Below are 71,291 nucleotides of genomic sequence, written 5' to 3'. Positions count from 1 at the left end.
TCAAAACCCCCCAGAATGATGGGGGTATGTTAAAGGGACACAGCAGCCTTCAGAGCTCCCCATGGCCAAAGCTGGAATAATTTTAACAACACACTAAATGAGGGAGTATTGGATTATTACCCAAAGTATAAAAGAAATCCATTTTTAATGTGAAAGTCCTATTAGTAGTCTTCTATATTACCTACTAAGAGTTTTCTAGGTCTGCATTTTCCCATTTAAGGCTTGAATCAACTTGTAATGGGTTTGAGTGTACTGTTTGAGGTAGAGATCCAATTTAATCTTTTTCTAAATGGATAACCGTTTGTTCCAGCCCATTCAATAGTCCATCCTTTCCCCCACTAACATGCCATACTCATTCTGTTACAAATAGGTCTCCATACACGTGGGTCTCAATTCTGAGCCACTGATCTAGTTGTCTTTCTCTGCACTGATAACACACAATATTAATTATTAGAGTTTTGTATTATGATGATGTTGGGTAGAGTGAGCATCCCACCTTGTTCTTTTTTTTATCAGGACAATTTGGCCTGCATTTGGCTCTTGATTTTCCAAATAAACTTTAGAACTAGCTTACCCAGTTCCAAGAAAAGCTCTGTTGGGGTTTTTATTGGAATTGCATTGAATTCATAATTCCATTTGTAAATAATCGACAGCTTTATTATATTGAGTCGCCTCAGCCAAGAACATGCTGTATCTCTTCATTTACTTGATCTTCTCTAATATATTTCTATAGAGATTTATATTTTTCTCCTTGAAGAACTTGAACGCCTTTTGTTAGATTTTATTCCTAGGAACTTTATATTTTTGCTATTATTGTAAGGTGCTTCTTTTCACGTTTTTAAATTTTCCATCAGATAGTTCATGGTATATAGAAATGCAATTGCTTTTACATATTTCGTATTCAGCAATTGTCCTGAATTGTTATTAATTCTAGAATTCGTTTGTAAACAATCTCGGGTTTTCCAAACAGATAATCACATCAACTACAAATAATGACAGTTTAGTTTTTTCCTTTCTAACCCTCAAAGCTTTCACTTTTATTTCTTGACTTCATTTCTATTTCTTGACTTATATCAACTGTCTCAGACTTCCAGTATGATGTTGAATAGAACCAGTAATAATGGGCATTCTCATCTTGTTCTAGATCTTAACAGAAATATTTCAAAGTGTCATTATTAAGTATACTGTTTTACATATGTTTTATCAGGTTAAGGAAGTTCCCATCTCTACCAAGCTTGCAAATTTTTTTTAAAAAATCAAGAATGAATGTTACATTTTATTGAACACTTTTGGGGGGGCATCTGTTTAGATAGTCACGTGGCTCTTTCCCCTCTTTAATCTGTTAGTGTTTCACACATTGCTGGATTTGGTTTGCTAACATTTTGTCTAAGATTTTTCTGTCTGTGTTTATGGGTGAGATTAGCGTGTAATTTTCCTTATACTGTTATTATCTGGTTTTAGAATCAAAGTTATACTAGTCTCATAAAATGAGTTAAGGAATGTCTTTTCTTGAATGTTTTCTAGAACTTCCTACATGTACCACCTCTTGTGCCCACCTCACACCCTTTTTGCCCTCCAGCTATGGCAGCGATAACCAGGTTGATACAGGTGTAAAGTGACAGAATCTTGCCTCAGCTACCCCACCAATCTCTCACTTTCTGTCCTATGGCTTCTCCACTGTGGATGTTGAGGGGAGCCTGGAAAAACCCCTAGCACTTGAGGGTTTGCAAATCTGGAAGTTCAAGAAAGTTAATAACCTACGGGGCAACCCTTGACCAATGGAGGATGGAAACTGGTGGCTTTCCCCTTCCATCCCTTGGGCAAACAATTCTAAGGTACATTCCATGCAGCAAGATTGAGCCTTAGTTGCCCATAGTAGTGACTCCCTTGTGTTGGCTGTTCCTCCTTCCCTGTTTCATTTTTCCTGGTTCTCCATTTCCGAAATAAAACATTTCACTTTCCAAAATAAACCATCTACACCCAAATCCTTGACTCTGGCTTTGCTTTCTGGAGGAACCCAGGCCACAACCACTACCTGTAATTAAGTTGTGTGGCCTGGTGTTTTCTTTGAGGGAACAGTTTTTTTTTTTTTTTGCAGTACGCGGGCCTCTCACTGCCGTGGCCTCTCCCGCCGCGGAGCACAGGCTTCGGCCGCGCAGGCTCAGCGGCCATGGCTCACGGGCCCAGCCGCTCCGCGGCATGTGGGATCCTCCCGGACCGGGGCACGAACCCGTGTCCCCTGCATCGGCAGGCGAACTCTCAACCACTGCGCCACCAGGGAAGCCCTGAGGGAACAGTTTTAACTGCCAGTTCAATTCTTTTTCTCTAATGCTTATACAACTATTCAGGTTTCTATTTCTTCTTTAGTCAGTTTAGCAAATTGTATTGTTCTAGGAGTTTATCCACTTCCTTGAAAACTTCAAATTTATTGGCATAAATTTGTTTTTAATATTTTCTCAACTATTTAATTTCCACAGCATCTCTAGTTAGATCCCCTTTTCAACTGCTAATATTGTTTCTTTTCAACTTCTTTCATTTTGTCTTGATTAATCTTGCCATAGGTTTGTCTATACTGTTTCAAAGTTGTTTCAAAGAACTAACTTTTAACTTGTTGACTTTTTTTCCCTATAATGTATCTTTTTCAACTTAATTTAGACCCTGTTCATTTTTTTTTTCTTACACTTTTCTGGGGCCATTTTGCTTTTGTTCCTCCCTAACTTCTTAAACAAAATTCTTAGCACATTAATTCTAAGCTTTGAAATTTTTCTAATGTAAGCGTTTGCAACTATAACATATGGACTTGGAAGCCACACTGGCTGAGTTCAAATCCTGGCTCTGCCACTTGCTAGCTGTGTGGCTTCGTTCACTTTTCCGTGCTTCAATTTCCCCGTTTACGCCTGCCTCAAGGGTTGTTATGAGAATTAAATGAGTGAAATATGTAGAGCTCATAAACCAATGCCTGCCACACAGGAAATCCTAAGTAAATGTTAGTATTATATATTTTCCTTTAAGTACTATTTTAGCTACTTCCATAAGTTTGGATACATAGTATGGTTATTATTAAATTCTTACTAATTTCTCTTTTGCATTATAATTTATTCTTCAGAAGTGTGTTTTTAAAATGTTAGTTGTCAGTATTTACAGTTTTCCTCCCCTCCTGGACCTATGAGAATATTACACTTCATAGACCCCTGGGAGTTCATCATAGCCAAGGGACTTGCTTTGCTCAATGAAATGCGAGTGGAAGCATTTAAGAAAGCAGTATGCAATTTTCCATGCTCTTTCCCTTTCTTCAGGGATTGGGGAAATACATGTTGAGATACAGGTGCCACTAGGTCAGAGCAGTCTGGAACACAAAGTCACACATAGTGGACAGTTGCTCTGGAGGGCTCTCAACACCTTGAGCAAAAAATAAACATCACAGTGTCAAGCTACACAAGTTTTGATGTTGTTACCACACCATAATCTAGCCTATCCTACTTGATATTAATTCTATTTTAATTGAATTATGGTCCAAGAATACAATCTGTTTGAAAGTCATCCTTTAAAATGGTTGGGGCTGGATTTATGGCATACTAGGTGTCCATTTTCCATAAACATTCCTTGAAACGTTTGAAAAGAATATTTATTCTCTAACTGTGCGTGCAATGTTCCTTCAATGCATATTAGATCAAGCTTGCAAACCATCTTCTCCATCCTCACTGATTTTTTGTTTCCTTAATCTATCAATTCCTGACAGAGGTAGTAAAAATTTCCCACTCTGATAGTGGGCTTATCATTTTCTTATCATCTTGTCTTCTTGTTCTATATTTTTGGGGCTATGTTATTAACACATACAAATTTAGAATTATTTTAGCTTCCTGATGAATTGACTCTTAACAGCTTATATCTGGAATTCTAAAAATCTGATTTAGCTTCATCCTTCACTGGAACATTTACTTAATTACAACTCTGGGATTATTGACATATTTTGATTTATTGCTACCATCTTATTAAGTGCTTTATCTTTTTTTTATGGATATGTAAGGATATTGACAACAACACTGGAATAGCAGAGGAATTGAAAATGCTATACATTGATCAATGGGAAACTAGCTAAATTAATTATATTGCATATACACAATAAAATACCGTGAAGGAAGCAAACACATATATAGTTTTTGGTTGAACCATAGACCATTCTAAGTGCTCTACATTACATATACTATCTCACATAATTTCCCAACAATACTACTACTATCCCATTTTACATATGAGACAAGAAGTTAAGTAACATGCCCAAGATGACACATATATATATATTTTTTCTATGTCATAATATTGACATTCAGTCCAGTTATCTTCCTAAGTGCTTTATCTTGATTTTTATATTCATTTCTTTATACTTTTCTTGACTTCTTTTGTTCCCCTTTACTTGAAGTTATCCACTTAATATCATTTTTTTAATGATTAGCCTAGCTATTTCTTTATATTCATTCTTACTTTAATAAAGTGTGTAATGAATCAATTTCTGTGTCTCCCCCTTGAACAATACAAAATCTTGAAAACACATTAAACTTAATCATCCCTACCCAACCTACCTGCTTTTATCATCGATTCTTTTAGTACTAGCCTTCCCCCACTACACATAAATAAGACGTTATAATTACTATTTTAAACAGTTACTGTTTGTTGGGATTTACCTAGGTATTCAACAATCTCTTTACTCATCATTCCTTCTTGTATTGCAGATGGTCAATCTAAGATCATTTACCTCTGCTTGAAATAAATCCTTGAGAATTTCCTTTAAGTGAGGGTCTGTTGGTTATAAATGCTCTCAATTTTTACTGGAAAATACTTTTGTTTTCTCTCATTATTGAAAGATAGTTGCATTGATGTAGGATTCTATGTCCATAGTAATTGTCTTTCAGCACCTTGAAGATACTGCTATATCCCTGTCTTCTGATCCGCATTTTTGCTGTTGAGAAGTCAGCCATAAGTCTAATCACCATTCCTTTGTCGGTGATCATTCTCCTTGCCAATGTTCACAATCTTCTCTTTCTTCTTTGATGTTTAGTTTCCTATGGTGTTCCTACAAGTGAAATTTTTCTTATTTATCTTCTTGGCATTCACTGAGCTTCCAGAAGTTCTCTAAAGTTCTGGGAACATCTCAGCCATTGTCTTTGAATATTACCTCTTTCCTATCCTTCTATTTCATTCCAGAGCTCTAATTTGACACAGTTCGATTTTCTCTCTCCTTTATGGCTTTTACTCTTTCATATTCTCCATGTCTTGTCTTTGTGGATTACATTCTAGGTCATTTTTTCAGCTCTAGCTTCCAGGTTACTAATTTTTTCCTCAGCCATATCTAATCAGCTATTAAATCTATCCACTGAGTTTTAAGATTACACTCTTATTATTTTTTATCCAGAAATTCTTTTTGCTTATTTTCCAAGTCTGATTAGTTATTTATAGTCTCTTATTTCCTGCTCACTTTTTTGAGCTTCTCTTTTGTTTCTTTAAAACAAACAAACAAAAACCTTATATTCTGTGTCTAAAACTTTAAATATCTAATGCCTTTGTCGGTCTATTTCTGCTGATTTTCACTCAACGTGCTTTATTCCCATGTGTGTTTTGTGACTTGGCCCATAAGCTGTAATTTTCCCTGAGATTTCACCTGTGGCAAGCCTTTGAGTACTAGGATGTGGAACAGAGTGGATTACAATTGATTCAGCAAGTTACCTGAATAGTACCAACCTAGGATAACTTTAAGTTTTCTGTTTGAGTTTTTGGTTTTGGGTTTTTTTTTTGTTTTTTTTTTTTTTTTTGATCACATAGCACATGAATTTGGAGTGCAAACCCAGCTGAGCACTGGCTTGTGGTTGTGAATTCTGAGGGAATATTTATTATTTTTCCTACCATCCAGAATGACACAGGCCAAATTCCTTGCTGCTCCTTTCTATATGGATGTTTATTTCTCATTCTCTTTACACAGAGAGTTCTGGGGTATACCCTTTGAGAGCCCAAATTTATGCAGGATAATCCTTTGGCCAAACCTCTTGTCCCATGACCTGTGAAACCATCAAAGTAAAATCTCAAGGTTCCCAAGACTCTCCCAGGGTGAAGACCAGCTTTGGTCCTTGCTTTCCAACCTGTGTTCCTATTTTCACTTCATTTTGAGTTCTGCAGATTTCTTTCTTTTGTGCTAGCTTGGTGATACATTTAAGATTAAGTGTTGTTTAATTTAAATGGTTGTCTTTAAAATTTTTATTTCAACTGAAAGGGTCATTCAAGGTATCTAATCCATTGTACTATTAGAAACGAAACATCTTTTTTAGACTGAGGTTGGCAGAGGTAATGCAACCTTGACACATACAATTCTTTGTCAATTGTTCTGGTTCCAACACCACTCGTCCTCAAGTGCCCTCTACTTAAAGGGTGTATGCTATTTGGGAGAAAGAAACATGGCAATAAATCCTTAATTGCTGCAGATCAAATGTCAATGTATAGTATAAGGCAGTAAGATAACAAGTGATTAGAGGGGAGACTATTATTAATCACAAAGCAGGAATTGTATCTCCTCACATTCAGGGGTTTGACAAGGAAGTAAACCAGCTGTAGGCACCAGATTAGCCTCTCTATCAGGCTAGATTGCATTGTCACAACTGACAGGGTATATGGTATCAGTCCACAGTTTAAGCCTCATGGAATGGGAGAGAAGATGGGAGAGTGAAAGTGATGTAGAGACATGTGTTTCTCTAGAGTTCCAGCTCCCAACATGGCAGAAGTGGTTGAATTACTTTGATCATCTCTAGGAAGCTACAGTGGAGATTTTGGTATTTGCCTTTGGAATTCACTTCTAATTCCTGTCAAGATCAAGCATAAGGTTCTTGGGAAGAGAAGAGGACAGGGAACTGGGATACCAAGATTACTTCAAGGACACAGAACAAAGACTCAGTTGCTATAATTCATTGTTCTGGGTCTAGCATCCTGCTCGGGAACTCCATCCCAACCCTGTGAGGAGCCTACAGCTGGCGTTTTCATGCCTGGGCACCTGGACTACTTGCCTAAATGTTCTCTCTCAACTCATCCTCACCCATATTTTGGGTTTCACTGGAAGGAAAGGCAGGGGGAATGTGGGGGAGTGTTGGCAACTGAGATATTATTCTCCTTTCTGGGCAGGTCCAAGTCGTAGACTCACTGATCATCAGCCCTTGATGGCCCTCAAACTCCCCATCTCTTGACAGATGAGGAATCTGGTGATGAATAAGGTACAGAGGCATGTGAGATATGTGAAGTAAACTGGGGAGCAGAGGGAGGGCAGGAAAGAATGATCTAGGGAGGAGTAACTGATTTGTCTGGACTGAGAAGATGGGTGGGATAAAGGAGGGTTAAAGGGTAAAGAGATGGAAACCCCTGATGGTTCAGGCCTCTTCACCACATTCTTTCTGGGCTTGGCAGCTGGTGCTCAGAGGTCAGGCAACCCCTTCTTCCCAGGTTCCAGAAACCCCAACTGAGCGACACCTCTCCTCGAGAATGTGGGTGGAAGGAAGGTCCTTGGTGGTGCCCAAGCTAAGAATTTAAGGTCTGTTCTCCTACTTCTAGTTACCCACAAGTGGCCACCAGACCCTTTCTCCCAACCCTGGTAGCCACTGTTGGAAGAGCCTGTCTTGTTTGCCTCTCTGGTTTAATCTGGTTGGGGACATGTGGCATCAGACTATTGGCAGCTGTGGTTCCAGACACACACCACAGTCAATTCCACCTGTATCTTGCCTCAGACTCTGCTTAAATAAGCCAATCAGATCAAAGAATTTAGCTCCCCTGCCTTCAAGAGATTCTCCCTGCCCACCCCCCTCCCCCCACACACAAAGTGCTTCCATTTCTCCACAAAGCAGAGGGAAGAGGAGGCACAGGGTGGTGGAAAGAGCAAGACCTGGATTTCAAGGAAGGAGACTTGGCCTCTAGTCCCTGCTTTGCAACTCACCAATTATAAACTTGAATGGGTCACCTAAACTTGCTGAACACTCTGGGTCCAAATCCTGTTTCTCTGTTCTCTAGAGCAGAGATCTCCGAGGGAGGATATGTTACACGATCCACTGGGTATGGGAGGACAATATCAAAGACTTCCTTTTCCTTTCTTTTTTTTTCTTTTTTAAAAATTAAGCTTTAGGACTTCTCTCATGGTGCAGTGGTTAAGAATCTGCCTGCCAATGCAGAGGACACGGGTTTGAGCCCTGGTCCAGGAAGATCCCACATCCCGCAGAGCAACTAAGCCCGTGCGCCACACCTACTGAAGACCGCGCACCTAGAGCCCATGCTCAGCAAAAAGAGAAGCCACCACAATGAGAAGCCCATGCACCGCAATGAAGAGTAGCCCCGGCTTGGTGCAACTAGAGAAAGCCCGTGCACAGCAACAAAGACCGAACGCAGCCAAAGATAAAAACTAATTAATTATTTAATTTGAAAAAATTAAGCTTTAGTATGTTTAACATACAGATTGACACCGAACCCTCACTTGGTCCTCGTATCAGATGGTCTCCGTGTCAGGTATGTTGGGTGAGGTATCTGAGTGCAAAGAAGTGTTAGGGAAGTCAGTAAAAAGTATCAAGAACATCAATTGAAATACGAATTTACATTCATTAACGTTGATGATGAATCTCACCGTAACTGTGTAGTTTGACTTGAAATATGAGTTAATGATAGAACTTTTGAAGTCATATTCATATATGGGGATGGCAAAAATTTTTTTGCCAATAAGGTTTTACAATCAGAAATGTCTAGAGACCACTTCTTGGCTGTAGGACATGTGGATGATACAAAGCAGCACAATACCACTATCATTTAGTCCAGAGCAAACTCTGCTGGAAGTGGAGATGGACACCAGAAACACCAGGCTTAACAACGGTGACATCTCTAACAACATGGAACGATGAGGCAAATACAAAGAGAGGGGCGTCCATGCTCAGTAGTGTTCGTCCCAGGTCAGAGGCCAAAGGCAAAGGAAAACAGCTGTCAGGAGCCACCTCTTTCTGGAGTCAAGGCCCCAGGGAAGAGTTGTTTAATGCATTCCTGGGCTGCTTATGGAATGTTCTTCCTGTTCTTCTGGAGAAAGAAGCAGGCATGCCCAGGATGGGGCTTGTGATGCTTCTGCTTCTTGGTATGAAGAAAAGGAGAGCTTTGCATAATCGCCTTCGTTGGAGACTCTCCTCTGGGTAAAGGGGGCTTCCTTAGAAAACAGTCAGTCATTTCCTACTGACTTCTTCAGCAGTGATGTGACACTAAGGGCACTCTCACTTGCTCCCAGCATACCTACTCCAACGCCTCAGAGCCTCTCCACCCACCTGCCTCACTAGGCTCTCCAAGATATGCCTCCCTAGAGGAGCAAAATAAGAGTTCCCCAAGGGCCAGGGGATAGGGGCACTTCATTTCCTATTAGAGTGATCATAATTGTTGCAAAACTTACAGCCACAGACCCTAGGTGGGAAAGAATCTTGAGCCTCTTGTTTATTCCATTGGTCTCTGTAGTTGATGTCAGGGCTTGAAGAGTCATCATTGTCTGCTGGGGTTTGGATGGGAGCCCAGCAAATACCTGGGATCCTAGGAGTGCTCTGGAGCTCCCTCTGCTTGGAGATGCAGGTGGGAGCCTCCATCTTCCTTCGTCCGGCCCCTAGGCTCTGCTTAACCATGCCAGCAGACGCTGTGTGCGGGCCAGCAGGCAGGCAGCCTAGGGCTCAAGGATGTGGGAGCAGATGGGAAAGACAAGTGCCAAAAGCCCCGAGGATGGAGACATGAGCTGAGCTACTGGGAATGGAGCCCTGGAGCCACATGCATTTGGATTGAACAACCGGGGGTGAGCTACACTTTCTAGGGCAAGCTGAGTCTGTGGACACTCACTTCTCGTGACATTGCACACTACTCCCCCACAGCTGTCCTGTTCTGGGGAAGTTAGGATTTCTGAGATGCCATAAACCTTCCTGAGGCTGAAAGAAGCCCCCATGCTAGAAAATGCAGGAGCATGGTAGGATAACAGCTGAGTTAAGGCCATAAAGGCAAACATTGGGTAGATACACGTTGCCTCAGTGACCTAATCCTGACAATGTGGCCTTGGAAGTAGAATCCTCCAAAGCCTTGGAGCCCCCATGGGCTTCTGAGGGTGCTCTGTGCAAGCCAGGCTGGGCTCCCAAAGGCCTTTCTGTGAATCTCATGTTGCAGGTTCTAAATGAAGGGATCTCACAGTAATAGGGACTTTTTCAAACTTTGGATCACAACCCACGGTGGTCTGTGAAATCAGTTTGGTGGATCCGAAAAGATCCGAAAGACAGAAAGACAAAAAGAAGGGAGGAAGGGAGGAAAGAAGGAAGGAAGGAAGGGAAAAATAATGGAAAACATTGCAGGGTATCTCTTGTTTTATAAAATGTATATCTGCATGGGTATACTAGATCATGACAAAAAATTGTTTCTTACTATGGGTTGCAGTTAAAATTTTGGTAAACACTGTCCTGGGAAGACGCTCTTGTTTGGGTTGCTTTCATTGCTTACAGCTTCTTCCATTTATTTATTCCATTTTCACCATCCAGAACATAAACAGAGAGAACAGCTCTAACATGGCTTAGAAAAGATAAATAAGTTCACCTTTCTGGACTTGATTTTTTTTAATCTCTAAAACAAGAGAACTAACTGGGATGGCCTGGTAGCTTCTGTCTTTATGAATCCATGACTCTGTGTCTCTCAGATGTTCTGGAGTTTGCTGAGTGAGTCTTTCCTTCATTCCCACCATACCTATAACCATAAAATATTTAAGGAGAAAAAACGGCCCTAAAAAAGGGAAAAAGAAACAGATGGGTGTGCTCCAGAGAGGGCTCAAAGGGCACATTTTTACCTGGAGAGCAGCCTGGAAGAGGACAGGGTCTGGAGGGACAGGTGGGAGGGAGCAGTTCAGGTATTGGGGGAGGATAAAAAGAAGTTGGTTAGGGATAGAGAGATGGGCTGATGAGTGCATATGCTGGGCACTGTGATCACATCCATAATCCTGCAAATCTGTCAGACTCAGAACCTGAGTTCTCCAAGGCTGGGTTATCTAGATTGGTGAAACAGGTGGAAAGCATGGAACAGTGGAAAGTGCAGAGAGATCTGAGTTCAAGTGGCTCTGTCACTCACCGGCTATAAGAGCTTTGGCAACTCCTCACATCAGTTATACAACAGGGAGAGTACTTTCTAGCTGGCCTGACTCAAAAGGTCATGATGAAGATCAAACGAAGAGCTGTGAAAAGACACTGCCAATTACTGTGGAACACTTAGGACTCATCTTCTACCACATTTTGATAAGGTTTATTTTCAAGATGCCAGGTTCACCTGTCTGGCCAATTAAGCATTACGAAAGTGACTTCTGAGTGATCAACCTCTTCTAGAGGCTCATGGAACTTTCTGAGGATGTCCCCAAAGTGTTGGTTGTTAGAGATTTCCTCTGACACTTTCCTGCCCACGAGATTCACTGCTAGCTTTCCCATGATGCTCTGGGCAAGGGGATTCTTTCTTTTACTTTCATTACAAGCAGCTAATCCATCCATCAGACTGGCAGGACCTCCAAAGGGGCACTTCCTTTCATCTGTTTCTCAGAATGGATAGCCCATTCCCAAGGTCAATCAAACAATCTGTGTCTCTTCTATTTTTTTTTTTAACCTGTCCAGAGAGAAAGTGTCTATGATACTCCCTTAATGAACTGTTACGGTGCTTAACAAACTTCACTGTTTGAAGGTCCTTTTTTCTGTTTAGCCTCAGTCCATTTCTCTTGATCCAGTTATTGAGAGTTTGAGAGGGGCTGGTTATCATACAGTCTCGCATAACTGTTTCAGAAATGGATCAGAAGCTATCATTTGCTGAGCTGTCGTACTACCCTTCATTGAATAGGTATGTAACGTTGGGCAAATCAACCTCCCTATACCTCATTTCCCCACCAGCTCAGCTTGTCCCTCTGAGCGATGGTCTCCTCCTCTGTAAAAGGTGAATGACAACATCTTCCCTGCCTAAAGGGGGTCACCAACGGCTGGATGACTTCCTGGGCATATCTATTATAGAACATTACATTGTAATTACTATTGATTTCTATATTCTCCCACTAGACAGTGAGCTCGAAGGAGGGAACCACATCTTTTTCGGCTCTCCTCTAGCATCTAGAGTGGTGTCTAGCACATAGCCAAGGAAACGGAGTAATTTTTAGCCAAGATTTTCTATGGCGAATTTTCCACATCCACCTACAATCCCAGGTCTCAGATGTACTTTTATTTTTTTCATTTTAACATCTTTATTGGGGTATAATTGCTTTACAATGGTATGTTAGTTTCAGCTTCACAGCAAAATGAATCAGTTATATATATACCTATGTTCCCATATCTCTTCCCGCTGCCGTCTCCCTCCCTCCCACCCTCCCTATCCCACCCCTCCAGGCGGTCACAAATTACCGAGCTGATCTCCCTGTGCTATGCGGCTGCTTCCCACTAGCTATCTACCTTACGTTTGGTAGTGTATATATGTCCATGCCTCTCAGATGTACTTTTTACCTCCTTCCATCCCTTCACACCAATGTCGGATGGGATGGATGGGTGTGTGGGGCTGGGGTCCAGGGCCCAGGGAAGCTGAGACTAAGCTTGTTTGGATGAGGTTCGCGACGGGCCGAGAACGTGGTCGGCCGTGGTCGCGCCCGAGGGGACATCGAGTAGGGGTGACAATGCAAACCCAGCCTCCTCTTCGGCCCCGTTTTCGTTCGCTCTTTTATACCAGCGTGTGGGATCGGGCTGAGCTCCCTGACGCTCTGCAGGAGTAACACGACGGCGGGCTGCACTGGGATTCTCCAAGAGCGCTCAGAGAACCTTTGGTGCCCGCCTCAGCTCCTCTCCACCCCCACCACAGAGCCCCGCAGACGACGGAGAAGTCCTGGCCGGGTCAGCCCAGGTGGGGGTGACGCACCTGGAAGAGGCGTCCGCAGCAGGCTGGGTAGAACCACTGCGGTGGGGGGAGAGGGGAGGCATCACGGATTATCGCAGGCAAAATCGTGGATCTGCACACACATAACCATCGAAAGCTCTCACGCACGGAGGGCAGAGTTTGCCTTGCCCCGTGGACGGCAGCCTTGGAGGACTGGGCAGAGTCTCCCAGGAGACAGTGCAGTGGTTGATTCTAAGTCAAGATGGTTGCAGCGCAGTTGGAGCGCTGGGCAAGTGAGGACTAGATCTGTGGGCGGGGCCCAGGGGCGGGGCGGGGCGGGGCCCAGGGGCGGGGTGGGGCGGAGCCTTGCGAGGGGCGGGGCCAGGAGCTGGGCTGTCTCTGCTTGTCAAAAGGCAGCCGCCGATCCCCAGGCGCCGGGAGCGCGGAGCAGCGTGCCCACACGCAGTACCAGGTGCGGACCCGGGACCGGCGAGGAGAGGGGGCCCCAGTATCGGGATTAGGCGCGGGGTGGGGGCGTCGGGGGTACCGGGTCTGAGTGCCCGTGTGCAAGCACTAGCGTCTGGGCGAACTTGGCGACCGAGATCTGGGCTGTCGTGCCTTGAGGCTGGGGCACTAAGGGGACCCTGAGGTCTGAGAGAAAGCTGAAGTTCGTGCCAGGCTGGAGAGGGGAGCAGCGACCTCCTCGGGGCTCAGGCAGCGGATCACAGAAACGGTCCTCCAGCAGGGTGCTCGGCACTTGGGCAACAAGAAACATTTGTTTCCTTCCTCTGTCGGCCGCCTCGGCATGGACTGGAGGAATAAGAAAGGGAGGGATGGGCTCTGTAGGGTGCTGAGGTCTTCTGGGGATGGAGTGTGTATAGCCTTGCTATCTTATAGGACCCACGCATGGTTACCTGCGATGATGGAATTGGATCTTTTAAGTAGAGGTTTTTTTGTCCTTTCCTTTTCTTTTCTCGCTTTTTTTTTTTTTTTAAGCCACCAATTATTTTAGACCTGGCTGATCCAGTGCACTGGACTTATTTTCTCAGGAAAGTCCATCCATAGATGTCCACAGGAATTCAGGGGCAAGCATCTAATCGAGTAGGGGGCTCAAGGAGTAGCTTCTATTGGGGGAGTGAGGAGTCCCACATCTGTGGGTGGTGGATGAAGAGGATTTCAGGGGAAGTATCTAGGAGGGAACATCCTATGGTCTCCGGGGAGCAGTTTGACATGGACCCCCTCCCCCCATGGACCACTGAGGCTGAGACCTAGGCTGCCTGGGCTGGGAGAGCCCTGGGTCTCTGAACCCAGGCCCTTCCCTCATCTTCTCCTCCTCTTCCTCCTTCTCCATGCGGTGAGTGAGTCAACCTCCTGTCTGGGCTCAGCAGCCAGAGGGGCCAGAGCCCAGGCAAGCAGTTGGGCAGGCATTTTCCGAGCATTGCAAAAGCTCTCCTGGGCAGAGTTCAGCTCTGCACCAGCTCCCTGCTGGAAGGCGGCTTCCTCATGGCCGGTGGTGGCCACTCCTGAAGGGGACACTCTGCACAGCAATGATTATGGGATGGCTATGGTATGACTCCAGAATGGGTTGACTGGGAAGGGATTGTGGCTTTGTGGTAAATCCACATCTCTTATTCTCCTGGGATCAGGAGGTGCATCCCAGCACGGCAGAATTTTCCAGCCCCTCATATGCCATTTCTGCCTAGTGATCTTGTTAGCTGCCTATGTGTGTTAGGGAAGTGGGCATGCACAAGGGATTGGGAAAGACTCTGGGATAAGGGAAACCGTGGTGCTGGCAAAGGTTTTAAGTCGGGCTGGGAAGTGGGGGTGGTTTGCTGAGGTGGAAATGGATTACCTGGACACTGGAGCCTCAACTTTACGAACCAAGAGGGCTGTGTTTTGGGGGGATCTTCCTCATCCCATCCCTGTCCAAGTGCTGGAGGGGATGGTGAGTCCTTCTGGAATGGTGTCAGGATTGTACGCAGCCAGACCAGGAGGCTATTAAGACTGCAGATTTCTCTCTGGCTTTTGCTTTGGGTGTTTCAGATCCTTGAGCAGAAGTAGGGGCCGCATTTGGCCCCCACTCAGTGGCCTCTCTGGACCCATTTGAAGACAACCCACAAGCAGGCTGGGGGTCTGACTCAAACTGCAAACAGCTGGGGAATTCACAGTCTGTGCTCTGGCTGGGTCCCATGACTTCAGTTTGGCTGTCCCTCATCAGCCATGACTTGGACCCTTTCCAGGGTAATGGATAAGAAAGGGGGGAAGAGAAAAAGGATGAGAAAAGAGGAGAGTGGGATAAGGAAGGCGGGAAAGAAGAGGGTTAGGGCTAGGGAGCTTTCCTCGCCACTCACAGCCAAGACCATCACACTCTATTCGTATAAATACTGTGGAAGGTCTGATGCTGTTTGAGGTGCCCTAGTTACTTGTGTTTATGGTTTCTCGGTCTTCTTTCCCTATTCGACCTCAGAACTGATCTCCTTTGGGCACCGAGTCCCAGAGGAAGCACCAGGAGGACCTCTTGGACCCACACCGTCCGCTCCCAGAACATATAGCCGGTGTTAAAGCCAATGTCTTTCACAGTTGGAGGAAGGCCTGGGGTCTAGTGGGCCAGACCAAGTGGTTATCCAAGACAGGAGAAGGACTTGCGGTTGTGCATTTCTTTACCCCACATCCTGAGGAGGCAGAGGTCATCCTGCCTGAGAGCCAGAGTTTCTCTGCAAGAAACTGGCCAGTGCTTACATCCAGCAGGTGGGCTCTAGTGGCCGGAGAGCCAGAGTCATGAGCACCTGGAGGTCTGAGCTAGGATGGCACTCCAGTGTGTTGCTGGACAGGATGAGCTATAGGAGCTCCAGCTCTCCATTTATTACTGTTTACGTCTGGTTTGGATGCAGGTAAAGAGAAGTAAGGAAATGACAAGATTTTCTTAAGAGCCTCTTGTGTGCCCAGCATGGTACTAGGCCCTCTGAGGGATAACAGGGAACAGAGTCCACCAGACCGGGCCTCTTCTTCCTAGACGGTCTGAGCTCAGGCTGGGCAGTGGCTGGCGGTATCTTCTTCCACTACAGTCCAGTTCTCAGGGGGTCCAGCTGGACAGGAGCCAGCCTGGCTGTAGCTCTGGACCACTAAGGTCTTGCTTCTAGTTACGCTTTTCTCCGGTTCCCCATTGTCTGTCTCCCGTCTCAGTGCCCTCTTGGATGTGCTAGAGAGAGTGACTGTATAATTTATTGCCCAAACTGGGAGACTTCTGAGAGTGAAAGGGGTGTGATGAATAATTAAACCCAAGCTGTTCAGGACAAATTGGAACATTGAGGCATTCTAGCAAACCCCACCCCAGACCCAGCGGAGGTCACGGCGATGAGGGGAAGATGGGTGGGTGTGGGTTTAATGAGGAGAAGATGGGGGTGGTGCTTAATGATGAGGGGAAGATGGGGGTAGCCTGCTCTGTGGTGTCATCGCTAATTGCAGTCTCTCCCTGAGGGCAGCACTGCTCTTGGCCACCCTCTCTCTGGACTAGCCTAGTGTTCACTCCCTTCCCCTTGCCTGCGACTTCCCTTCACCCTTGACTTGTGAGTGGCCTCACCTTTGGTTCTCCTGCCCCACCCCTACCTCAGACAGGGACAGGAAGGCCTGCCAACTCGCCTTCAGGTGCCCCTGGGGAACTGGGATTTATACTAAAGCCAAGACTCAGCCTCACGCTTCCTCTTCTCTCTTCCCCCAAACCTTTAGTCTCTTCATTCTGTCCGTCCATCTTCCCAGACCTCCGGGGGCCCCACTGTCCCACGGGAAACTCAGCCTTAAAGCGGGTAGACAACCAGGAAGGGTAGGGTAGTCAAACCTTGCCCATGTGGATAAAGGGCACAGGTCACTTGTAATCAGGTTCTGGGGAAATGCTAAGCAAAGTGGAGGTCAGGGCCGAGAGCAGCTGCATAGCAGGGGAGGGAGCCAGGTCCCCTGGACACTGGAGCTTGACTCTTGGCTTGTCTGACGACTGGGGAAATGGTCCAGGGGAGGGACAGACTCTTCTCAACCCCGACTAGAGGCGTTGGTGGCGGCGGGTGACTGCAGCCTGCTGTGGAGACATGTGGAAGAGAAACTGCCTTCCCTCCTTGGTCCTTGCGGCCCAGATGCTCAGGGCGGGTTCCCTGGAGAGTCCCCAGATGTTCAGCATGAGAGACGGGGTGCCGGCCATGGGGGTGGAGCCTCCTTGATGACTGTGTAGTGACTCTGTCCACTGTGGCAGGAAGGCAGTCGTTCTCATCACCGACAAATGAAAACGGCAGGTGAAGACCTCTTGGGAAGTCCCACCCTTTGAAGCAACTTATGGGGAGGGGAGAGGAGAGAGCTTCAGGGGTGGCAGGGGTGGCAGGCCGGTAGGTAAATGGCAAAGGCAGAAGGAACAGACGCTCGGGGAGTCTGAGTGTGTGTCATACCTTCGCAAACCTGCCCGACAGGTCCCGTGCCAAGGAATAGACCAAGCTGTCTATTCCACAGTCTTTGCCACACAAAGTCCCCCTTCTGCACAGGGCAGGGGCCTGGTCCTGAGCATGGTGTAGGCAGCTGCACCAGTGAGAAAGTGGAGTTTGGGCAGGACCCAGCAGCCGGTTCCTGGGAAGCTGCTGCCTCTCATTGGCCTTCTGATGACAGGTTGAAGCTTTGAGGTGTTATGCGAAGTGTGATATTCTAGGCCCTGGGAGGCACCCATGAGGCCCAAAGCTTAGCTGGTGACACATCCAGTGTGTGCCACCTGCTGGCACTGGAGTTGTAGCTCCAGGAACAGCTGCTTACTGAGCACTCAGCCCAGTGGTACCAGGTGCTGGGCCCCAGACGCCGCGTGCACTGCCCCCCAGGGCTGTCACGGCTTGTGAGACGAGAACCACCACCATGTTTGTTTTACAAAACTGGGGAAACCGAGGATTGGGGAGGTAGAGCCATGTGCCAAGGGGACACAGCTGGTGAGAGGGAGCGTCAGGACTCACACTGGGTCTGTCTTAACCTCAGGGGACCCTGCCACCTCTGCCCTTACCAGGCGGCCGCAAGCATTCAGGGCCTCCTTACACATAATAGGCCTGCAGAAATGTCCCTGAGCAGCAGGCTTAGATTACGTAGCAGTTTGAATGAATTGACCTGGGAGCAAGTTCAGTTTGTCCAAAGGTTACTCTGGGGACAGTGGCCTCTCAGAGGAGACTCCCTCTGCCACACCCTCAGGCCTCGGTGCCTCTCTGGCAGTCTTGGGTACCTCACTTGGGTAAAAACAGCAGACAAGGGCTTCCCTGGTGGCGCAGCGGTTGAGGGTCCACCTGCCGATGCAGGGGACACGGGTTCATGCCCCAGTCCGGGAAGATCCCACATGCCGCGGAGCAGCTGGGCCCGTGAGCCATGGCCGCTGAGCCTGCGCGTCTGGAGCCTGTGCTCCGCAACGGGAGAGGCCACAACAGTGAGAGGCCCGCGTACAGCAAAAAAAAAAAAAAAAAAAACAGCAGGCAAGAACCCGAGGGAGATAGCCCTGTGTGGAGAGATTGCAGGGATCAAAGAAGACTTGGGAGGTCTGGAAGGCGAATAAGAAACTCTCAGTTTCAAACAGACCACTTCATTGATGACCTTCTATGTGCTAATTGCACCAAGGAAGAAAAGGCCATTGTCCCACCGTCCAACTGGGAGCTATTCTCACCTTGTTTACCTCTTCCTCTCCTGGCTACCCCTTAAGGAACACTCCCCAACCTACCCACCTGGAAAGAGAAACAGACTCCAGCCTCACCTGACGGCCTCTGCCAGGCACTGCGCTGATCACTTTCCTTGTCTCCTTTAATCTTCCCAGCTTTCCTTGGGAGTAAGTTACTAGTGTTCTCTCCAGCATGCATATGGGAAACGCAGGTTTAAAGAGATGCAGTAACCTGCACCGTGCTGTAAAGTGAACCCATGACCACAGCTCTATGCTGTGTGCCGGTGATGGGCCTGGCTGTACAAACCACTCTAAGCGCCAGAGCCAGAGCCTGGAGACACGTAGAAGGAGGAGAAAACACTGAGCCAACCCCTCAGCTGGGGTTCCCAGGGTTTCTTGGTAAATGACTGAAATTTTAGATAGTGCTATTAGGAGCTGTGCTAGCCACCTTGCAGAATGGGAGAAACGCTGGTTTTGAGTTAGACACACTTAGGTTTAAATTCTGGCTTTGTGTGTCACTTTGTAAGGTTTAAATTCTGGCTTTGTCACTTTGTAGCTCGTGACCTTGGGCATGTATCTTAATCTCTCTGAATCTCAGTTTCCTTATCTGTAAACTGGGATAAGAATAACTCCCTTGCAGTGTTGTGTGAGGATTAGAGATGATACAAGTGGAGCGCCTGGCACGATGTAAGCCCCGGAAGAGCTTGTGCAGACAGTCATTCATTAGATATGCACTGAGCACCTACTGTGTGTCAGGTACTATTCAAGACACTGGGAATTTAACAGTGAAAAGAAAAGACTCTTTCAATTGTTTTCAAATTTCGTAGACCAGAAACTTATCATTTCTGAGAGGTCCTTTTAGAAGCCAGGAATGGCTAAACTCAAATTCAGTAAATTGATTTCTCTTTCTGTTATGTGTTAGCTGATGAGCTTGGAAAAGTCGTTTAGCTTCTCCAAGACTCTATTTTTTTAAACTGTGAAATACATCATACACACAAGAGTACACAATAGGCCTATGTATACATTAAGGAGTAGTGTAATATATCCTGACCCACCACCTAAGTTCGGTGGAACGTTTACAGAAGCTTAAAAGCCCCCTTTCCTCTTCCCAGTTGCATCCCCTTCCTCACTCTCCACCACACTGTAACTAATATTATGAATTTTAGTTACTATTTCCTTGCTTTTCTTTGCAAGTTATCATCTCTGTATGCTTTACAAAACAGTGTATTGTTTAGTTTTACGTCTTTGGAGTCTACCTACACGTGTGTTGTCTGCGATGCACTTTTTTCACTCAATAGCATGTTTCTGAGATTCATCCGGCGCTTTGAAGCACACAGCTGTATTGAGTAGTTTTCAGTGCAGTGTCGAATTCCGTAAGAATACGCCACAATTTGTGCACCCTTCCTCTTGCTGATGAACATCTGGGCTGTTTCCGGTTTGGGGCTATCATGATAAGCTAATACTGCTAGGAAGACGTTGTGCTTGTCTTCTGGTGCATGTGTAGCCTTTTCTCTAGGGCACATACCTAGGAATGGAGTTGATGGGTCACACGGAATTCCCTGTTTGGCATTACTCTACATGTCTTCCACTGTGACGGTACCAAAAACACTCCTTTAAGTAAACACTCCTTTAAGATAAAAGTTCCCATGGTTCCCCATCCTTTTTAACACTTGGTATAGACTTCATTTCTAAAATGAAAACGTTGTACTAGGTGAGCTTCTTTTTTTTTTTTTTTGCGGTACGCGGGCCTCTCACTGTTGCGGCCTCTCCTGTTGCGGAGCACAGGCTCCGGACGCGCAGGCTCAGCAGCCATGGCTCACGGGCCCAGCCGCTCCGCGGCATGTGGGATCTTCCCGGACCGGGGCACGAACCCGTGTCCCCTGCATCGGCAGGTGGACTCTCAACCACTGCGCCACCAGGGAAGCCCTAGATGAGCTTCTAAAGTCTCTTTCGGCTACAATAAGTGTATCATTCTTAACCTCAGGACCTGGTTTCTGGCTTATGTGTGTGCCTGTCTGATGTGTGGTGCACAGGTGGCCCCGTAAATGCCACAGCCTGACTCTGAGGCCCTTTGCAGGGTCCCCAGGTGCAGCTGAAGCCCTTCCTCACCGGGCTTCCACCGACAGTGGGTGAGGGATCCTGTGGCTCTGCATCCTTCCCAACAATTGCTGTTCTGTTCAGTTCAACCGAGAGGCTGATGTCAGGGCTGAGAACATACCAGGTGCTCAATTAATACCCACTGAATTGCATTTTTGCCAAATGGATTGGGAGGGATGTATATTTTCCCTGAGCATTGATTTTAAGAACAAGACATGCAAGTATCAGAATCATGTATGTGCTAGTTAGTGAACACATGTATGTGTTAACACGTGTATGTGTTCACACACACACACATGTATGTGTTAGCTAGTGCTAACTAGAGCGCTGGGGCTGGGGACAGGGATGGGATTTATGTCTGTCTTGGGCTTCCTGATCATTTGAAGCTCCAGGTGAGGTGAACCGAGGTTAGTAGTCTCCACTGACCAATTGTTCAGAGTCTGGCCTTGAAATTTGACCCTCTGGCTTGTCTGGTTGGAGAGCAGGGGGCGTCTGGAAGATGGGGTGAAGAGAACAGAGGAGGTGCCGAATAGGCTGGGCAGAAGTAACTTCCCACCTCTGACAGAAGTTCGGAAATTCAGAGCCTTTTGGAGCAAAGACCTCTGCCCCGAAGGTGTTTTCCAGCATCATCCTGGCCAGCCTGGAACCGTCCCATTCCCCCTCCACTGGCACCAACTGCGGCCACAGGAGGAGGTGAATGCCCACAGAGAATCCCCTTCCAAGAGTTGAACACTCTGCCCGGGAGTGGAGGGTACCGGTTTGAAAGGTGTTAGATATACTCAGTGTCCTGGAAGCCAGATAAGCAGCCAGCTGCCCACCCACCCAGCCACCCACGGGACAAAAGAATGTGGCTGGTCGGGCAGTCGCATGGGCCACCCCAGCCCACAATCCCGTAATTACCCATCGAGTCTGTGCCTGTCAGCTCCACGGGCAGGCGAGCGCCTCTGCCCTGGGCCTTATCTTGGTGACCAAGCCCATGCTGGGCTCAGCGGCAGGGCCTCACCTATCCTTCAGCCACTTCTACCCCCGACTCTGCCCCAGTGTCTCTCTCTGTACCAATATTTGACCCTTTTGAAGCGCGCATATCATATAATAGCTGATAATCATAATAAACCAAAAGGTTACTATAACTTAATATGTTCCAGGCACCGGGTTAAATGTTTTTCGTGCATCTTCTCATATACGCCTCTCAATAATCCTGTGAGGGAGGTAATATTGTTATCCCCACTTTACAGAAGAGGAAACTGAGTTTGAACAAGTTAAGAGGCTAAATTTCTTGCCCAAAGCCATCGAGCTCCCAAGTCAGAGCCAGAACTTAAATTCAGGTCTTTCTAAGACCCGACGTGGGATCCTTCTTCGCCTGCCACTGCCTGTCCTGCCCTGCGTCCCTGTCCTTCAGCTCCCCAACCCCTTCCTGTCTGAAGAGGGCTGGAAAAAGAGGCAGCAGTTGGTGCCAGTGGAGGGGGAATGGGACGGTTCCAGGCTGGCCAGGATGATGCTGGAAAACACCTTCAGGGCAGAGTTCTTTGTTCCAAAAGTCTCTGAATTTCCGGACTTGTGCCAGAAGAGGGAAGTTACTTCTGCCCAGCCTATTTCGCAAGCTTGCCAACTTCTTGGGTGCCATGATGTTGAGAATTGGGGGATGGGCTGCCTCAGGTAAAATTCCATTATAATGAATGCCATCTAAGATCGGAATGACTTGGTTAAAATGGAATTATTTTAACCTGGGTGCAGTGGAAGAACTCAAATATGCAGCCTGAGAAACTAGAAATGACATGGAGTTGATTCGCCCTTGAGAGTCTCTTAGGGAGGCTCTGGGAGGGTTTGGAGCCTAGGAGAAGGGTCAGATGCACTCCAGTTCCTCCTTGAATGCCAGGCTCCCCGGTGGTTGGGCAGGACTTGGAGGGAGCAAGGCTGTGACTGTCCAGTTGTCCATTTCCCCCACTGTGCTGTGAGCCCCTGAGAACAGCTCTGAACCCCGTCTCTGAGGTGTCACCACTCCACACAATACCTAACTCATCATGGATATGCTCAGTAGATGTCTATTGGGTTGTTTTTTAGGTAGACCGGGTCCCCTAAGCTAGAAAAGAGAGTTGGAGGGCAATCGCTTCGTGTGACTAAAACATCCTTAAAACTCTGGACTGCAGCTCAGATGAATTGAACCAACTGTGCATAATAACAAGCGCTAACACTGAGCAGGTGCCACGCACCAGGCCCTGTGCTGAGCACTTTACATACATTATATCTCATTTAATCCTCACAGATGAATGAGGTAGGTATTGTTATTTTTCTCATTTGACAGGCGAGGGAACGGAAGCGTAGAGAGCTCAGGTCATTGGTTCTGGTCACACCTCTGGCAGGGAGGGAAGGCAGGGTTGGCACCCTGGCAGGCTGCCTCCAGAGCCTCTTCTCTCAAGTGTCTCCCTCATCACAGAGCTCGGCTGAAGCTGGGGGCTTGTTCCGGGAACTAGGGCCAGGTAGGTAACAGTGAGTGCAAAGCCTGGTGGGATGGCACAGGCCTGGTCTAGAGGGACAGCCCCGCCCCAGGCCAGCAGGGTGGCCACTGGAACTGCAGCACAGTGTGGCCAGATTATACAATATTTTTAATAGGAAGCGGGACATCCAGGTTTTTTCCAAAAGTCAAATCTCTCTCTTTTTTGGAAACATTGACAGGCAATTCAAAAACGTATAATCACTGGTGGTGATGAGTAGGGGGGTGACAGACAGAACTCATTCATGGTCAGGTTTAGTCTGTAGGCCTCCTGTGTGTCCTCTGGTAGTTCCTTTCCTTTAAGAGATGACTGTTACCTGGAGAGGGACCAGGAAAGCCCTAGTGTATATAGAATTCCTTACTAAAGGCATGAATGATTCCTCTCCATGGGTACCCCTCCCATCGTGTGATAATACTTTACAATGCAGAGTGTTTCTTTCTAGAGAGTTATAATGAAATCTTTCAGTCTGATGATAAAAAATAAATCCTCCCCTTTCCTCCTTATCTTTCTCTCTCCCTCCCTCCTTCCTTCCTTCCTCCTTCCCCCTCTACTGTGTCTTCCCAGTCAGATATTTCCCTGTAGATATGAGAAGGAAGGTTCGATGTAGAAAAATCAGAAGGAAACTAACAGTCAAAGAAAGGGTCTCTAGCCCCCGCCCCCCCCTCAAAAAAAAGTGACATTTTTGGATTGGGCTCGGTAGGCAATGAATGACGCTTATCAGGCCGGGTCTGAAACCCTCACTGCACTGTGGGCTCTCCCGGGCTGTGAGGACCTCATGCTGTCAGAGATGGGATCACGGTCCATGTTATACTTCAGAATGTTTTTTCACAGCTTTCCCCTTTACGCCTGAGAACAGGCCTCCCTCTCCCTCTTAAATACCTGGGAAAATCATTGTAAACTAATAACTAACATTGGTATGCAGTATAACAATTTTATAACACACTTTTTTTTTATCTCAGCTGATACAACATTCCTGTGTGATAGGCAAATGGGTGTAGAATTCCCTTTTGGAGGCTTGGTAAAGTAGCAATGTTTAATTCTTTTCCTTCCATTCCATAAGGGAGCCATAGCCAGGGAGGACTGAAACCTGGTGTGCGGGGAGCCCCTGGCTCCCGCAGGCCTTCCCATACCTGCCGCCCTCACCCCTCACCTGGCATCCACAGGTGGGAGGGTAGGGGGGAGAGCTGGTAGTCCGGAGCCCCTGCCTGAGGTCTCCACCTCCCTGAAATTCCCGCTCCAGGGTGAGTGTGGTGTGGGGCACGGGGAAGGCCCTAAACCAAAGGGTGGCCCGTGGCCAGCCTCCTCTCCACGCCCACCCCGACTGCCTGTCACCCTGAGCTATTATTCCCCAAGCTGGGCAGAAAATAGCTCACTCAAGAGAATTATTTTTGTCTCTGTTAAACGTCAATCCTGGATTACTGAAAAGCCTGGCTGCAGAAGTGTGTTTCAGGACAGGAGGAGTACTGGGAAAAGTGGTGAGTCGGGGAGCAAAGGGGAGGCGGTGGGTGGAGGGGTACCACCTCTTCCCCCAGGGGCTGCGATGGCCACAAGCTCTGGCCTTCTTCCCTAGAAAGCTGCTCATCAGGCTGCCTGACCAGCGGCCACTCCAGCTGACAGTGTGCAGCCTGCCCAGCCAGCTGGAGTGCAGTTCACTCACAGCTCCTTTGACTGAGTGCAGGCCCTGAGCTGGTCCATCAGATTCCTTCCCCAGGGATGTTTGCCTCTGCCCGAAGGAGTGTTGAGTGAAGGGAGTGGAAATTCTGTTACCTGGTGTGGAGGTCCAGGCGGGCAGCTGGGGGCTGCAGACAGCCAAGGATGTTTGCCTCTGCCCGAAGGAGTGTTGAGTGAAGGGAGTGGAAATTCTGTTACCTGGTGTGGAGGTCCAGGTGGGCAGCTGGGGGCTGCAGACAGCCAAGGAGGGAAAGAAGTTGTTGCTCTGGAGTATAGACCTCCTCCCCCTCTTAAATACCTGGGAAAATAATGGTAAACTAATAACTAACATTGGTACGGAGTATAGCAATTTTATAACACGCTTTTTTTTTTTTTTTTTTTTTTTTTGCGGTACGTGGGCCTCTCACTGTTGTGGCCTCTCCCGTTGCGGAGCGCAGGCTCCGGACGCGCAGGCTCAGCGGCCATGGCTCACGGGCTCAGCCGCTCCACGGCATGTGGGATCTTCCCGGACCGGGGCACAAACCCGTGTCCCCTGCATCGGCAGGAGGACTCTCAACCACTGCGCCACCAGGGAAGCCCTAACACGCCTTTTTTTTTAATCTCAGCGGATACAACAGTCCTATGAGAGGATTGTTGGAGACCTGGTCTCAGCTTCTCCTGTACCCTGAGGCAGCATTGAATGCCACTCTGTGTAGCGAATCTGTCCCATCTTTGCCCCTGGGTACCAAAGAAAAACAAGGAAGAGGAAGATAGCCAATGGGTAGGGTTTAGTTTGGAGAGGGTTCATGGGTTAGGACAAAGGCCACTACTTCCTACCACTTTGTGGCCCCAGGGAAGAATCCTCCAGCGGTTTGGCCTGAAACATTGAAACAAGAGGGTTATCTTCAATGATAGCTCTAAGGGGAAGGCTGTGCTTGTGTCATGTCATGGGCCAGCAGTGAACGTGGACGTCTGGACCCAGGGTAGGGGCTGGCGTGTGCCCACACATGCAGCGGACTTCCCACACATGTCCATGGCGCAAGTTGTTCGTGACCATAGTGGTTGGTGCCCTTAGAGGGATTCCTGGCAACAGGGAAGTGACCTTGTTGACTGGGAGAGAGGAGTAAGCTGAGCGCGCTGGCGGACGCAAATGTGGGGAGTGGTGGGTTCTGTGGTAAGGCAGCTCTCCCTGTGCCCGGCAACCGCATCTGGCCACCCTGGACAGATTGACGCATCAAATAAGGATTGACTGGGGACGTGCCACTGAATTGTTCACAACTTCCATCTGCCCTTGTTGAATCTTTTGTTCTTTCTTTGGGTTTTCTCTCACAAAAAGTATGTTTTCCTATTTAGCTGGGCAGGATTTTCCAGAATTCTCTCCTCTACCTCTCCTTTCCAACTCAATTACTGATGGAATAATCCCAGGGGAAAGCATCCCCCCCAAAGGAGAACAAGTGGTGTGCACCAGTGCGGTAGAAGAGGCCCGCTGCCTTCCTGACCTGGGGGGCCCTTTCTCCGTGAGCAGTTGGGAAGGAGGCCCATTTTTACTTCCTTCACAAATCTCAAGGTCAATTCTGGTTGGAATGGGAAGCTGAATGGAGTCTGAAAGTCTTTGGTTGCAAAATATCATTGCAGTAATTTAAAATTCCTGGTATTCAAGACTCAGTGTGTTTACGAGAAGTACACTCGGTAAAGGAAAGAATGGAATTTACTTCCGACTGAAATGAGTGTGGTCAGTTGGTTTCTTTCTTTCTTGCGTCCCCTCTTTCTCTCCAGCCATATGGAGCTAGTTTCTCCACCTCCAAAAGGCTCTTTCCTTTTTGCCTCATAGCCTTTGCTCACATGGTATCACCTGCCCGGACCCCTCTTTACCCTTCTCACCACTGCCATGTTAAACTATGGTCCCTTCTGTCTCAGTTGAGGCGCAGAGAAGTGACGTCCTCTAAAGAGCCTCTCTCCCTCTCCAAGACCAGGCCAGGTGCTCTCCCACGTGCCCCTGTCACACCTGTGCCTACCTGTATTGCAGTGCGGATCTGAGTTGGAGATTCCTGTTTGTCTCCCTCAGTAGACTGTAAGCTTCATGAGGGCCGGGTCCCTGGGCGGCTCACCATGGTGTCTCTGAGTCCTAGCATACAGCATGCCACATAGTCAGTGCTTAAAACCAGGCAGGGGTCACCATCGTAGATAAGGCATCAGAGGCCAGAACCAATACCCAGCACAGTGTGAGGCCAAGAAGAAATGTTGTGGCCTCCTCGGCCCTCCAGTATGGTCCCCAAGAAGAAATCTACACGGCACAGCAGGACGGCTGGAATTCTGACCAAACAGAAGCCCTGGAAAGGCTCTATTGGGGAAATCATTCACACAGGAACTGAGTAGCGGCTTGCGGGTGTCTGCTGCTACCCTCTAAAGTAAATGGGAGCCTCCCCACTTGGCCTCTTCCTGAGAAGCCTCATGAATACGTGAGAAGTGTTCACCTCTTCACTAATAATGCAGAAGAGAGACAGGATGCCTTTGGGTAAATCAGCCCCTTATGGGACTGGAGCCGTCTGGTAGAGAGTTACCCCAGCCCCACCCCTCTCAGAGGACCCTGGGATCCCTCAGGGATTCTGACACAGGCCTCAGAATCTATCCTAGGATAAGTGAATGGCTTTCCAGGGCTGCCAAGAGCCAGGGTGGCTGCAGCCCTTACTGCCCCACCCCCGGCTCCGGGCCCCTGGCCTCTGCCAGCCTTTCCCATCACTCTGCCTTCCAAGGCCTGCTGTGGTGGCCGTGAATGGGGCGAGGAAGTGCCGCTGCCCTGACAACCGAAAGGGGGCGCCCCCGGGCTGCTGAGCAAGGTCCCACGAAGGGGAGAACAGATGCCCTATAAGCCCTGGATGCCGGAGAAGGTAGGAAAGAGACTCATGGGGTGAGAGAGGGAAAGGACGCGCTATGAGCAGAAGCAGTGAGCAATCGGTGGCACCTTGGGAATCACGGCCTCATCTTCCTTGTGGAGAAAAAGTCCAGATGTGTAGCCCAGCTTCTCTGCTTGTCAGGGAGAGATTAGAACCATCCATTCTCCCTACCCCGAGCAGCCGGATTTCTAGGAGTCGCAGCCAATGGGTGGGGTCGTCCGTTTTCTCCCAGTTCGGCAGACATGTGGCTCTCTGGGCAATGTTTGGGGTGGAGCCTCGGGGATGGAGAACAGGCTTCCTGGCCTCCACGGCACATCTCTGGGCCCTGAACTCTCCGCAACTGTACTAACAACAGTAACCGCTCTAATAATGAGAGCGAACATATAACGCTCCAGTGTGCCGGGCCCTGTGCTGAGTGCTGCACAGAGATCTTGGTCCCCATGACCACCTGTGACCTGGGCACTGTCATGTCCCTATTTGTAGATGAGGACACAGGGACGGGTTCTGGGGGAAGCTGGACAGTAGTCAGGTAGCCAAGGGTGTCAGGCGAGGTGATTGTGGAGGTGAGCAAGGGATCTGAGGCCAAGGATCCCGAATATCTCGCTTGGAGTTGGCAGGACCTGGGACTTGGGTACTACCTTTCCCACAGTGCAGGAAGAGGCTGAGGGATTCAGACATTGCATCGATCCCAGCAGGCGTAAACCTGGGCCTACATGAACTTGGGCTGGGGACCAGCAGTCAGAAAGATGCTTAAGCTGGGGAGAGGGTCATGGGGCACTAAAAGCTGGCCTTGGGAATCGCTTGGGAGAAAGCTCTCTCCTGTTGTCCTGGGGCCATTTTCTTTTTTTTTTTTTTTTTTAGAAAATCAAGGAAAATCCCATTTGGCCATCCGTTACATCAGCAATCCCAGGGGTTCAGGTGTCCCCAGAGGAGGGCTAGATCTGCTCTCCCTGTATTCTTGGTCCTTTCCCTTTGGGCTGCCTCAGTTTCTACTCCTTGGTCTCCAAGTCACTGAACAAAGAGCCTCCTTGTCCCATCAACTTCCACCTGTGGCAGATGCCCCAAGGAAGTACTCCCACCCTAGTATCCCAGGAAAGCCACCCAGAGGAGCGAGATACACCCAGGCCAGGTGTATCCTGCCTCCCTCTAAAATAGTCCCGGACTGTCTTGAGTCCGCATCCATTTTTTCAGGCCAGAGAAGCCGGATGTGGGAGCCGAGTTGGTCAGGCAGGAGAGAGTGGGTACCCCTCACCCACCACTTTGTTTTTCTGTATTGCTTGTAAGGATGGAGTCAGTGCTGGGTGGCCTCACTGCAGTCTGCCTCAGGGCCTCCTCGTGGCCTCTCCACAACTCCCCTCCTCTGAAGAATGAAATTCATGCCCCCTCCCGTGGCCTGTTTCTCTCCCACCTCACTCTGTTCCCCTGGGAACCTGCTCGGGCTGGTGATGAGAGGTCTTGGGACCTGGCCAGGGTGGGGTTGGAGAAGCATCCTCCCTCCTTGTGTGGCCTTTGACAACTCGCTTCCCCTCTGGTGGCCTCAGTTTCTTCTGCTGTAAAACCAGAGAGATTGGGCTGCAGCTACAAATGGGCCGGTTCCTTATGCTTCACCGGCCACTGTCACTGCCCACGCTTTCCGGCGGGGACAGGGCATGGCCTGCCTGTTACCTGAAGAACAGTAATCAACCCAGAAATCTTGTTGACAAAGCTGAGGGCTGAGTTTCCACTGGAAAAAGGCAGCTTGCAGGAATAATTGTTGTTGATAAGAAGTGGAAATATATCTAAGTAAGCTATGTATCTCCTGTCCCACTGCCTAGAGCTTCGTGGGTTCCTGCCTCTGGGTTTTGCTCAGCTCCAGGAAGCTACCAGTACTCCCAAGAGTGACAGGACCATCTGCTAAGAAAGAGCCTTGATGAATGGCCAGTAGAGTGGGAGTCTGCAGCATGGCTTCTCTGGAGTGACCTGCTAACCCGTGACACTGTATGGGGTGTCAGTCCGTGACGTTTACCAGGTCCTCAAAGGCGAGGGATATTCCCCAAGAAGTTAATTAAGAAGCGCCTTCAGGGGTAAAGTTATTCCTGAAACTGCTGGATCACCAGCCACTTAATTTCCCATCCTTCAGTCAGTCGTTAAACAGTTTGGTCCACCTCAGGTGTGTTCTTAGAGCTGCAGTGCTGGGGGCCAGCCTCCCCTGGAAACAACTGAGCCTAAGACAGAGGCGGCAGGCTGCCTTGACAGAAGTTACTCACACTCTTCCACAGGGCCCTTTCCTTGGGCTGGAAACTTCTCTCCAGGTGTAGCCAAGGAGGCAGATGCTGTCCGCACTCACCACCTTATTCACTGCCCTTGTGGGAATCATGATCGTACCTGGGACGTTTATGAGGTCTAAATCAAAGTTAAATGTAGCCAGGCTAGCTTCCTGTGCTTCTCCCCGAAACCTCACTCGCATCATAAACTTTGTACATTTATTCTATCTTTTCATGACAATTTCCCAGCAGATGAGGAGTGTGCTTCTTTTTCTAATGTGTGTGGTAGTATCACATGGTGGCCCTACCAACCCCTCCTCCGGAGACACTGTGGGAATGGCCTAGTAGATTCATCTTAGATGGCTGCGGAGAGCTGGTCTAGGACCAGTGGTTGAAAACTGTAGGGGCTATTTCATCTGTGCATAATGAAGAACTTTCTAAGCATAGAGCCATCCAAAGAGTGTGGATTACCGTGGGAGATAGTTCTCCAACAAAAAAGATATTTAAGTCCAGGCTAGAAAACTGGCTAGAATATTATAGAAGTGATTTAAGATGGTTGGAGTAGGTGGTGTTGAGTTTCCTTCCAATCTTGAGATATTCTGAGATGACTGGTATCCACTGGGTTTTACTTTGGAAATTGTAGTCTTCAGAAAATAATTTCCGAATGTTCTCAGCCATGTTTAAAGTGTGTGTGTGTGTGTGTGTGTGTGTGTGTGTGTAGGAACTGGGGAGACAGTGGGGAAAGAAAGAATTGGGCCAAGATCTAACTCTACAGTACACTTTCCTCTTTCCTTGCCCTCATTTCCACTCTATCCCCCCTCAGCTTCTTCTGGGAAGTAATGCTGAGACTTTCCTGGAGAAAGAATGTGGGCTTATGTTGGGGATGGTGAAGAAGGAAGAAAAGGCATCACCTCAACTGGCCATGATACTGCTGTGCCTAAGTTATGCTAGGATAAAGAGACAGCAAGTAAGAAGTTGGGTAGGTCATACAGCGTTCAGCACTCTATGGGCAGAGTTGCAAGGATGATGAAATGAAAACAACAAGAAAAGGGCGTGCACGCATAAGCACGTGTGCACTTGTGGCTGGCATGCTCACAGGCCCATCCGCTCCAGAGAGAGCCCAGCGTGTGGTTGATTCCATGTGGGCCAATTTTAGGAAGAAGAGGAATTTTCTCCCCCTCTGCTGGGAAATCACTTAGCTTTGCATTTCTTTCTAGAAGGAGAGGGAACTTTGAGCTAATGTCAACAATTAGAAAGCCCGTTTTGATCAGTCCAGTCCCAACCGTGCTGAGGGAGGCCCCTCTCCTGGGCTCTCAGTCCCCACAAGACCCAAAGGGGCCACATCACTCCCACCCTTCCTGCCCCTTAGCATCTGGGGGTCAGTGGGCCTCACCTGTTACTGGGAGGGCTGGGGAGAGCGCTCAGTGAAGGAATTTCACTTCCTGAATGGTCTTAAGGCCTCATCATGATGGGAATTCAGCCTTTGAGTTGCATACTTTCAGAGCTAGAAAAGACCTTAGAAGTCAGACCTCTGTCTGCCGCTTGGTCCTCCTAGAGTCACAGCTGTACTGCCCTCAGGACTCCGAAGAGGGTCTAGTGAATGCAGCAGAGTTAAACTGAGCCCTGTAGCACACTTCGATCCTTGTCTTGCCGGGGCTCTCCCCAGGACACCCTGCAGTCCCCACCCTACAAGACTGTCCTAGGTGAGACTCTGCCTGGGGATGCCCATGCAGCAGAAGTCACTGGAAGTTGGGGTGTCTGTTGTGTGAGCTGACGGGCAGATGTGTGGGAGAGGCAGTTGTGGCTTCGATGACTGGAAGGAAACACATTATCTCCTCATTTCTTGCTAAAGCAAGGTCAGGCCTGGGGTCAGGCTCAGGCAGGGTTTTTTTTTTTTTTTGGCTGTGTTGGGTCTTCGTTTCTGTGCGAGGGCTTTCTCCAGCTGCGGCGAGCGGGGGCCACTCTTCATCGCGGTGCGCGGGCCTCTCATTGTCGCGGCCTCTCCCGTTACGGAGCACAGTCTCCAGACACTCAGGCTCAGTAGTTGTGGCTCACGGGCCTAGCTGCTCCGCAGCATGTGGGATCTTCCCGGACCAGGCCATGAACCCGTGTCCCCTGCACTGGCAGGCGGACTCTCAACCACTGCGACAGGCAGGGGGTTTGATGTAGGATGCTGACCACGGAGGAATGGAAGCCAGGGGCTTTCTGCAGAGCTGAGCTGCTACCCCTCTGCTTCTCTGAGGCTCAATATTAGGGATTTGGGTATTTCTAAAGCAGGGCAGGAGGGGTTGGCTCTGGGGACAGCCCCAGCAAAGGCAGTGGGATGCTCTTATACTCAGAACATGAATTGGGGGTGGGGGGTGTATGACGTGGCAAAGTGGGTGGTGTTAAGCTGGGGGTTTTTCCACTTGTTTTTTTTTCACCCTGTGTCTTTGCCCCACTTTCCATGCACTTGGACCTACAGGCTAAATCTAGGACAATCTTTCCTAAAAGGACCACCCAGTAGTGCAAAGTTGCATGGGGAGGAGAGGCCCATCTTTTGAATGGGGTTTTCCCAGGTAAGAGGGGTTGGCTGGCAGAAGAGATATCCTGGCTGATTTGGGAGCCTTGGAAGGAAAAGTGCCACGACGTTCTTCCGTCATGACCTGGGGATTCCCATGTCTGTTCCTCCCTGACTTAGTGGAAGTGAAGGGTGTCCAGGGCACAGGGTGAGGAAATGACTGAGTTATCTCCCTTAGGAAAAGTAGAGCAGAGACTCGGGGCTCAGCTGCCTCGGTTCAGATCTGGGCTCCAAAGGCAATCGTCTCTGTGCCTCAGTTTCCCCATGCCTAAAATAGGGGTAATAACAGTACCCGCCCGCGAGGTTGTTGTGAGGATTAAATGAGTGAGGGTACAGTGCCCGGCGTGAGTATTAGCGCCTGTGCTGGTGATTATTGCTGGGATGGGTTGAGTTGGCAGGAGGCAAGGGCAGCCCTTGGCTGTTGTGGGCAGCCAGCCTGTCCTCGTTGGGTCCCTGGCATCACCACTGGCCTGGCCGTGGGACCCTGGGCAAGTCTCTCAAAGTGCCCTACCTGGAGTTTGGTTTTGCCATCTGTAGAATGAGACTGCCCCTCACCTCACAGGACTGTTCGGAGGTTACATGAGCTTCCGGGTGGCACATAGTAGGTACTCAAACACCTTCTCTTTAAGCTCAGGGCTGGTAGGCTACCTGGATCTCAGGTCTGACTTCTAAATATCTTAGGGGCTGAGAGCAGGAAAGCAGTGGTCCTTTCTGTACCCATTTGGTCCTTACCTCAGCCTTCCTGAGGAGCAAGCAGGGAGTCTGGGAAATTGCTAAGGCCATGGGATAGCATCTAGAAGAGCCCGGTTGGCTGGGGGGCCGTGGGCAGTACAAGCAGAGGGAGCAGAGGAGAGCCTGGCTTGGAGGAAGTGGCCACACGTCTGTACCCTGCAGGTACCCCTCCTCCACCCACGGTGCTTGGGAGTGGGCCAGCCATGTTCACGTTATCTCAGCAGGGTCCACTGACACTTTCCTCAGTTGTTCCTTGGGGGTGGGCAGTGCCTGAGGGGCTGGTAGATGGGTCAGTGGGCTGGCAGTCTTAGGACTGGGCCCAGGTCTTGGATACCCCTTGGGCTCTCCCCTTCTCTGCCTAGTCGGGCCACTAGGAGGCAGTGAAACAAAAGCTGGGGGTCTGAACCTTCCCCACATGGAGTTTGCCTGAAAGGCCTTTGCCAGGGTTCCGGGTCAGGCACCTGCATATCTATTATCTCCCCAGCCACTTCCTATTGGCGTCAGCGAAGGGAGGAAGTGTGTGTGTGTTTTTCTGTCTGGGTGGGCAAGCAGCACTGAGTGTGGGTGGAAGTGGGAAGGGTGAAATTCCACCAGCCCCACCTTGGTGACCCATCACGCCACTAAGACCCAGAGTCTGGACACTAGAGTCAGCCCACCGTCAGCCTTCGCTGAGGCCGGAGGTGTTGAGCATGTCTGGGGAAGAGCTAAAAGTGGCAGAAAACATCCTGTTTGAAAGCAGTGCGTTGCTGTATTTAACCCCTGCAGCACCTGCCCCGCCTACACCCAGTCTCCACAGACTGCAGATCCCAGACACCTGTCTTTGAAGCTATCCCAAGAGGCCAGGGCTAACCTGCACCATTCCCAGCTCCCGAGGGGCCTCTGCCATCGCCCGGGCACCGGTCTCCTTCCCGCCCTCAGCAGCCTGCCAGGCACCCCTCTGGCTCTGCTTCTCGAGCATCCCTAAAACCCCGGCGTGGGGCCGTGGGAGCAGTTGCGCTCCCTTGGAAGAAGCCCTCCCTCCCTCCCAGCACTCTCTGCTACGCTTTCCATTTGCCCATGTGCTGGATGCCACTCCCACTCCTTCCCACTGCTCTTGCTGCCCCCGGCCTCAAGGGAGGGCTCTTCCTGGCTGCCGCTGGGCTCCCACCCCTTCAGTCCTGCCAGGGATGACACCGCATGTCTGCCCCCACCAGATCACTTCCGTCAAGTTTTCAGTCCCTGATCTGGGGACTAAAGCCCCTGGAAAGAGCCTCTCATCCTGCTTGACGAGCTCTCTAGCGGTGAGGCCAGCGCTGAGCTGTAAAGTGCTTCCCCTTTTCATTTCAGGGTCCTTTTGGTTGGAAGCGTCTGTGAGCCCTCACAGAAGGGCACCTCTGCGCTCGACTTCCCTTCCCTCCTCTGCTCCTTCAGGTGGGTGTTTCCTCCTCAGCCACAGCCTCCTGGCTTTCTGTTATCCGGGGGCGAGGGGAGGCGGGCATGGGCAGGTGGCGGGCAGGGGAAAGAGGAGATACTCCCTTGCCCTTGGCAAACGTGGGTCGGTCCAGTCCTGTGTCAGCAGAGTCCTCAGCATCCCGCGGCCAGAGACCTGGAGCCAGGCTGATCGGGGTGAGGCCTCAGTGGGAAGGGCTTGCAGATGCCCAGGCCAGGACCCCAGGGGGCCATCCAGCATGGTGAGGTTTCCTATCCAGCTCCCAACTCCTTTCTCTTTCCTGCCCTCCACGGTCTCTGCCTGTCACTCCTGGCACTGCCAGCTCTCAGGCCATATGTGCCTGGGACTCTTCTCCACCTCTGGACTCTTGGTCCTGGGCCCTGGCTTCTTGGTAGCAGCGCATAACCCCAAGCAGGGCTGAGTTTTCTCTCAACTCACCTGAAATTGTCCTGTTCACTCTGGGCCTCCGGCTGCCGGGTCCAGCCTTCTGTCAGGCCTAACCCAGTGCCTGGGGTCCCACCCCCGGGCCAGGAGCCTTCCTGCCATCACTGTGTTGCAGGAAGGCGCAGTTGCCCGGCTGTGGTGCTGTGTTGTTTCAATTCTCTTGCATCATCACATCTCCAGTGAGCCCAGATGATGCTGAATACTTGTTGGACTGATCTGACTGATTCCCTTCCACTCTCACATTTAACTTCTCTTTTTTCCACCAAATCCACCGGATGTTTGGTCGCTGGATGACACGGACTCTGTAGCAACATCATGATGACTGGGAATTGCATCATCTCAGCTGACCTGGGGTCAAGCCACAAGCATCCTAGACAGTTTCTCTTCTTACCCCAATGGTATTGGGCCTCTGGGATCCCTGCCCACGTCTGGGTTGTGGGTGACACTCCAGGAGCCTGGAATCAGCCTGGACTTCATATGGGCTATAGGGACAGTGTTGACAAACCCAAAGGCACTCTCTTTTATTTTTAGTTGTTTTACAGTTATGCAATGTTTTATGTAGCATATAAAACAGAAAATAGAGTTTTAGTAGTAGTAATAAGAATAATAAGACACTGTATACCGACCAGTCAGAGAAATGGAATATGGTTACTGCATAATGCCTCTGCATACCCTCCCCAATCTTACTCCCTCAAAAGTTTCTGTTAATCATTCCTTTGTTCTTTTTTTTTTTTAAAGTGTTTCTCTCTCTGTCTCTGCATGTGTATATATATAAACGTTATCGTTTAACAAGTATCAACCTAGCTGTGATAGGGATGGGCAACAGGGTCACTATTATTACTTTAAAGTTCCCAGGAAAAGAAGAGCTGAAAGAGAAGGTTAGGGAATCCAATACATCTGTCTGTGATCAGGGCCCCTCTGCCCTGCAGGACTGACAATACCTGTCCTTATCTGTCCAGCTTCCTTTGTTTGGCTTGAAGCTCTTGGGGAGATTTTTCTTTTTGTAAAATTAAGTATTTGTTTTGTGCGCTTTGTAATTATAGTTGCTAGAAAACCTCAATGTTTGGGCTTCTCTGGGCCTCATTTGGAAATCAAGTGATAATAATTGTACTTGCCTCATTGGGGTGAGATGAAGATGGACTGAAATAAGACCTTACCAGGCATGGATGTGCCAAACCTCAGCTCAGGTTGAGAGCCTAGTCATTGGAAAGAAGCTTGGAGCTTCCCAAGGGCCCCTGGAAGCTGCCTCTCCCACTTAAGTGGGAGGACATGGCGCCAGGGTAGGAGGGGTTAGGGTGCTTCTCTCCTCACCACTGGCTTTCTCTCTTGTTTTTCTTCTGTCCTGAGGGACCCTCCTGCCCTGGAGCCAAGGCACTTAAACCTGTAACAACCCATGTGAGGACTCAGATAAAACTGGGAGGCAGCAGGGTCTGAAACCATTTCAGGGAGGCAGGAGGGACCCCAGAAGCAGCTCTGAGCTGACAGCAGTGGGGGTCAGAGGCAGCAGGAAACCAAGGCCCCAGTTTGCCCAAAGGAAGACCTGTCAGCTGCTTCCTGAGAAGGATCTCCCAAAGCTATATATTTTGTTCCCTCTATCTCTTTCCCCGCTTTCTTCAAGTGTGACATCCATTTCTAGATAATGCCTATTTATACAAGCCATCTCTGAAAACAAAATTAGTTCACTGTGTATGATTCACATTACTCAGAAGGACGTTCAGAACAATGTGTTGAATTGATATTGGAAAAAAAGGGAGAGAAAAAGACTGATGAATTTGGCACCAGGACCGCAGGAGCACAAGTCCTGTCCATCCTGAGCTGCAGGGCGGCGAGGGCCTGACACGATAGGGTCTGATTTGGGCATGTAGTCTATCCTCTTCCCCTCGCCCTGAAGGAAAGGGGGGCTGAGGGTTTCCCTCTGCGTTGGAGGCTGTTGGAGGGCCCTCGTCCCTCCTGGAGGGGACACTAGGCAAGAGAGGCCTCTGACCTGCGGCAGGTCCGCTGCTGAGGTGGATCTGAGACCAGTGGTGTGCCTATGTTCATTCGCAAAATCCTTCCTCACACCCGGTGAAGAAAAACACACTCTTCAGATGAGGACAGTGGGGTGCAAAGAGGCTGAACATCTCACCCAAAGTAGCCCAGCCTGTAGGCTGCAGGCGCAGACTCTGCTCCCTGGCGCCTTGGTTCCAGGCCACGCCGTGAGCATCACTGCAGCGCCCCTCCACAGGTTTGCTCCGAACCGGGTTAGGAGCCCACCTTCTGCTCGAGGCCGGCGCAGTGTCAGGAGGGTGAGCTGGGGACCGAGAGCCACTAAGGGAGGGCACCAAAGAATCCTGCTCCGGCCTGGGCCCCGGGGAGCTGCCCAGCTTTGCTGAGCTCCTGGCGGAGGGGCCGCCAGCCGGCCCTGGCACTGTCTCACCCCTGCCTGCTGTCCTTGCAGGGATGGAGGCGATGGCAGCCGGCGCTTCCTTACCTGACCCCGGCGACTTCGACCGGCACGTGCCCCGGATCTGCGGTGTGTGCGGAGACCGAGCCACTGGCTTCCATTTCAACGCTATGACCTGCGAAGGCTGCAAAGGCTTCTTCAGGTAAGTCCTCCCCAAGGGCGACGGGGAGGAGAGCAACGGGGTTTCCCAGGAAGAGACCCTGCGTTTTCCGCGTCTCCTTCCCTACCAGGCCCGGGAACACGCCAGCTCTCACAGCCCCCGGGGGCGATAGTGTCTCGAGGCTGTCTTCTTCCTCCTCTGCCCTCAGCTCCAGCTCGTCCTCTGACTCTCTCTGAAACTGCTTTCCTGAGGTGGCATGTAGGTCCCCATCCTTCCATTACCCCTTTACCCCGCAGCCCCCTGCACCGACTCACATGTCTGTCCTCCCGGAGCAAACCTCCTATCAGTTGATGATCACAGCTTCCTAATCCAAGAGGCCGGCATGGCCTTGGGGAGGCCCAAGAACTTGGCCTCAGAGATTGCCTCTCCCCACCCCCCATAAAAATCAAACCATTCCCTGGAACAAGGGAAACTGCATCCCTGATTTGACCTCCATAGTTGATCTGTGCCCAGATCTGCGTCCACGGCTTGCTTGTCCCAGGTTGGAAAGCCAACCTCAGGAAGCACAGGCATTCCTGTTTGGTCAGGGCCAGTTTCTCTATCAGCAGCCTTCTCTCTCCTCATGTGAGCCCAGCATTACCAGTGTAAACAGTGTGGGAAAGTACCAGAAAGGCTAGACAAAGGCTGTTCCCATCCGGAACCAGGGAGGGAGGATAGGGAAGTGACGAATTACAGGATGGGATTGTGAACCATGAGAAATTGGCACTTGGCATATTTTGAAGAGAGAGAAAGAGAGAGAGGGAGAGAGAAGCCTGCAAGAAGGTGACCAACAAAGAGCTTCTGTATAATAGTCTTGCTGGAGGTGAGTAAAACTAAGGGCAAGGCTTTAGCCATCAAAGAGAGGAAAGTCAATCAAGTCTAGAACAAGGACTCCCATTTCCCTGAACGGGCATTGAGGGCAGAGTGAATCAGAGGCCTCAGGATGTCTGCGGTGCTCTCCTCCAGCTCGGGGACCCCCGGGCTCTATATATACAGGCTCCCGACTCACCTGCCCTCTGTCTCGGGAGCTGGCAGGCCTGGAGTTTCACTGCCTTGAGCAACCGCTGGGCCACGGGCAGGGCTTCTGCGGGTGCTAACTGCCTGTGTGGCCTGGCACTGGTTGCCTACTCAGCTCGGGAACCAGACCAGCAGCGTCGCTGGTTCCAGGTCCTGTTGCCACGACTCTTGTTCCTCTGGTCTGAAGCCCGTGCTTTCTGCAGGGTGGGCCTTCCCGAGCCCAGGCCTTGTGTCCCAGGTGCCACCTGGACCCTTGCTGGCAGGGCCTGGGGATGGGGGAGCTGCCTTCAGAGTGAAAATGGAGAAGGGGTCTGGGTGCTCGCTTCAGGGCCTGTTTCGCATCTTAAAACCAGGCAGAAATGTGTGGGCTGTAGTGCTACCGTGCCGTTAATTAATTGTCTGTCTTTGCTCAAATCTCTCGACTTCTCTATGTTTCAGTTACCCCGACCCCTCTAGTATATAGAATAAACGGAGGATTAATGAAATAACATATACAAAGGTGTTTTGAGAAACAAAGCACAGTAGAAATATATACATATTTGAGCCTGATGGGTCAATACTGATGTCCTTTGTGGAACCTTGTCCTAATAAACAGAAGTCTCTCCAGCCATCCACCCTCCTTTTGTTTTCTCTTTCACACACTGCCTCCCAGATTTTAATGAGCAACTGTGATCCGAGCACTGGACTAGGAGCTAGGGACATGGAGACCCAGACAAAGGTCATATCTCGTCAGTCTGTAACCCAAACGTCTCCAGCGGCTCTCAGGGCTGTTTGGTTGATTCATGGACCCCACCCCAAATCCCCTCTCTTTCCAGGTCACCACCCACTGGGGCTCTGCTCTGAGAGATGGGACTCTTAGGTGGCTGCTTATTGGATTATGACATGTGGGAGTTCCTCACTAGAGTAGCTCCGACCCCTGCGCACCTGGGCTTGCTGCCCTCAGACACACCACTAGGCGGTGAATCCTTGGGACAGACCCATTAGGCATCCGAGTGGAGGGAGGACAGTCTCCCTCATGTCCAGAGCCAGGTGATGCCGAAAGGACAGGGACGGCAGGTTTGCACCTCCAGGGCACCACGGACCAGCAGTGTGGCTCGCTGCACGCGGGCACATTATGCTACCGTAACCCAGCCTTAGCCCCTCTCTCTGAGATGCCTCAGAGTTCTGCTGCTGGCTGCTGGCCACACCCCCGCCTGCAAGGCCTAGCATTACCAGCAGCAGGCTGCTTTTATCTTGTTACCCTGTCCTCGGTCTACCTTGTATCTTCACTATCTCTGCCTTGATGACTGAGCCAGGCTGCACTTTCTGAAAAGCCAACACCTCTGTTGTTTGGCTTGAATTTTGTTTTATAAATACACGCACACACGCATGCACGCACCGCTGATCTTCACTGTCTGTGGAGTCCGTATCTGCAAATTTGACTACCTGCTAAAATTTACTTGTAGTCCCCAAATCAATACTTGCAGCCCTTCTGTGCTCATTTGTGGACACGTGCAGAGTGGAGAAAACTTCGAGTCTCCCGATGCGCATGTTCCCAGCTGAGGCCACGCAAGACATCCTGCCTCTGCCTTGGCTCTCACGCTGTAAACAAGTGTCTTTTTCTTGGTCTATTTAGTGCCACCCTTTTTGCATTTTTGTACCTGGTGGTGATTTCACCGTTCAAGATGGCACCCAAGCCTGGTGCTGAAATTCTGTCCAGGGTTCCTAAGCACAGGAAAGCTACAAGTTGCCTCGCAGAGAAAAGACGTGTTAGACGAGCTTTGTTCAGACGTGGGCTATAGTGCTGTTGGCTGTGAGTTCAACATTAATGAATCAACAATATGTATTAAATGAGGTGCCTTTAAACAGATAACACACATGAAACAAAGTTATGTACTGAGGGATTGATGAAAACGTTGTGACCAGAAGCTCTCAGGAACCTAACCCGTGTTCTCTTAGGAGCGATGGTTCAATATTTGCTGATGGTTCAATATTTGCTTGATAGAACATAACTACCTCAAATAACAAGAATAGACTGTCTATATGTAACGTCTTCTCTTCTTTCCCCTCCCTTCCCCTACTTCTCCTCCTTTGCTTCATACAAATTCTGTTTGATATTCTTCCATTTCAGTCTATTCCAAATAGTTGTTCGAGAATTCCATTGTCACTTGTATCTGTTTGTGAAATCCTGATCCTGGGAAGGAAGGCCTCTGTCAGTGGGAGGTACTTCTCTGTGTCGGGTACCACATCCTTGAGAACACAAAGATAACACAAGTCCTTGCTCTCAAGGAGCTCACTCAACCCTACGGTAGCAGTTCTCAAGGCAAGAGCATTACTCTGGTGTTGGGTCACTGGCTATTTTCTAAGCCCTGGGGTATAAGCCCGTTTGACCATTTCGTGTTTGCTTGACTTCTAAGTCAAGCTAAACCGCTCTAGAAGGTAGAGCTCTGGTCATCCCAGCAGGTCCAAGACTCATAATCAAACTGAAGTGTGATTATGGGGGTTGGTCAGTTCTGTTGATCCATGGTCAGACATTAGAGACTATTGCCGGCCAGTTCCTCACACACACATATATATATAGTGATGAATATATGAATGGATGAATCTCTGATCATGAATGGCTTTGTCCAGATCTTGATATAAGGGAAAGGTGTAAAGGACAGAGAAGAAAAATCAGAAAGACCCTTTTGATGAAGAGAATGAAGAATACTGGCGACGTTTAAGAGGTGGACTTGGAAGGCAAGGTTGAGAAACAGATCACTGCTCGCCTCTGTACGTCGTCTCCCTCCTCCTCAGGACACCGTGAAGCTGACATGTGCAGCAAGTACCAAGCCAACAAAGACAGTGTGGAGAAATGCCTTCTTGTTTGTGAGCCCCAAGGTTCTCAGGGACCTTGTTGATGACGGGCCTTGGGGAGCACAGGCTGGTGAGGATCCAGGAACGTGAGGAGTGTTCTGGCTTTCAGGAAGTTCATCCTGACAATATTTGCAGGAGCTGTGCTGTGAAGGGAGCAGAGCAACGGGGCAGGTGTCCAGCGACTCAAAGTGCTAAAAGGCAGTAGAGTAAATAGAGAGGGGAGGGGTGGTCGTTTGGGGCGTTCTGTGGGCACAGTGAATGAGTCACCAAGAGGTTGGTGTTGCTGGAGAGAACTTTGTCCAGGCCAGCTGGCATCTGGCCTCTCTCCATAGCTGCTCAAAGATGTGAACGGAAGAGAATGAGGGGGTCAGCTGTGGATCAGCTATGAGTGATGTTTGGAAGCTTCGGGGGAGGAGGCCAGAGTAGCTGGAGAGGGAACGCCACTGGAGGTGTCAAGAAAGGCAGCTGGGCTTCCCTGGTGGCGCAGTGGTTGGGAGTCCGCCTGCCGATGCAGGGGACACGGGTTCGTGCCCCGGTCCGGGAAGATCCCACATGCCGCGGAGCGGCTGGGCCCGTGAGCCATGGCCGCTGAACCTGCGCGTCTGGAGCCTGTGCTCCGCAACGGGAGAGGCCACAGCAGTGAGAGGCCCACGTACCGCAAAAAAAAAAAAAAAAAAAGAAAGGCAGCTACGTGGACATGAGGGAGAGGGCACATCTCTCTCTGGTCAGTGTTTTATTTCCTTAGGAAGCCAGCACTCTCCTCAGGGCTCACTGGTGTGAATTCCCTCTCGACACACACTGGGAATCCTCTCCGTGCGATGGCAGTAGAGGTGCCAGTGGAGAGGATGGCCATATGCTATCCCCTACTTCCAACCCGCCCACCTCAGATCCTGCCTCTATCCCAGTGGCTTCTGTGTCCTACAGAAGTCCTTCAAGCAGCCCCTGCTTCCTGCTCGTGGACTTTGGAGGGCGTACTTTTGACGGCTGCTCTGGCTTGGACTGAGATATGGTGGATTCGTGATAAGGACCATATCATGTAAGAATATCAGAGGCTTTGGAATCAAACAGATCTTGATTCTAATCTCAGCTTTTACACTTTTTAGCTGTGTGACATTAAGCAAATTGTTTAGCTTTCCATTGCCTTTTTGTACCACCTGTAAAATAGGGATAATACCTATCCTAATAGGTCGTTGAGAGCATTGGAGAGAATATGTAAAGTACTGGCAGAGAAGGCTCTCAATAAGTGGTACCTATTATCACTGTCCCTTTGTAGTGTCTGAGTTTCTGAGAACAGACAGTCCTTTCCTCTCCGCTATCGTGGAACCTGGAACACGTGTGACTTTGTGTGTCAGCAAGGGTCTCTGATTAAAGGTCCCCAAACGGGAGTTAAATATCAGGTATGAGAAAGGAAGGGCTGGTCCGGGGGCTCTAGAGACCTTCATGTCAGTCAAGGACTCTGTGAGACCTGGTTGGTGCTCTGAGAAACTGGACATTGCTCGCTGTAACTCACACAAAGACTGTGGGTCTAGACATCAGGTGCAACAACACATGAAGCAACGGTACGTTTCGAGTTTCTCTGCCTGCAGAGCCCCACACCAGGCACCCCAGGCGTTGGTGTGAGATGTGCTCTTTGCTTCCAGGGTCTCGGATTCTCACTGCTTTCTTCGGCCACCCTTCAGCTCCCACTGCCCCTCCCTGCCAGCTTCTCTCCTTTCCCTTTATTTAGTGCTTACTTTGTACCAGATCCTGCTTCCTTTATTTAATCCTTACAGCAACCCGCTCTGTAGGGTTGTTTCCATTTTACAGATGTGGAAACTGAGGCATGGGCATGGGGAGATTAAGTAACTTACGCAAGGTTGTACATTAGAGTTTAAACCCAAACAGATCCATCTAACCAAAGTCTGTGTTTCATTTAAATTTTTAAAATAGCTATAAAGGGTGGGGTTTTTTGTTTTTGTTTTTTGTCTGGTTAAGTAATGCCTGTGAATGGTTTTTTTAAAAAAGATGTAGACAGTTCAAAAGGGAACATAAGTGAAAAATAAGTCTCCTTCTCAACCCAACTCTCAGGTCCCTACCCACAGGATGAATTCCTGGAAGTGGCTTTACTGTGTGAAAGGTTCTGTGCACTTTCTATATTGGTAGATACAGGCATACCTTTGCAGATACTGTGTTTTTTACAAATTGAAGGTTTGTGGCAACCCTGCATTGTCAGATGATAATTAACAGTTTTTAATGATAAAGTCTTTTTTAATTAAAGTGTATTCATTGTTTTTGTAGATGTAATGCTACTACACACTTAATAGATCACAATATCGTGTAAACATCACTTTTATATGCACCGGGAAACCAAAAATTTGCGTGACACGCTCTATTGCGATATTGGCTTTATTGCGGGGGTCTGGAACCAAACCTGCGATGTCTCAATGTATGCCTGTATTGCCAAATTGCCCTCCACAAAGAGGCCTGTGCTCTTTACCAGTGCTAACCTACCTTCCCTTAAAGTTGGTTTTTCTTTTTTAACCCACCTGCTGAGAACCCCTTGATGTCATCACACACAAATGTGCCCAGTGGGTCTCATTATCAGACCACACAGGCAGGCCTTTCATATCAGGAGCTCTGTAAGACATCTGCATCCCGACTGGGCTCTGGGATTTCTGTGACACTAGAGCTGCAGTGGAGACAAAGCTCAGAGCTAGTATTTGGCCCCAGTTTTGGGTTTTACAAGGTGTGTCTCTGCTGTCAGGGGTTACCTACTGAAAAAGGACCCTCCTGTCCCAGGCCCGAGACCCTGGCCCCAGGCTCTCGATGCTTTTGTGAGCTGCTTGTCTCATGTTTTGATGAGTCGGTGTCTGGTGCAGGAATCCGTCAATGTCCTTTCTCACCCTGGCTTTCTAGAAACTGCGTCTATATTTAGCTTGGTTGCACCACCCCTAACCACCCCCCCTTCCTGAGCTGGGGTATAATTGCCAACCATCCAGAAAATGACAGGGTCCAGGCTGAGAGCGCTGCTGAGGAAATGGGCTCCCTTGGAAACCCAAGGCTCCTGTTTCTCAAAACCAAACCAGCTCCCAGACCATTAGTGTCAGGAGGAAGGTAGGGCAGGGCGTGGATCTTCAGGACAAAGCACAGAGCCAGGCCTGGCCAGTCTGGCTGCCCTACGTCCTCGTGGGCAGAGGCTAGCTGACAGCCACATGTGTGCCAGTGCCCTTAGAAGGCGGGAGAACGTGGAAGAACTGGGCTTCAGAGACCAGGGAAACTGTGTCCTGCCAAACAGCCATGCTGGGCCAGACAAGCCAGAAAGGCTGGCCCCAGAGCCCAGGCTCCGGGAAGGGCCTGGGTCTGACTGCTGGAGTTGGTGAGAGAGCTTTCCCTTTCCCAAAGGCTGACCCCACACCCCAGAGCATGACGACGCTGTCCGTGATGTGCAGCCTCCGTCTTCCCAGCCACTGTCCAGCACTTGCCTCTGATTCTGTCTGTAGAGGAGCCACGGAAGAGCTGGTTACTGTTTGCTTTCGTAATAGTAACTTCAGAGCTCCATATGTTGATAGGCTGCTTTCCGCTTTCCTCAAATAATGTGCACAGTACAGGGCTGGTGGGCTTCAGGACAAGGTGTGGCAACGGGTGAAAACCACAGGCTGCATTCTTACCACCCGTCTGAGCGCTGCTGTGAGCCTGGCCAGTAGAATTTCTAACATCTTTCTTCCTCCCTCCCTCCCTCTCTTTCTCCTTCCCTTCCTTCCATCCTTCCCTCTCTGTCTCTGTCCCTTTCTCTCTCCCCCTGTCTCTCCCTCCCTCCCTCCTTCCCTCCTTTCTTCTCTCCCCCTTCCACCACCTCCTTCCTCTCCATCTCTCCCTCCTTGTCATGGTCTTGGTCCTCCTCCTCTTTCAATCTCAATCCTGTTGGGCTTCATACTCCTAATATAAGGTTGAAGGCAAGGACACTGGTCCCCCTCCCCCAGTATTTTCTTTTAACCCAGCTCTGCATCCTCTGGGTTCCCACCCCAGCCTCTCTGGAATCCACTGCTGTCAGACACAGTTGGGCTGAGCGGCTATCTTCCACTCTCCTGTGTGTGGAAGCCTGGGGTAGGATTCAGGTTTACAATATGAGAAAGATAAGAGAAGGAGAGTGAAGTTTCAAAATCTTTTTCCAAGCAAATTTGCAGTTGGGGGAGGTGCGCACTGGTGAGGGGCAAGGGGCAGGCCCCGTAGAGCCTGAGGAAGGAGAGACGCGCCTCGAAAGGACACTGGGGCCCCCCCATCCTGGGGCCTCGGGAAGCTCTCAGCCCCCAGCGCAGGGATGTGAGAGGCTTTGGCTCATGTGTCTAGAGGTGCCGTGATGTGTGTTCTCCTTGGTGCCCGCGGCCCTAGAGAATGAACAGGGTGACCTCTGAGCCAGACAAGACAGTGGGTAGGAGGACAGAGCAGCCCCTCAGCTCAGCCCCCAGGCTAAATGTGTGGTTGTTTAAAAAAAAAAAAAAGGAAATGAGAGTTTGCTCTAATTAGAAACTTCTGGTCCTTGAGTAGGGTTAGAGAATTATGGGCATTCTGGGGCCCGAGCATTTGGGGTATAACAGGTGGCACCTCAAGTGGGAAGGAGAGAAGGGAGTAAAAGGGGAGCCAATCTCATGTCCGGGAACAGATCGATGTGCCCTGCGGTGATGACAGTATCTCATTTCAGGTTAACCAAGGTGCTTCTATGTTCTTCTGTTCCTCTGGGAAGCTGCGGTAAACGTATGGAAGCACAAGGAAAAAAGGCTTTCTGTTTCCATAGGCAAGAGCCTGGGATACAGTCTCTCCCTGAGGAGTCACTGCAGGGGCAGGACACGGCCTTCAGTGGGCTGGACTGGGGGCTAAACCACCCAAATAGCTAGCACTCCTCCACCTCCCCGTATTGCCCAGTCTGCTGGTGACCCCTTGGGTGTGAGGGTTGTGATGGGAGGGTACCAGGGCCGAGATCCAAAGCCAAGAGCACCTGCTTCCCAGACCACTGGGTGTCCTTTGCCTTGAGCTGTGCTCAAGGGCCAGCTGCCTGAAGCCGTTCGCCTGTGAGCTCAGCTTCATCGAGCTCCTTGAGTTTCTGGGTATGAAACGGTATGTCCAATCCAGGAAGCTAAAAGCTAAGCCTCACATTCCTGAGGTCCTAACTTGGGAGCCTCAACTCTTTGCTAAATCGCCTCAAGTAAGCCTCTTCACCTCAGGGGTCCTATCCATAAAATGAGGGGTGCCCTAAGGGTCTTAGAGTCTGACTACCTATGACTTCCTGTTCCTCTAGTCTCTTCTCCCCTCTCCCATGGGTCAAGTTGGTTTGGTCCCCGTATGTCCATGTCGACCGATGAACGTGTTTGTCCTAAATCATGTGTTCCAGTGAATGTGAACAATAAGTCATTTTTTCACCAAAAACATAACTAGTATATGACAACTGGAGAAGACGACATCAGTAGCTTATCTCCAGGAGAGGGAAAGGGTCGAGCCCGAACCTTGGCTTCTAAGGCTTGGGCACCTCCACAGCTCCTTGAAAGATGCTGCTGCTCACAGAGAAAGTGATTCTGCCACCATCTTCCCCCAGCTAAATCCTGGCCCCTGTCCTGGGGCAGAAAAAGCGGGGCCTCCCCTTGCTGGGGCTGGCGAGAGTAAGAGGAACCTCCAGGATACAGCTGCTGAGAAGCCTCTGGGGAGCTGTCCTTTACGCAGCCTCATGAGCGTCCCATGTGCCGTGGCTGGGAGCAGGAGAGAAAGCCGGAATTAGGAAAATGAGCCTTTGGGCTTGCAGGCATGCCTGTGCGCACGCACACGTGTGCACACACACACACACAAGTTTACATAGGCTGTGGGGTGGAGCGGGGGGTGCCAACTGAGAGCTAAGAGCTCTTCGGTAGTTTTCTGTTCTTACAGAACTCTTTAACTTCCTCTACCTTTCCGAAAGCCGAGGCCAGACCTCGAGGCACCCACCTGCTCCTGTGGCTGCTTCTCCTGCTGGGCAGCTCGTCTGGGTGTCTGAAGCTATGGTTTGGGCCCTTTCTCCCTTCTCTGTGCACCTGTGCACATGTCTGTCCCTGAACCGGGGATGCTCGAGTCACAGATCTCTGACTCTAGAAGACTTAAAGAGATAAAGCTGAGACCAGCTTCATCGCCTCTCATGAATGCACTAAAGGCAGTGAGGGCAACTCTACAGATTTCAGTATTAAAATGGTTTTTTTTGCTAGCTAATTCACTCACATTTCCTGTGTAATAAAAAGAAAGGGAGAAAAAAAAAGAAAGAAAGGGAGGAGGAGAGTACTGTAAAGGTAAGTAAAACCAATGATGGGGGCAGAATAGGAAATGACTGGGCTGGGCCGCCATCCTCCTTGGGAGACATAGAGCCCCGGGGTGGGGGGTGGGGGGGGCATTGGCAGGTCTCCTGATCACAGCCCTCTCAGGCCACTCTCCCACAGGGCAGGGCCGAGGGGCTGGGAAGCAGGTGACCCAGCCGAGGGTCTGTGCTCTCTCCGCAGACGGAGCATGAAGCGGAAGGCACTGTTCACCTGTCCCTTCAATGGAGACTGCCGCATCACCAAGGACAACCGCCGCCACTGCCAGGCCTGCCGGCTCAAGCGCTGTGTGGACATCGGCATGATGAAGGAGTGTGAGTTTCAGGGGCGGGGCCTGGGCGGGGCGAGGGCGCGGTCAGGGGGAAGGTGGCTGCCGTTTATGCAGGTTTGGCCAGCAATGTCCTCTTGCCCTTCCTCTGTAGCTGCCGGCATTTGAGGCCTGAGTCGGGAGTCCGGGCATGAGTGGGACCAGCAGCATCAGGCAGGGTGGCTGGAACTCCAAGATCAAAGGCCCAAGGAGTCCTGCCAGCCTTTTTAGGATCCGCGCGTGTGTGTGTGTGTGTGTGTGTGTGTGTGTGTGTGTGTGTGTGTGTGTGTGTGTGTGTGTGTGTGTGTGTGTGTGTGTGTGTGTGTGTGTGTGTGTGTCCTGAGGCCCAGGAAGGGCCCGTCCTGTGCGAGGCCTGTGAGGAGGGACAGGCAGGGCACTGCCTACATGAGCCCCCCCAGGTTTGTCTTCCTCTAAGACGTCATCGCCATTCTTACAGCAGCCTCTTTCCAGGACCTTCGGGGAAAGGATGAGGGTTAAGGACCCCAGGGTTCTTTGGACTTTGGGAGAGAGGGCTGCTGTGAGTGGGGAGGGGCAGGAGTGATGGAGAGGAGAAACATTCAGAGCCTGGCTGTCATGGGGGTTCTGCCCCACCCTAGCCTTCCAGCCACTCTGGCCCAGTGAGCAGATCCGAGGGCTGGTGTCCAGGACTAGGTGGAAAGATCCTGTAAGGGGAAGCCCTAGACTCTAGGAGGACCCTCTAGGTCCAGATTGAAAAAGAGGATCGATCCTCTAGGACTTCCTGCCCAGCACTGGCATTGCAGAAGAGGACCAATGTGGCAGGTTAACAGGTTCTGACCCACTGTTAAAAGCAACCCTTGGGGGGCTTCCCTGGTGGCGCAGTGGTTGGGAGTCCGCCTGCCGATGCAGGGGACACGGGTTCGTGCCCCGGTCCGGGAAGATCCCACACGCCGTGGAGCGGCTGGGCCTGTGAGCCATGGCCGCTGAGCCTGCGCGTCCAGAGCTTCAGAGCCTGTGCTCCGCAACGGGAGAGGCCACAACAGTGAGAGGCCCGCGTACCGCAAAAAAAAAAAAAAACAACCCTTAGGGACTTCTCTGGCGGTCCAGTGGTTAAGACTCCGTGCTTCCAACTCAGGGGGTGCGGGTTGGATCCTTGGTCGGGAACTAAGATCCCACATGCTGTGTGGCGTGACCAAAACAAAACAAAACTAAGCTAAACTAAAAATAACCCCTGGACTTTGCGTTTGAGCTCTAGTGCCAGTTACTTGGTAAGCAGAGTAACCATTGAATTCAGTAGATCCTGGGAAGGGCTGGCCAGGCCCTCCCCTGGGCTGGAAGCAAGGGCACTGGGCTGGCCTGGTCACGGGGGCCCTCGGCACACTACTCCCTGCTCTGTGCCTTTTGCTCACCCCCGTCTGTGAACTGTACCCTGATCCCTTCCAGGGCCTGGGATGGGGGCCGTGCCCTGCTAAGCTATGGGCCTGAGGAGTCTCAGGAGGGACATTCAGATACAGCCACCCCTGGAGACCCTCCTGGCCATGGGGCCAATTCTGGGGGGCGGGGGGTGGGCATTGGAGACGTTAGGTACAGGGGAGACGTGTCTGGAACAAGGAAAAAGCCACAGGACAGGGCTGAGGGGATGGGAAATTTCTTCCTTGATGGGAAAAAGTGCTCTGTTTTTGGGAAACAGAGGCCAAGTGGTGGTCCCAGTGAGGCCTCCTCGGGCTTTGACAGGCTCCCTTCTGGTGGGCCATGGCCCCTCACTCCCGATACCAGCTCCCCAGCCAACGCCAGCAGCCCTGGAAGAAGCTTCCAGGCCATCGTTCCTCCTCGCCCCCATGGGAGCATGCAGGCCTGGGCACGCTGATCACTCCTAGCCCGGGTCCCCTGCCCCGCCCAACTCCTGTTTATCCTGGAGTCATGGAGGCTCAAGGCCTGGGTGCCTCGTGGAGCTTCTCACACGTTGGCTTAGTGCAGCCTGCTCTGTTCAAGGTGCCAGGCTGGACGTAAACAGGAAGCAGTGTGCGCCGCCCCTGCCCCTGCCCCCTCCGAGCACACAGCCTCCACAGGGCAGGGGGCCATGGTTCTAAGGCTCCAGCCAACCAAGAATGGCCCAGAGTTACACCTGGAACTCAGTAAGGCTCTGCCGCAGGAGTTCTGGTCAGGGCCAGCCTCACTGATGTCCCGGAAGTGCCTCTCCTTTGTCTCAGGAGAAGAGATGCTCCGTCCGCTTAGAACAGGAAGCACACTTAGAAATCATCTGAGACCCAGAAAGGCAAAACTATTAACACCAGGATTGGAGTCAGAAGGCGTGTTGGGACTAGAATCCAACCCGTTGTCCCTCCTGGATCCCTCCTGGTCCCCGTGGAGATTACTGCATCCACCGTGATGAGCAGGCCTTGAGTGTTTCAGGGTGCTTCCACCCCAGGAACACCACGTGGTGGGGGGCCAGCGATCCAGAAGTGGGTGCCCACCCCCAGCCCCCGGTCAGCTTTGTGCCTCAGCCAACCTGATCTCAGCCTCAGTCCCTCGGACGGAGCCCCGTGCCCCCCTCCTGCTCTATGCCCAGGGCAGCCCTGTGCCCACCACTCTTGCCGGGCTAGTGCAGGGAGCTGTGCTGAGTTAGGGATGGGCTGGTAGAGCTGCGTTTTGGGGTCTGGGCCCCAGAGCTCCATTTGTAAGAGAAATGTTGGGCCAACGTGAGGCTTCTTCTTCCCACTGCCCCAAAGGGAAGGTCCTCCAGGAAGAGCTCTATTTCCTGCCTCAGGTTAGCCAAGCTTTGGGGGGCCTGGAGCTCCCCAGCTCAGGTCCCCTAGGAGAGCCGCTTATATATCACCCAGGCTGGCTGTCATCCCCAAGGCCTAGCCTCCTAGAGACAGCTGAGTGTCAACATTAGTAAAACCACAGGGCACCCCAGGGCTCCCTCTGAAGGGAGCTGCAAACCCAGGCTCCTTTCTGCTTGGGACAGGGAGGTGGCCGTTTCTTAGAGGAGGCAGAAGAAGCTGAGGAGATGCCTGTAGGAACCAGTGTTTATTGACCACTTACTGTACCAGTGTCGGGCACTAGTACTTTCTTGTTAAAGTCTGACAACAATCCCTAAATATGTAAATGCTTCTGTTTTTATTTTTTGTGATAGATGAGCAAATTCAGAGAAATTAAGATATCATGCCTCCAAAGCTAATAATCTAGGCCTGTTTCCAAAGGTCAAGCCTGTGGGCTCCACCCCAGCACAGCCCCTCGGCCCCCCTCCCCTTTTCTCCCCACTCCCCTCAGTGGGCCAGAGCGCCTCCACTGTGCATTTCCAGGCACTGCCTGGGGCCCTAAGAGACGGGCAGAAGAGAGTTTGTTCCCGCTAAACACTCTGTCTCTCTTCGAGTCCAGGTTGACTTGATGTCCTTGGAGCCCAAGGCATTTCACAGTTGAGCTCTGGCCTCTTGTAGACCTGGCCTGCACATGTGAACTCGTTTAATGTTTTTATACATGTACATCTTTTCTGCCCAGCATGAGCACAGCCCCTGGCACATAGTAGGTACTCAGTAAATGTGTGTTGAATGATTGAATATTAGCTCCCCATTATGCTTCTTTGTATCTCTGCATCTCCCACTGATTTATCTATCAGGAAGATCTCCCAATCTGATATTGTCAATGTCATTCATTTGGGAAAATTTTATGTCTGTTTCCCTAATGCTGTCCTTAGGCCACCTGTGGCAAACTGAAATGTTTTTACGTTTGTTCGTGCTTTCAGATCTTGACTCCCTAACTCTATTCTAGACTTTATGGAACAGGGAATATCTTGCATGGGATTAACTTGAGCAAAGCCATTTGCACACTCAGCAAGGACCTGGGAAGCGACTAAGCAGCCATATGGATTTCGCAAAACCCCTGTACACAGCTCATGTCTTTTATTCACTGGAGAACCCATCGATGGGCTTTTAACTTGAGTGGCTTTTAACTTCAAAATGTGCCTCCTAGTGAGAAATAAATTTCTATTGTTTAGCCAAAAAAACACAAAAAATAAAACAAACAAACAAAAATGTGTCCTCCTACATGATAATAATGGTATTTTTAGTAGCAATTCATTGAGAAAATGATTCTTTAAATCCTATGAAATTAACAGCCGCTTTAAACAAATGACTTATTTCATAAGTCACAACAACATCTGCATATGTGAGAGAATTATGACTTATTAGTCCCCAGAAAATGTTGCCTGGAGGGAGGCCCACGGATTGGCAGCCTTCATTTGAAACCAGCGGATCTTAGCATTTCTTCCTCTAGTACCGCATGTGGGATGGTGGTCACTGTTCACTAGAAGTGAGGGAGAAGATCAGTCAGTGTCATAAGGTTAACCTCAAATCTCTTCACTTTTTCCTTTTAAGGTAAATCACTTACAAGCTTTGCGACTTTGTTTACTTTTTCATACTCTTCAGATGGATTGGAACACCTTGTGTGTCAGGACTCCATGGGTGAGGACCAGGGTCCTGCTGAACATTCATGGCCAATTATAGTCACAGGCAGTATGGGGTAGTGGTTAGAGCCAGACTGCCCAGGCCCAAATACCAGCTCCACCACTTGTCTGCTGTGTGACTCTGAACAAGTTTTATAGCCTCTCTGGGCCTCACTTCCCTCATCTGCAAAGCGAGGATAATAGTACCTGCCTTAAGGGTTATTATAAGGACTAAGTAATGTGAGTTAATATATAGAAGCAGTTAGAATAGTGCCTGGTACATTCAAACAAACCTCTATGTTTATTAACAGTATTTTTTATTACATACAGCTTGATCACCAGGATTTCCAGCTCCCGACAGATGAGAAGTAACTCTTAAGGGGGATAAAGGCATACTTCTAGAAATACACAAATAAGAAGAGACAACACATAGCTGAAGCGAGCGGGCTAGACTGGTATGAAAAGTAGTACGAGAACTCAGAATCACAGCTGAGTCATATAGTGCCTATAGGGAAACAGCCCGACAATTCTGAGGTCATAACCTTGTCCCTGCAAAGTCCAAGAATTATTCAGAATGATGCCTCTGAATCACCAGGCAAAGGTTACATGATGTTACGGGTGTTCTGTCACAAGGCATTCTGTCTTGAAAATACGTCCGTCACAATGATTTAGATTAAAAATGTAAGCTTTGCTCAGTGATCTGGTGGCCTGGCATGCGGCGTGCGCCATTCCGACATGGTAGGGAACGCGCAGCATTGCTATACTTCGCACCGTTCTTTCCTGAGCCAGGATGACGACCAGCACATAGTAGGTACAGCCAGTGTTGGTGTGTTGGGTGTCCAGGGCGTCAGACTATTGAGGAAGCCTCACTGGGCTAGCCTTGGTGCAGAAGACACAGGCACTGTAGGATGTGGCCCCCACCCTTAGGTAGCCTGCAGCTCCAGTGAAGGAGACCTTGAACTTCTTAGGCTCTCTCTGTAAAGGTATTTACGGGGACCTGTACTAACCGTAAATGTAACAGAGTGAAAAACGATCGGGTGCCAGTGTGTGTGGGAAAAACGGCTCACTGCAGATCGAGGTAATAAGAAAGTCTCTCGTCGTACGAGAGGGCTGTGAACTGGGTGCTGGAAAACCAATAGAGCTTGCATGGCTACTGGGGAGAGAAGACCCAGCTGGACAGGCATCCAGCACAAGGAGAAATGCAGTGGCAGGTCATGTACACAGGTCAGCAGTCCCAATGTGACTAGAGCAGAAGCTGTGTCCAGTGGCACCGGGAAATGAGGTTGGAAAGTCAGGAAGGAGGGGAATCACGGAGAATCTTGACTTCAGTTGGGGCATGGTAAGCAGGAAGGATCCAGAAAAAGTTTCTGAGCAGGAGAGTGACATCATAGAATCACAGGGGGTTATCAGAGCCCTGTCGGGGCTGAGAGGCATGCCTGTGGGCACACAGAGCCAGCCCCTCACCCCCCATCCCGGCTCCGCCTGCCCCGCAGCAGGTGAGCAGGAAAGACCCGACACCTAATCTCAGCTTCCCCAGGCTAGGGCCTCGCACCCTGCCTTAAACGGGATGCTCCCTCGCCCACCCTGCTCGATCTCTTGGGGTCTGAGCAGACACCCTCTGTGGGAGGAGGGCTGGCAGCTCTTCGGGCAGGTGAGTCGGTAACCTGGGTGTGGTGTCCACCCCAGTCTTCCTCTTGCTATAGTTTGTCTCATCTCTGGAAGAAACAGGCCATCTTTCGCAGCAGGCTTCCCTTTCCTGCTGTGCCCACTCCCACCCCGGACCGGCTCTCCCTCCCCGCCCCCGCCAACTTCTCTCGTCTTTCCCCCACCCAAGGGGCCTAGGCCAATAGGCCTTTCTCGAAGCCGGGCACCCACCCACTCTGGGGTTCTGGTTCCTTTTCCTGCTCTTGTGTAACTCTCAGTTCTGTGGGCAGATGCCCTGGTAAGACCAGCACAGAGCAAGCAGCTGCAGGCCGAGGGCCCCAGCGCCCACTCCTGCCGTCAGCGCTCTGCAAGCCCCAGCAGGGAGGTCTGTGTGCCGGGCCGCTGTGCTCAGCACCCCTGCTCCCAGCCCCGCCCTCCCGACAGCTGCCCCAGCACAGCCTGCAGGGGGCAGGGGATCCCTGAGGTGGGATACACTGGCCAGTTGCTGGAGAGAGCTTCCCAGGTTAGAGCTGTGAGCTGCTACGCTTGGGGACTTCCAGAGGACTCGAAAACTTCCCTGGGCCGTCATTCCAAGACTGGATTGGCTGAGGCAGGCGTTGTTTGGGCCCAACCAAAGAGGCCGTCTTTCCACGTTGGTCATAGTAGATCGCAAACATGGAAACTTGGATGCGGGGAAGGCCGTGTGAGGTCTTCTCAGCACCTCCTAGCCTCTATCGCCGTGACCGTGCACCCTCCCTCCCCACAGTGTCTCCCTCAGGATCAGGAAATACCGAGAGGGGGTAGAAGCTACAAGACCAAACGTTTATTGAGCGTCTGCTCTGTGGTAGGCCTGCATTCAGGTCTCAAAGCAGTCGGTCCTTTGAGGTAGGATCCCCACATACGCATGCCTTAGGGAGGAAGGAACAAAACAGGGACTTAGAAGAGATCATATGGTCCAAACTTCTCATTTTAGAAACAAGCAAACAAAAGCCTGGAGAGCTCAGTCTGTGCAGAGTCAGACACCTTGCTATTGAGATCCCAGGCTCCCTAACAACGCCCAGGCATCCCATCTCCCCAATCCTCTATCTCCTCCTCTCTCACGCGTCTGCCTTTTCAACATAGAACACGCAATCTTCCATTCGTATTGTGGGCTTGGGGTCCCCGTGGCCGGACAGCCCGGTGAGCTCCAAGTGTGAGGCACAGCTCCTTCCATCTCGTGCCTTTACCTGGAGGAAGGTTCCTTGGAGGCGCTGCAGGGGAGCCCTCCTGACTCCCCCTTTCCCGCCCCACAGTCATCCTGACTGATGAAGAGGTGCAGCGGAAGCGGGAGATGATCCTCAAGAGGAAGGAAGAGGAGGCCTTGAAGGACAGCCTGCGGCCGAAGCTGTCCGACGAGCAGCAGCGCATCATCGCCATCCTGCTGGACGCCCACCACAAGACCTATGACCCCACCTACGCCGACTTCAGCCAGTTCCGGGTACAGCACGAGCCACCAGCAGAGCCCGGGCTTGGAGGGGGACGGAGGGCCAAGAGGCATCTGGGCACAGAACCTGGGAAGGGATGGAGGCTGCTCTGGCCCTCTGACACTGGGGAGGACTCCCCCTCCTGTCAGAGATCAGGGCTGGGGTAGGAAGGTGGCCTCCAAGTGTGGGCCTCTGACGCTCCATCTTTCCCTCCAGCCTCCGGTTCGAGAGGGTGAGAATGAAGGGAACCATCCCTCAGGGCCTTGGTTCATACACACGCCCAGCTTCTCTGGAAACTCATCCTCCGCCTGCTCAGATCGCTACACCTCCTCTCCAGGTAAGTGGGACTGCACGCCCCCTCCCAGAGAGCCCAGAGCTTCCCCAGCCCACCTGTCCTTGGCCGCAGCTGGAAGGACAGCACTTACATACTGTGTGCCAGGCAACGTCCTCAGACAAAAACCTTTTTTAGAGAAGAGGCGGGGCTTTCCTGAGGGCCCACGTGGAGGACTCTGAGGAAGGGGCCAAACAGGGGTCTGGCGGGCAGGGTCTGCCTGCAGAGCCTCCGTTCTTTCCTCTAAGCCAGGCTTCGGCCCCTGGCTCCCTCCCTGGGAGTGACCCGATTCCTTTAAACGGTACTTTGACGCGGGCCCTTGGGGGTTTTTTGTTTGTTTCATTTGGGGTTTTGTTTTCTCCAGTTTTATTGAGATATAATTGACATATAGCATTGTATTAGTTTAAGGTGTATAACATAATGATGTGATATATGTATATATTGCAAAATGATTGCCACAGTAAGTTTAGTTAACCTCACATAGTGACAAAGATGTTTTCCCCCCTGTGATAACTTTTAAGATGTACTCTCTTAGCAACTTTCAAATATAACAAACAGTGTTGTTAACTACAGTCACCAGAGCCTGAGTCTTTGGAAGGTGGAATTCAGCATGGAAGGAGAAGATGTGGGTCCCACTACAGCCCGCCTTCCTCTCAAGCCCTGGGGGGCCCCTAAGGCCTTGGAGGACCTGTCTCTTCCAGCTCACCCTTGCTTTCCTCTTATAGTCCTTTCCTACATTTCTCTTCATCTTCCTGCCTCATCCTCCCCCTGCCCTTCCCTTCATCCTTCTACCTCTCACCCAACCCAGCTGCCCTCTGGTTGGGGCCTGTAGAAAGGCAGGGATGGAAAAGCCCCCTCCCCTCTGGGGAACTAGAATCCTCAGATATGGTACTTCTAGACTCATTGATAGATCTGTGCCCAGATCCAGAGGAGGTGGGAGGGCTCCCTGTGTCAACTAGACAGAGATAACAGTGGAGTTGGCCGTGTGTCTACTCACCTGCATGGACCACTGCACAGATAACTGATCCTCTGAGCCCCTCACCTTGTAGTTAACCTTGTAGTAACCCCTCCCCTGTGGTAATTTTCTCTACCCACTTTCCTGCTCTTTTTACTCTATGGTATATCCATTTTTATCAATGAGGGTCCATCTGGGGACTTCCCTGGTGGTCCAGTGGTTAGGACTCGACACTTTCACTGCCGAGGGCACGGGTTCAATCCCCGGTCGGAAAGCAAAGATCCCACGAGCCTTGCGGCACAGCCGGGAGGAAAAAAAAAAAAAAAGAGGGCCAATCTGCATGCTATACATTGGTCTGTACTTCAACTTTTCGTAATAATTTAATATTATTTAGAAGTTTTGATTTCTTATCATAGGTTAATTAATTTGAGGTGTTTACCAACCCCCCATGGTATGTTCAGTATAGCATATATTTATTGAAAAATTCAAACTAGTTAACATTTTTAACTTTAAAAAAATTATTATATAAAAGTAATATGTGTTCATTGTAGACATTCAGAAAATATAAACTAAATTATGTATATTATATATATTATATATAATCTTTAATCCTACCACCCAAAGATAATGTATCTTTTCCCAATTTTTTTATATATATTATTTATATATATATATTTTTATTTTATTTATTTATATATATATAAATATATATTATTAAATATATAATATATATTTTTATATATAAATATATATAAATATATAAATATATTTAAAAATATATAAAATATATATAAAAATATGTATATATAAATATATAAAAATATATATAAATATATAAAATATATATATTTTTTATTATATATATTATATATATATTATATATAATATAAAATATATATAATATATATATTTTTATTATATATATTATATATATTATATATAATATATAATATATATAATATATAATATATATAATATAATATATATATTATATATATAATATATATTATATATAATATATATTATATATAAATATATAATATATATAAAATATATATATATTTATATTAAATATAAAATATATAATATATATATATTTTATATATATGTAAAAATATATATTTTTTATTTTATTTATTTTATATTTTTTTATTTTATTTATTTATATATATATTATTATATATAATCTTTAATCCTACCACCCAAAGATAATGTATCTTTTCCCAATTTTTTTTAACACATATATATGTTCAGAAATGGAATTGTGCTATACGCAGTCTGGTAACTTGCTTCTTTCTCTTGATAGTATATTGTCATATCTTCATACCATTCAGTACACACCTAGAATATAATTTTTAAAGGCTGCATAGTATTCTGGGGTGTAATGTACATAACATATCCAAACCCCCATCACTGGATATCTAGATTTTTTTTCCCAGCTCTTCATTAAGATAACAGTATGCTTGTGGCTAAATATTTGCACTTATTCTGAATTTTTCCTTATGTTGAATTCATGGAAGTAGGATTACTGTTCATAGAGTGTACATAATTGTAGGCTTTTGGCCATCACGGTCAGATAGCTTTCTAGTTTAGTTGCACAAATGTATGCCTCCTTTATACCCCAGAGCTGCACAAGGATTGCCTAATTCCCTGCATCTTTACAAACACTGGTGTCAACATATAAACGTACTTGCTTCTAGTTTAGAGGTGAAAGGTAGATGTTCTTCTTGGCCATTCTTTGATCACTACTGAGGTTGAACATTGTTTTCCACAAGTTTATTGGTTCCAAATACATCTTTTTTTTTTTTTTTTTTGCGATACGCGGGCCTCTCACTGCTGTGGCCTCTCCCGTTGCGGAGCACAGGCTCTGGACGCGCAGGCTCAGTAGCCATGGCTCACGGGCCCAGCCGCTCCGCGGCATGTGAGATCTTCCCAGACCGGGGCACGAACCCGTGTCCCCTGCATCGGCAGGCGGACTCTCAACCACTTCGCCACCAGGGAAGCCCCCAAATGCATCTTTGATTTGAGATCATTAGGAACAACATGTAAACTCACATCTTAAAGAAGGTCTCTTATCTCAGAGTGTCTCTGATATTTGATTTTCCTGCCCCACTCTGCTGAAGGAAGACACAGAGAACCCTAGGGGGAAGCCTGGGCTGAAGTGACCTTGGAGAGAGATGGTGACTGTGGGATTCCCAGCTGGCCCTGCTGCCAGGGTGTAGGAGGGCCTCGCGGGGCCTTGCAGAAGCCTGGCTCAAGTACTTCCTTCTCTTCCCTCATCCTTCCCCAGATACGATGGAGCCAACCGGCTTCTCCAACCTGGATCTGAGTGAAGAAGACTCTGATGACTCTTCTGTGACCCTGGACCTGTCCCAGCTCTCCATGCTGCCGCACCTGGCTGACCTGGTCAGTTACAGTATCCAGAAGGTCATTGGCTTTGCCAAGATGATCCCAGGGTTCAGGTAAGGAGCTTCTGGGACATCCAGGGAACAGAGTCAGAATCCTAGACTGAGCCTGAAGAAGGCTTGGAAATTACCAATCTACTGCTTCCCAAGATACAGCCTCAGGCCCTACCCCAGACCTCCTGAGTCAGAATCTCTGGGCAAGGCCCAGGAATCTGTATTTAAGAAGTGCAGCCCATCCAGCATTACTCGGCAGGCCAGCACTGGAGAGCCATCCATCCCTTATACTTTCTATGTGATGGAACAGGAACCCAGTGAGGTCCAATGGCCAACACCAGGATTTCTAGTGTTGGAGCCCACGTGTCAGAGCCGGGTTAAGAACTCTTAGTTCACTGCTGTGTCCACTCCAGCTGCCTTGGATCTATTCCTCATATTATCCTTTTCAATTAAACCTACAGTGATCCTGCACACCCAATTCTGAAACCAGGATGAAGTGATAGAGAGGAAAAAGGGTTGGGCTAGTGATGTAATTTAGGAATCCTAGAGGGAGACGCACTCGTACATATAACCTGGGCATCTTTCACCCAATTTACCCTTCACTCAAGGCTGTTTCCTAATCACACTAAGATCTTTTTTGCCAAAGTAGGTAAGTATAAGGAGCTCTACTGGAGTAAAGACCCTCCCTTATGGATTCATTCATACAAATTTCATTCATTCATTCAAATGTTCTATTGTTTTGGTAATAATGCTATCTATAATACTTATATTTAAATGGTCATACAGTGTTAACTATTCTTAAAAGTACATAAAAGTTGATGCTTTTACTAGATATGTTGGGAGGCAGCTGTATCTATATTTGTGTATATCAATAGCTTCATTCTTTCTAAAAGTTCATTTGGAACACTGTCACCAAAGAGATATACATTGTGGTCAAGAAATAAGTGAATAAACTTCCCTGGCGGTCCAGTGGTTAAGGGTCCACCTTCCACTGCAGGCGGAATCCCTGGCGGGGGAACTAAGATCCCGCGTGCCATGTGGCGTGACCAAAAAAAAAAAAAAGAAAGAAATTAATTAATATCGAGCAATACTCTCATCATTTCAAGTAGTAGCAATAGTTGCAGCTCTAGCAGAAGGGGTAGAATGCTTCCTCAATACTGATGCTTGGATTCAGCGCTAGAATACTGGGAGATGGAAAATGACTGGACGTTGGCCAGCTCTGGATGGAAGCTAACACGAGGTGCCGTTTATGGTTTGGTGAATCTCTGGTGCGTAGGGAAGCCATCAGCTACTGTCTAAATTGCTGCATTGCCAGCTAAGTGATGGTAATTCACACAGCTAAACCCAGCGCATCCCAGTTTGTTTCTGTCCTGAGACAACCTGCTCTGTGTTATTTTATGCCTCACACCAATTCAAATAGCAGGGATTCACCAATGTTCTTTCCTGGAATTAATGTGAAAATTATAAAGGAGAGAAACCATCAAATGGTATTGAGACACTCTTACTGTATCGCACGTTTTGGTTACATCGAAAAGAATAAAGGCCACTCTGCAGGCAGAACGGGTGTCACCTGTGAGGTCAGCATCGCACTGGGCCTGGGATTCACCCTCCAGAGTCTTTCCTTGGAACTGATGGCAACATTGCGCTTAGTACAAGTTCCAGCTCCCTCCCCCACTCTTCTCTTTACTGTTTGCAAACTGCACGTGTTCCCAAAGTCTTGTTTTGTGCAAACAGCTAGAGAAAAAACACTTCAAGGTGTTGATGGATACACTGTGGCGGGTGGCTCTCGTCCTAATCCCAGGAGGAGCAGCCCTCACCTACGCAGTCCCCAAACCTTGCCCAGTGGGGAGCTGGACCAGAGGGCACCCGAAGCCCTGTCCAGATGCTAAGGTTTGGTGGCTAGGATTGCCCACGTGGGAAAACTGTCCTAAAAGGAAAGTGACCCATTTAACCGGATTACCCCAACACAGCCCCCTCCACTAAGTGACCTGAGCCCCAGTTCTTCTCTTGGCCCCCATCCCTTCCCTTCGCCACATATACCCTCGCACAAAATAACACCACCTGCCCCTCAATTCCTCTCCCCAAGGATGAGCTGAAGTCTACCCCCTCCCTTCCCTTTCAAGCCTCATCCTTCAGAGTTCCCTGGTCTAGCCCTGCAGTCCTGGCCGAAGTGAGGTATATGTGAGCAGGTATTGGAGCCGCCCAGCTATGGAGGCAAAATCCATTAAATCGATCCTAAACACGCTTGGGTTAACTTTTCTGGCTTCAGCATGTCTTGAGAAGACCCAAAGTGGGATGTTTTCCAACAAAAATGGAGCAGGCTTCAGCAAGAGCTCTGTGGGGACTTTTAGGTGGATGCCCCCTGGGAATGGGTGGAGCTGATGCCGCACCTGACGGGGGCCAGAGCCCAGGCTTCCACAGGACCCAGGCGGGGGCAGCCCAACAGTTCTCTGGTTCTGCCGGTTCCTGCACTTAGAGGTTCTGTTTTTCCAAGAAGTGAAAGAACAGTGGCTGCGTCCCTGGTGGCTTTGATCTTGCTGCCTGGAGGCGGGGGTGGAGGGTGTGGGGAGGGCAGGATGAGACGTCTGTGTGGGTGAGTGGAGGGGAGAGTACAGGACAAGGTTCCAGTGTGGGCGGGACTGGATGGACTGTGCTGGGTGTGGACTGCCCTGTGGTGTGGCCTTGGCCCTGCCCCTGGCTCCCACCTCTTCTCCCTCAGCCTCTCGGTCTGCACCCCACAAATCCCCCTCCTTCAGCCCTGCGAAAGAAATGCATGGAGGAAGTGGCGTCAGGAGCAGAGACTCCACGGCCAGGCGCCGTCTTGGATCCGAAAACCAAGGACCACAGGTTTCACTGCCCAGAGGGGCGCATGAGGGACCAGGCCCCAGCCCCAGAGGGCTAAACGCCTTCAACCTCACTGCCATTTCCATCCCCAGGGGCTCCTTCCTGGGTCACAGGCCTGGGGTCATAGTGCTTCCCTCCTCCTATGCCCTTTCCTCTATATTCACTTATTCATCTGTCCAACAATCAGCTTGCTTATTAAATAAACTGTGAGGGATAAAAGGTGACTAGGACACAGTCCCTGGCCTCCAGAGGTACAGCGTCTGATGGAAGAGATAGACATATGAATAGTCACAGTGAAGAGATAAGGGCACCAAGAGGTACCGAGGGAAGGCAGATGGGGAGAGGCTGGACCCTGCCTAGGGGGGTGGGGAAGACGAGACATCCCCAGAGCACCTCACAGGTGCCCAGAAGTGGTCACAGGTGTGGAAACTGATCAGTGTGTAAATATTACTCAGGTCCAGGGAGGAGGCCCAGAGCTGGAGCTGGTGCCCATCACAGCAGGAACGAGGTCTCTTACTGAGTTCCCCTTTATCTCCACCGCTACCGCCACCCACTACCATTTCCAGTTCTGGCTGTGAGCTGCACTTAGAAAGTCCCTGTATTTCCAGGCTGTGGGTGGTAATTTGAGGTCATTCTAGGTTTGCTTTCATAGAAGTAGTGTGTCTGGATCACAGCAGGCAGTGATCCCGCTGAAATCTCTCTAGCCAGGCACCCATGGGATGTTTGTTCACTTCTGGCCATCCATTTTGAGTGGGCCATTGAACCAAAGGTTATATACAAAGATGTTCCTCATGGAATTCCTTATAACAGCAAAACTTAGAAGCAACCAAAGTGCCCAAAAATAGGTGGGTGGGAGACTGTATTTTCCAAAGATTTGATAATGAACTTGTTTTACTCGTATAATCAATTAAAACCCAAATGAGGGTGGTGTTAGTTTTTATTCTTTCAATGTGGATTGAGCACCCAGAAAAAGGTGACAGATTGATGAGACATCTAGATGCCATGGCATCAGGGCTCTTTATTCCAGAGAAAAGGCAAGGAGGGACATGTGGCTTTCCTTAAATGGTTAAAGGGATGTCCCACGGCTAATGGAGAAGTCTGGTTCTGTGTTCCTTGAGAGGACAGAACTACAAGCAATGGATGAGTGTGTGATCACGTGGCTTAGAGCCCAATAGAAGAGGCTATTAACCCAAAAACCAAGCACCTCATGGCTGTATCCAGAGGCCAGAAGCTCCCTGGCACTGGGGGAGTCCTGCAGAGGCTGTGTGAGAGCCGTCTATCAGAAACGCTGAGGAAGGAATTGGACCACATAGCCTCTAAGTGGGGCCTTCCAACCCTAGCACTTTGTGATTTTCCTTCAGTGCAGGCCCTTTGGCGGTCATCTAATCATGCAAGCCCTTTTACGCCTCCTCATACATCACCTGTTGATACAGGACTCTCATCAGTTAATATCCGTTTCCCACCTTTTTACTTTCCAAAGTGCAGCCACAGGGGATGACAGCCCATCGACAGGATATCCAGGAGGAAATCCACAGAAAGAGAAAGGGAGGAAAAAGAGGAAGCAATTTGATCTGTGGGTCCTGCCTTTTCCTTGTCATTGTTCAGACAAGCCCAGCTCGTGACTCAGAACAGTGGAACTATTCATGAGCCTCTTTACTCATCAACACATAGCTGTTGACCCTCTCCTCATGCTCAGGGCTCAATGAACGGTGTGAGGGCAGCACTAAAGTCATTAAGAGCTGGTGCTGGCCCTCAGGTAGCTTACGATGAAGAGCCAGAGACAAGTATCTAAAGGACGGAAGCAAAGAAGGGGAAAGGGCAAACTAGGATTACAGGCAACGTGCAGCAGGTCGGAAAGGAATGGCTCTCATTCTGTGAAGAGAATCGAAGGGTGGAGGGATCCAGTGGAGACCTCACTGGATTCAGGACCAGAAAGGTGGGGTGGAGCAGAAGATGGGCGCTCTAAGCTGGAGCTGTCCCATGTTCAAAGGCATGGTGGCATGAGAATGCCTAGCATCTGAATGTGGAGTAGTCCGATGGAGGGTTGGTGGAGTCTGTGATGGGAACGGGGGCTGGAAAGACAGGTTGGAGCCAAGTTACGGCGTATGGGCTTGATCCTGGGGCATTTGATAGTCAGTGGGGATTTCTGAGCGCAGGAGTGACACGTCCCTGTAGCAGTAGTAAGAAAGGTGAACGAGAGACTTGACTCCAGGAGTCCGGTAAGAGGCAACTGAAAAAGATGCTGGAGCTCTGAATCAGAGCAGCCCAGTGGGAGTGGGAGTCCAGAGATGTCCTGGAGACAGAGTTGACTTCACTACGGGAAGGACCGAAGGGCAGGAAGAGGGAGAGGGAAAGAAAGCATGGGAGCCACTGGGGATGGCTCTGGCCATGCTTTTGCAGACGACCATATTCATGCCATAGCCCTGGGAGCCTCTTCAGGCTCTATCTTCCTAACCCTAGAAGAGCCATGGCTGCTCCGACCTTGGAGACCCTGGAAAGTCGCTGGGTTTTCCGTGTCTTAGTAGCTGAGCTACATCAGTTGGCGTTTGGTCACAGCTTTGAGTTGTTCTCAAGTCGTTCTCCCTCAAGAAACAGCCTCGTTCTTTCCAACCAGGCTGCAAGCTCCTCGAGGGAGGACCCAGGGCACATGCTGGTCACCTGGCAGGTGTATACCTGTCAAAGCACTGCACTGGTTCGCATGAACCAGTAACCTGACCTCCCCCCCGCCGCCCCCTCCCTGGCAGAGACCTCACCCCTGAGGACCAGATCGTGCTGCTGAAGTCGAGTGCCATTGAGGTCATCATGCTACGTTCCAACCAGTCCTTCACCATGGACGACATGTCCTGGACCTGCGGCAGCCCGGACTACAAGTACCAAGTCAGCGATGTAACCAAAGGTGCGGCTGGGCTCTGCCTCCTCCTGCCCCGGCTCCACCCCTCCTGGGGTCATGGGCCCCACCAGGCACATCAGAGGGAGTGCGGCAGCACCAGGGAGAGAAGGGTGAGGGTCAGGCCGGAGGCGGGGTGGGGTGGGTGCCCACAGCAGCTGGCCGTTCTCTCTCATAGCCGGACACAGCCTGGAACTGATCGAGCCCCTCATCAAGTTCCAGGTGGGGCTGAAGAAGCTGAACTTGCACGAGGAGGAACACGTGCTGCTCATGGCCATCTGCATTGTCTCCCCAGGTACCTAGCAGTGTGGGGAGCAGGAAGGAGGAAGTCCTGCTGGGGGCCAGCAGGGAGGATTGGAGGGAGAAGTGAGCACAAGGAGAGACCAACAAGGAACCACCCACTTTGCTGGGTCCGCCCGGCCGGTGTGCTGTGTGTCTGTTGACGGTTCCCTCACTACCCTTGGCCTTGCCCTTGCAAGACCATTGGTGATTCATGGGTGGAATTCTGAGGAACCAAATAGATGGGGCATCTCAGGCCACAGACAGTACTCAAGCTCTGCTCTTGTGTGAACTGGACTGACCTCTGCTGACACTTGAGGTCCCCTGGGGATGGGGCACAAAAGCCTGGGGCCTGACAGGAGGTTCTGCTGGCCCGACAGACAGTTTAGCTGCCTGATTTTGGAGGCAGCGTGCTGTGATCCTTGAGCTCTTCTGCCTGTTTGGGGTGGGAAGAGGGAGAGAAGCGAGGAGGGAGGTCTTGTGGTTCTGGGGATGCTGGATTCCTGATGAGGCCTCCACTGGGACTGTGTTCAGAGACCAAGCCAGTGGCCTTTCTCCAGGGATGCTTTCCTGGGCTGGGGGCCCAAGGAAAGGACATGGGCGCCCCTCCTCCTGGCCAGTGAGCATTCACTCATTCATTCGTTCATTCATTCACTCAGCAATGATTTACTGGGCTTCGGGCAGGAACCAGGCACTATGCTGGGCATAGGGACTCAGCGGCAACCAGGACACAGACTTCTCTCCCAGGAAGTGTAGAAAGAGACATGAAACAAATACTTTATTTTAAAAATAAAGAAGTACACGATACATGATGCTACAGAGGGTATAGCAGAAAGTGGGAACCTGATGTCGTCTGGGGCATGGAGGCACGGGGTCATCAGGGATCGCCTTCTTGAGGAACGTCCTTTAAGCTGTTACCTGAAGGGTCAGCAGAGTCAGGCAAAGGTAAGGGAGCTGAGTTCTGGGCGGAAGGAAGACAAATGTGAAGGCTGGAGTGCAGAGAGCATGGCTCATCGGGGTCCTGATGAAAGACGGAGCACAGAGGCAGAAGGAGAGAGAATAGGTGGGGACAGGCCCAGATGGCCCGCAGACGGACCTGAGACTTGATCCTAAATGCCACGGGAAGTGGCCGAGGGGCTGGGGAGGACTGTGGTGTCACAGGTCAGCAGCCGTCCAGGAGTGACCTGGGAGGATGCTGAGGCTGGGGGTCTGTCTGTGTGGGCGGGGGGAGGCCGAACGGTGAGGCAGCTGTGGCTCAGAGCTCCTCGCCCGCCCGTCTGCCCACAGACCGTCCCGGGGTGCAGGACGCTGTGCTGGTCGAGGCCATCCAGGACCGCCTGTCCAACACGCTGCAGACCTACATCCGCTGCTGCCACCCACCCCCAGGCAGCCACCTGCTCTACGCCAAGATGATCCAGAAGCTAGCGGACCTGCGTAGCCTGAACGAGGAACACTCCAAGCAGTATCGCTGCCTCTCCTTCCAGCCCGAGTGCAGCATGAAGCTCACGCCCCTCGTGCTCGAGGTGTTTGGCAGCGAGATCTCCTGAGGAGGGCAGCCTGCCCTGGCGCCTGGGCGGGACTGCCTCTCTGGGGCCGGAGGCTGCCCAGCTCTCCCCACTCCTGGAGTTCAGCCCCTCCTCTCCCACATCCCCTCCCTGCCCAGCCCGTCCTCCCTGCTGCCCAACCTGACACCAGGTCCCCCTTACCTGCAGGCCACGGGCTGCCCCCAGTGCCTCGAGACCTCAGTCATGAGAAATTGCTCTTTATTTGACAAAGAATCTTGAATGGGGGCAGAGGGCAGAGGCTGAAGGTGGGCCCGTGCCAGGGGATACCCCCTCCCACACTACAGAAGTGGCGGCTGGCTGGTGCCAAGGGGACAGGCAGACGGGAGAGACGCAGCCATTCCTCAGGGACAGAGATACCCTCACCTCTACCCAGCTCCAGGCCCACACGCCCAGAGCCTGGTGGGATCACCCTTCCTTCGCCCCACCCATGATAAACACTGACCCGTGACCCACACCTCATCCTGCTGCCGCTCTGTCCTGGGCAGTGTGCCGCGATGGGGCCTTCTCCCTCTGCCTTCCTACCCTGGCCTGCCCAGGACACTCACTGCCAAGGAAGACCAAAACCAAGGTGACTAAGGTCACAGCCTCCCCTCATCCACCTCTGCTGGCCAAAGGACATTTGCCTAACCCTACGGTGCCCACCTTCTTCCCATCGCCGTGGTAACATTCTCCTTCGGAAGTAGCTGTGGTAAGATGGGCTTTCTCCCCATGGCGGGGGCCACTGGCCCAGAACCCGTGTGCTGAGAGGCCAAGGAGGGAAGAGAGCAGGGCCCAGGCAGTGAGGGGACAGGCAAACCCAGCCTGAACGTAAGAGTAGTCGATGGAGGCCACACCCGTCCTGCCGCCAAGCCCACAACTCCTCAGCCTGGAGCTGAGGGGTTGGCCGAGGCGGGGGCTCTCCCTCCATCAATCCACATGGCAGGACTGAATGGCCCCAGGCTTCAGAGAATCGTGGGCACCATCCTCATCCTCACCCTGCCAGTGCCTTACCTCCCCCCTCCCCCCAGAGAGAGAACCGGCCGCAGGCTCCAGGGCCCTCGCGCGGCGGCCGAGGGCGCTGAAGGGGCCTGATCCTGGGATGGCCAAGCGTGGTGACCCAGAGGCCATCCCACTGTCTGAGCCCCCCAGCAGCCTGGAGAAGCAGGTGCTGCTCTGCTTACCAGCGGGGCCTCATCTTTCCCACCTGGCAGGGTGGGATGGGGGAGAGGAATTTCCAGACCCCCAAAAGCCCAAGCCCTCCCTGCCCACCTAGTTCTGCTTCTAACACTGCTGTCCCCCGAAGGCAGTGCTTCAGCACCCCGGGTGGGGGGACAGCGGGTTGGCCTGGTGGCTGGTCAGTGAGAGCACTGGGGGGGAGTCGGGCGGGGTACTTCCTTATTCCCACCCCCCACCCTGACGTCAAAAGGGACCTGTGAGGCAGGGCGGGGTAGGGCCGCCGAACCTCAAACTCCCCGTATGCAGAGCAGCTCAGCAGGTGGGCACTCACAGCCCGTGTACCCCGTTGGGCTTCTCTGGGGCATGGGTGACAGGCATGCCAGAGCAGAGCAGAGAGGGCTCCTCCAGGATCGACAGAGGGTCCTTCAGATCATACTCAAGTTTGGGGAGTTCAGCCGCGCTTGCTTTCTCAGCCAGGAGGAGGTGGTGTCAGCAGGATGCCCCTCTGCCTGCGTCCGCTGTTCCCTGAAGACCCCGGCAGCAAACCAGCTTACCTCCACGACAGCCGCCAGTGTCTGCTGGCCAGTGTTTCTTCATCTGACAGCCACCGTCCCTATTGCGGAACCGTCCTTAGACTCAGTGTGATGTCTGTTAGATGGGGGTGTCTTCAGACTCCATTTGGTACCACATTCTAATATAGCGGGTAGTAGGCGCCACTGATGAAGCGGTATTTATGGGTGATGACCTACGTTGTGAAAATTCTACACGTTAATTACTGTTGTTGTTATTTTACAAATTAGGGAGAGACCCCTGGGATTTGATTTTAGCTGCAGAACACATTGGTCCAGTTGTCAAGTCAGTGGTAGAAAGGGCTTGAAAATCTCTGACCCAGTTCAATCCCCTTGTTAAAGAAAACTGACGCTGAGAAGGTGTGACTCACCCAAGCTCGTGTAACTAGTTCAAAGCAGCCCCAGGACTGGACCCGGACTTTGGACTTAGGGTCCAGTGCTGTTTTCACTACATCATGCTTGAGCTCAGACTCCATGTCCCACGCCCCTTGTGGCTGACCTCATCCCTGGGGGAAGCCCTGGGTTTTAGACAGAGCATGTCCAGATCCCAGATCCCTGCCTTGCTTCCCTGGGTTGTCACCCCACTGACCCATCAGGAGGAGGAGAAGGGACACCTCAGCCTGTGTCTCAATGTGGATCACACCCCGGCCCCAGTGTGGCCTTGGCCGGAGGGGGTCTCTGCCGCAGCTCGGCGTAATGCTGTTGCCTTATCAATAAAGTGCATCTGTCTTTGTACTGTCTTCACCCTCCCGGCGCTCCCCTGGACCTGCCTTCCCCAGGGAACATGACAGGACCCACTGAGAACGCCAGTTCCTCAGCCCTGGGGCCCGTGACAGCTCAGTCTAGTCCCAGAGGGAAGTCCAGCAGCTGGGAAGATGAGAAGTGAGGCTCCCTGGGGCTGAGTTGGGAGACAATGTTATCATCTTTTCTGTTTTAGAATGAGAGAATGTGAAGGTAGACATTCATACATCTCAACCTTTTTAACCTATATTATTGGAAAGCTAGGAAAGTCTGCACCAAAAATGCCCAATGAACGAGATTCTGGGAGATAGGAAAACCCTTCTCTGGCCGACTGGAAGAAGTGGGAGAATCTGAAGGAGGCCAACAGGGAAGCTTGGAACGTACAATAGGTCTGGTTCAATCTGGGAATAAAGCAGCAAAGAAAGCTTTGAAGAGGGCCTCCTGCGTGATTTCCAAAGAGAAAAAAAAGTTTGCCGGAAATTTGTCAAATAAACCAATGAAGAAAGCTCTGCTATGGTAATAAAGATGGTGCATACTTACACAGCACTTACCTGGTGGCAAGTACTGCTGTAAATAAACGCTTTATGCAAACCAGCTTGCTTTATCCTTACAAGGACCCTAGGGAAGATGGACGACTGTTACTCTCATTTCGCAGAGGGGATAATTTGCCCAAAGCCACCGTGGTGGCAAGTGAGACATAGGGTTTGAACCCTTGGCGTCTGGCTCCAGAAGCCATTAATTACCTACTACACTGTACTGCTTCGTATTGAGCTGAATGGGCTGACAAATGACAGCTAGTCATGCCAGCTCTCTATTCAAGTGGATGTAAGGGAGATTCCCATTCCTAAAGTAGGCCTTGGGATAGAGAAATTGGAGCTGCTGGATCCACCAGGGCTGTATTCTCAGGAAGCATTCAGTCACATGTGTTGGGTCCATTTCTGTGTGGCCCTTACCTGAGAACCTCAAGAATAGGAAACCAGGCAGCTATTGACAAAAACGTGCCTTGTATTTGAAATGCTGTGCCAGTGACTTGGCAAACTTCAAGTGACTCCTGTGAATATATAGGACTCCCAAAGGGCCCCGAGGAACAAATGTGCCCCCTCCATTTCCAAAAACAAGGGGGGTTTATGATAAAGGGCAGCTTTCGTTAAACACACAAGCAAAAATAACTAACCAAAGACACACGTGGTCATCTGCAGGGAAAATCACGCAAGGGAAACATAACCAATGTATTTATTTACAATAAGTTGGCCTAGGGACCTGTGGACGTGATTTAATTTTTCAGAAGCATCTGAAAAGATTTCAAACCAAATGTGTCAGTGGGGGAGGGGAGGGGAATAGAAGAATTGGCGGTGGGGCTTGAGGGCCGTTTTGTCAAGAAAAGCGAATGGACTTAGGGAAAGGAAACCAGCAGCTGCATAAACGGACACAGGCTCTGGCAGGGGAAGCGTGAAGACATGTCCTTAGAAACTGTTAGGACTCTTATTTAGCATTTTGATAGATGGTGCAGAGGAACACAAAATCTCCACGGCCGTGTGTTACAATCAACTTTTCCAGGTAAACAGAGAGGAATGCACCCACTTAGGAGAAAGTGATTTTAAGTTTTCACATTCCAAGTCTTGGGGCTACATCTGTGCTGTTCGGTAAGGTAGCTGCATGTGACTATTTACATTAAAATTCAATAAAAGTAAACATTAAGCTCTTCATCTGCACTCGCCACATTTTCAGCACTCGATAGCCCCAGGGCTATGGGAATGGACGGTGCAGATACCGAACATTTCCCTCATTGCAGAAAGTTCTATTGGACGGTGTTGCTCTACACAATGCATTCTCATCTGGTTCTATGTTTGGATGGTATGTTGCTGTTGAGCTGTTGGGCAGATGGCC

At 50.1% G+C, this 71,291-nt stretch overlaps 1 protein-coding gene across 1 annotated transcript; it reads left to right on the top strand.

The window, feature by feature from the left end:
- Window positions 1-37,537: 37,537 nt before the first annotated feature.
- On the top strand, window positions 37,538-66,921 carry VDR (vitamin D receptor; the record flags this gene model as incomplete). The annotated part of the gene is made up of 8 exons (XM_082666924.1): window positions 37,538-37,685; window positions 48,026-48,156; window positions 55,509-55,693; window positions 55,896-56,016; window positions 59,256-59,427; window positions 64,953-65,104; window positions 65,274-65,390; window positions 66,662-66,921. The coding sequence occupies exons 1-8, from the start codon at window positions 37,540-37,542 to the stop codon at window positions 66,919-66,921; spliced, it is 1,284 nt and encodes a 427-aa protein (XP_082523050.1). The 5' UTR covers window positions 37,538-37,539.
- Between the last annotated feature and the right edge of the window lie 4,370 nt (window positions 66,922-71,291).

Source organism: Grampus griseus, assembly GCF_964374135.1.
Source record: "Grampus griseus genome assembly, chromosome: 11".
Taxonomy (NCBI): Eukaryota; Metazoa; Chordata; class Mammalia; order Artiodactyla; family Delphinidae; genus Grampus; species Grampus griseus.
The sequence above is the reverse complement of the archived record's forward strand: the minus strand, read 5'-3'. Positions and strand labels throughout refer to the sequence as shown.